The 72089-nt window shown below is 42.1% G+C and overlaps 1 protein-coding gene and 1 long non-coding RNA gene across 2 annotated transcripts; both read right to left on the bottom strand.

Moving 5' to 3' along the window:
* Window positions 1-16502: 16502 nt before the first annotated feature.
* On the bottom strand, window positions 16503-17479 carry LOC143862573 (uncharacterized). The gene is made up of 2 exons (XR_013240363.1): window positions 16991-17479; window positions 16503-16754 (listed from the first exon to the last, which is right to left on the bottom strand). It is a non-coding gene; the product is annotated as an uncharacterized LOC143862573 (long non-coding RNA).
* Window positions 17480-40720: 23241 nt separating this feature from the next.
* On the bottom strand, window positions 40721-43583 carry LOC143861590 (uncharacterized). Its single transcript, XM_077372492.1, has 5 exons — window positions 43296-43583; window positions 42222-43076; window positions 41736-42053; window positions 41001-41348; window positions 40721-40729 (listed from the first exon to the last, which is right to left on the bottom strand). Exons 1-5 carry the CDS (start codon window positions 43581-43583, stop codon window positions 40721-40723), a joined length of 1818 nt encoding a protein of 605 aa, XP_077228607.1.
* Between the last annotated feature and the right edge of the window lie 28506 nt (window positions 43584-72089).

Genomic DNA, 72089 nt, shown 5'->3' with positions numbered 1-72089 from the left:
GAGTCTCAAATCAACACAAAAAACATTTATACTCAAAGAGCCTCAACTACCCGAAGAGTCTGCAGCACTCGAAGGGTCTCAACTACTCAAAGAGTCTCAAATCAACACAAAACATTTATACTCAAAGAGTCTCAACTACCCGAAGAGTCTGTAACACTCGAAGGGTCTCAACTACTCAAAGAGTCTCAAATCAACACAAAACATTTATACTCAAAGAGTCTCAACTACCCGAAGAGTCTGTAACACTCAAAGGGTCTCAACTACTCAAAGAGTCTCAAATCAACACAAAACATTTATACTCAAAGAGTCTCAACTACCCGAAGAGTCTGTAACACTCAAAGGGTCTCAACTACTCAAAGAGTCTCAAAACAAATCAAAACATTTATACTCAGAGAGTCTCAACTACCCGAAGAGTCTGTAACACTCAAAGGGCCTTAACTACTCAAAGAGTCTCAAATCAACACAAAAATATTTATCGATCTTATATCGAGTTCATTGATAGCATAGCGATCTCCTGCCGAGAATAAATGGGAGTGCATGATCTTTGCTGAAAGCAAAACTCAAGTAGATTGATGAGATTTTTAGGTGCTGACTCTCTTTAACAGATGAAAAGCATTCTAATGAGGTTTGAAGGATGCAGGAGTAGATTATATACCCCGCTGGGAATTGAAGTTTATGAAACTTTGACTCCAAAAGAAACAACTTGATCAAGGGAATTCAACTCAAAGAGTATGTTCAAGCTTCTCTGGTTTCTATTTGCTAAGAATAGATATCCCAGTTATCATTGTGTAATATCTTTTATGACGCAAGTCATAAAAGATGCCCCTAGTATGATGTGCTTCCATGACAAGGTTTTAAGAAAGCAGAACCAAGGTAAGTAGGAAAAATTTGAGTTTGCATGGGTTCTTTCTTTGGTATAATGGTAAGACCACCTTCACAAAGGCTGAACTAAGATTCTTCCTTTCATTGATGAACATTACTTGAGGCTTGATGTGTCTGGTAGGTTTGGACCAAATGTTTCTTGCCCTTTCCTTGATTCTTAAACCAGGATCTACTCTAGATTTTTCTTTACATTTCGGAAGGTGTACACTCATTTTCTCCAGTGCCAAACACTTTGGATTCTAAAAGAAAACAATGAGAAACAAGGAACAGACTCCTGAGGACTCTTTCAAAGAAGACTTACAATATTCAAGGGACTTGACTAAATTTTGATTCACTCTTTAAATCAAATGTGTTATTTTTAAATGGTAAGGTCAGCCACTCTTAGAGTAGTCTAAAAAACCATGCCAAAAGGCTCTAGTTTCCTCCATCAGGACATCCGTCATGGTTATACCCCTTCGGATTGCTCGGTTTTAATGCCCCTAGTTTAAAAGGGTGTCAAAGTAAGCCTTGCTGACACTATTCGGATTCCAGGATCCTGCCCTATAGAGGTTGCTTCTCGGTCTCCTTGATTTGTCTTTTCGGAAGAAGTCAAAATTAATGTCTTCCAAGTTTTCAGTCTAAAAGACCACTTATCTCAACTTTTGCTTTCCAAGCTTTCAGTCTAAAAGACTACTTATCTCAATTTTTGCTTGTACTCAAACTTGGGAATTCTACGTAACTGAGGAACTCCTTCTGCTTTTATTCAACTCAACTTTCATGGGAAGTATTTGCCTCTGACTAGATTGTCTCTTCAAGTTTTCAATCCAGCATACCACTACCCTTACTTTCTGATAAGTCAATCATTTTGCTTGTTGACTTAGCAAGAAAAACGACTTTCACCTTTCTCTAGGCCGCCCTTTCGGGTTTTCAACCTAGCGGGTCTTCAGACTCTCATTCTTTTCTTTCTGTTTTTCTTTTCATTTGCCTCGAACCTTTGCTTATTTCACCAGAAGGACTTTCTAGGTGGGCTTGGGTTCAAAAGGGTTAAATACCTAGGGTTCTAAGGATTTGGACCGAATCCGGTCTAGCCAGACTACCTACGTACCCCAAAAATGGAGGATCAGGTCCGCGTAGTTCGCTTAAGGATTTTTCAAAGAATGGTTTAGCATTTAGCTTCAAAATTTTCAAAAGGGATTTTATCTCAAGGTTTGACCGAACCTGAATTAATCAAGTTGCCTACGTACCCCTGAAGAAATGGGGATCAGGTCCGACGTAGTTCGGGTGCATAAATGCCCCGGATTTATAATGTGTTTGAAAAGAAACATTGGCTTTAAATTGTTGGCCCAAAGGGTTCTCAAAAGGATTTTAGGATTTTGGCTATTAAGGCTCAAATGTCCAATGATGGCCTCCTGATGTATATGATGTACAAGCTCTTGAATGCTGAGGTTCAAAGACTTAGAATTTTTTTTTTTTTTTTTATCGAGGAGTCTGGCGGTTTTCTGGCAAAACTTCAACCACTGTGCTCCACTCTCATCTCAAAGATCTTGGATTTATGCTCAAGATTCCACAACTCCTTGTCCGAAAATCTTCTCTCAGTATTTCATCAGCTCCACAGGATGTCTGATGCTTATCTCTTTAAAATTTTACTCTTCAACTGGATGTCTAAAGCAGATGAAGTCTTGCTTTGCTCAACGACAGGGCATTCCCCTGGTTTATCCTTATAGGATTAAGCAAGACTACCTCAAACCCCTCTAAACAGGTTTATCAATTCTTTGCGCTCCTTAGGAGATAAAGTTTTTCCAATCCATTTCTCCCGAATTTCGGATTTCGATACCACTATCAATGGCTTCGATTTCTTCTTTAAGTGGCTATGCTCGACGCTCTTCCTCTCGTTCGACCATCTTTCAGATCTCGAGGTGAATTTCGTCTGCATTCTCATCCGAAAAGGGGGTCTTTAGTTGTTTAAACATTAGATCTAAGAGTGAATCATAGAGTATCAAAGATACGAAATCAACCATTTTATTGAATTGAAGACTGTAAGTACATTGATGATTTTTGACACACCTCAATGGGCTCTTTATCAGTTCTGATAGAAAACAGAACACTGACTCTATATAAGAAAGACTGGCAGATATGACACTTCTCTCTTCTTCTTTTTTAACATCTACATAACTGAGCTTTTTCAACTTAGAGAGAAGAAAGTTGATGTACACTCAATGAAAGATAAATCTAAAGACACAGGACACTTCTTCAAAGGTAGTGAACTGACACTGAAAGTTTATAGATGATACACCTTTCCCCATGATAATGATAACTATAAAGTTCAATCCCAGAGTAGGAATCCCAGAAAAGGCAACTCCACAAGGTCTAGGTTAAATGGGGCAACAAAGGCTTATGTTGACAATGTGGGTAAAACAATAGACTGCCTGGATCAAGTATGATTGGAAATGGTCAGTCTTTAGAAAGAATGGTCTTTCGCTAAACATAGACTCTTGACTTGGAAGCACACACACTAGATCAATAGTCATGGGATAAAGATTCTGAACAAATAGAGAAAAGAGTAATCTTGAAACACACCAAAGGGTATTTTATTCTGAAAATCAAAGAAATACTGTCTATGAAGGTTAAAGAAAAATAGACAATGATAATATGACCTACATCAACAACGTCTCAATGAATTCTCAATCCACACCTTTAAGTCTCATTTGAGTATGACTTGTCTTCTTTTGGGAATGAAGAATCAGGAACGATAAACATCCCTAATCAAAATAAGTTTCGATCTCAGCAATGATCATGCACTCAAAGGATATAGGTAAGATCAAACTTTTTCATCAATGATTTCGATATGATCCAGGGGTAAAAGATATATGATAAACATGGATCAATGAAAAATCAATGGCTCAGATAATAGACCATGGCCATAAGAATGACAAAAGTAGGGTCAAGGACCAGATCTAAAATCTGAATGATGGATATCAACAACTGTACGATCAAGATGAGATCAAGATGAGATGAGATAGCATAAGATTGCTTTCAACGGATGGATCATGAATGACTAATCCTATGAGATCTTTGGAAATGAATGGGATTTACATCCTAACCCCAAAGGAAAAGTTTTTTAAATCTTCGCACATTTTATCAGTGTTACCTGAAGGCATCAATCCTAACCCTAATCTAGCGGAGTGGAGAGAGGATCTCGACTCATGACTTTGTTTGTGTACCTATGACCGATCGTAGCCATTGGAAGATGAACTACGGCCTAATCTAGACACAAATGGGTAGGATATCCTAAACTAGGCTCAACACACGTGATGCACATGTGTTCGTATACTACATGCATGTGTGGGTTAATCTAGGGGTAAGGCCAAGAGTTCCCTTAGCGCGAATCCATGTTCGATATACTGTACCAGTGTCCGGCGTATCAGTACGTGAACAAGAGATCCGTTTACGTACCATAAAGGTACTAGGCTAAGGGTGGAATGCTTCTCTAGCACAGAGGCACCAGGTGATGAAATCCCAGTCAACCATGCTAGATAACACTCCGGGTTTCTAAAATAGGACGTGTGTGCATGTGAGATGCAGGGGTTTAGATGAAAGTGATGTAAGTGTGTGCAATAAGTTCGCGCAATCTATGATGCCTTCAGGTTTTGTTAGATTAAGTTTGAGTAAATGTGATGAGAAAATAAAGCATACAAACTAATCTAACAAGCATAAAAGAGATAGAGTTTTCATGAGCCAGTTGAAATAGATTCAAATGAGTAATCTTTTGGAATTGTAATGAAGTTAGGTTATCCCCAGCAGAGTCGCCAGTCTGTGGGACCCGATCCCGCGAGAGGGGTGGTGGCGCGAGAGCCGCCACGCACTATCTCTTGTTGGTCTCTCGTACCCACGCGATTGGCGTGTGCCTTTTATTATTAATTTTAATTCATCTTTTATGTGAACTTGGGATCACTAAGGCAATCCGAATTCCACACAAAAAAGACTGACAGAGTCGCCACCTAGATGTGGGATCTAGGACCCATAATTAACCAGAAATCTAGACTCGCTACCTGGTTACAAGAATGGAAGGTATGGGGATTTATCCACCACATGCACCATTCCTGCCCGATAATCGGTCTTCAATTCCAAAAGTTAACTCTTTTAAATTCATTTTTAATGGCTCATTCAACTCTCTGTTAATGTGCTATCTATGTGACATGCATCCTATGATCTAATTTCAATGTGAATCCTAAATGTGTATCTTGATTTCTTAATTGGTTTGGATTCAATCTAAGTGAAAGTTCTCCTAAAATTTTAATTTCATGGAAAATCCTAAGTGATTTGATTGTTTCAACAGTTTTAAAAGTGATTAGCCCGAGTCCTCAGATGGTCTGGTATTCATCCAAAGAAGCCTACGTATCCCCGCCTCCACGAGAATCAAGGCAACGTAGTTCTTCGCGCTTATTCTAAGCTAGGATGCCTAAGACACCTAGACTCGATCTAAAAGACCGAACCGGTTATTAAAGTTTCTTGTACGATTATTTAAATTTCAGTGAATTGTGGATTTTATGACACTCTATATGCCCTAACTAAATGCAGATTAGCCCTAAGCTAATGCGGGTGATTCCTATAACCTATGTGTAACTAGGCTGTATTTTCTAAAGAAAACCAAAGGTGGACTAGCGTATCTTACTCTAGTCATCACTCGGCGATGTGGATTGCCGACTGACCGGACGGAGGCGCTCCTATAACTCTAGGACAGACCTCTAACTCTAAAACAAGCACACAGCAAACAATCAATCAAACAACCTATCAAAAGAAAAACCCTAACTCTAAAATTCTCTATCGAGGAGAAACTCCTAACTCTAGAGGAAGGTCTTTTGAAAACAATATTTTAAAGGTTTTTGAAGAAGGTTTAAAACGTTTATTTACAAAAAAAAGTTTGGCTGGACTTGGGATGTAAATCCCAAGCTGCACTACGTACCTCGGAAGAGGATCAAGCCAACGTAGTTCGAAAATCGAACTCGCCTAATACGCTTCTAAAAGAAACACTCAACACTTTAGATTTTTTTTAAGGTTTTTGATGTTTTCAAATGTTTTTTGAGTTTTAAATTTCTAATGTTTTTGGATTTTATAGCTTTTCCAATGCTCAGGACCTTAAAATATTTTTAATCTTAAAGGGAACACGCGAGTAATACCACAAACTAGGGCAAAGCCCTAAAGCAAAAGGGGAAACCCCGAATAAGCAACTAGCGTCTCAAAGAGACAAACCACAACAAGAAAGATAGCGTCCCAAGAAGAGAGAAAATGGTCCAAGATCCTAAGCAAGCAAAGCTCCAATAAGACTGAGTTAGCCTCTAATCAAAAGCGAAGTAATCAACAACTCTAAAGGAGAAACTCCGAACTAACAACACTAAAGAGGGGAACAAATGAGTCAGAGACTCTCTAATACTACAACTTAGAGGAGGAATGAGTCAAAGACTCCCAAATAACGCCAACAGAAGAACCAATGAGTCAAAGACTTCCTAGTTGTACAACAAAAGAACGAATGAGTCAAAGACTCTCTAAAAGAAATAGAAACATGAGTCAAAGACTCCAATAACACCAACTAAAGGATAGATGAGTCAAAGACTCTCTAAAAGAAAAGGAAACACGAATTTGCACATTTGGCAGAGGTAAAACACCCAGCCGGGCCGGACAGCTACCTAGCCCTAGGGTGCAACAAATGTGCAACCCAATACCCATAAGGGTAGGGGTATGAAGCCAAGCCGAGTAGGGCGTTCTTCCAAAACCAAACGGCGCACAAAGAGGACTAACGAGAGAATGAGACCGGGCGGGTCTCCCAAACACACACAAAGATGAAGGTGCTTTAGAGATTTTAAGATGATTTTCACTTAATTTTTATTTTTTTAATGGATTTTACCAATTTTTAACCATATGAGTGATTTTACAAGTGAAGTTGTTGCAAACGAACTCAAAATGAGTTGAAACTTCTCCAGCAACAAGATATGATGAGATGTAACTTACTGGAATATTTTTATAGATTATTACATTAAACTCATATTTAATTTGGATTTAAAAATTAATTGACCAGATTGCAAAAATAACACAGAAACTACTAGAAATAGAAATCTAAATTCCATGAAATTTCTACAGTAGTAAGATATAAGTGAAAATAGCATGCTGTGAGATTTTCATGAATTTAGAAAACTATTTACTATCAGTTTCGGATTTTTCAAATGTCAAACCAGATTATGAATTAAGACTACAGCTCATATGAAACAAGATCAAAATCACTTGAAACTTTTACAGAAGCAAGAAGTATAGAATTTAAGACTACTGTAAAAATTTGGAGAATTGTATCTGTGATTTGACATCAGTAACAATTCTCCCAAAATCTGATAATTTTCAAAGAATGCATAAAATAATATACCAAACAAAATCCAAAAATGCTCACAAATTCATGGTAGAATGTATCATTATCATATTATTTTCCCACGAAATTTCATTATTTTTGGAATCTGTTTAGTATATCTTTTAGTTTTCTTCGTTAAAAATCATACAAAAATCCGAAAATATACCAAATAATTCTAAACAATTCCGAAAACAGTGTACCTACCTGTGATGAGTTCCTCGCCGAATCAAAAGCCGAAAAAAAACTCGAAGATCCCGCCTATGTGCGATCGCTTCCGCTTTCTTCTTTGTTTTTTTCTTTTTTGTTTCTTTTTCTTCTTTTCTTGTTTCTTTTTCTTTCTTTTTTTCTTTTCAACCCCACATAGCAACTTTGTTAGAACACATGATAGAAGAGAAATGAGTTCTCCCTCCCTCTTACTCACCCTCATTGAACCATTTATAGCAAAGGAATGGGAGGGTGGTGGCCACCATTGTGGACTTATTCCATGGTAGGTGGCCACCATTGTGGACATATTCCATGGTAGGTGGCCACCATTGTGGACATTGAATTTTGACATGTGTGTGGCCCCATGCATGTTTTTTAAAGTTCTTTTGAGTAGGTAAAAGATAACCCAAATGGGTCCCATATGTGACCAAATTCCCAATTGTGCATAAAATCATATGCCCCACTCCAAAGTATGATCGGAACCGTTCATTTGATGGGCGACAATGTGATTTAATTTGTGCTCCGCTAATCAATCCTATGGGCTGATCCAAGCCATCCAATAGATCAAAATGTGAATATGTTACCCCATTTTTAAATCACTCCTATTTGATGATCCGAACCGTCCATTTGATGGGCGACAATTGATGATCTTGACCGTTCAAATAGTGGGCTGCGATGTGATTTAATTTGTGCTCCACTAATCAATCCTATGGGCTGATCCAAACCATCCAATATATCAAAATGTGAATATGTTACCCCATTTTTAAATCACTCCCATTTGATGATCCGAACCGTCCATTTGATGGGCGACAATTGATGATCTTGACCGTTCAAATGGTGGGTCGCAATGTAAATTGGTTGTGCCCCCTTAAATCATTCCTCTATGACGATCCAGACCATCCAATTGATGGGTCCCCTACCTAAGTAGGTTGTGTCCTCCTAAATCATTTCAATGGGCTGATCCGAGTAACTCAACCTGATGATCGAAACAAAATTGGTTGTTAAAACGACTTCTCTGAGATCTTGACCGTTCTCTTGATGATCATCTTTAGGTGTTGGATCGAAGTAGGTTCAAAACTCATTTTTCACTAAAACAATGTGCGGGCCACCCTGTTTGATCCAAATCTAAACAAATGCTCAAGACGGGCCCATCAATCGGATCCAAATTCTCTCTTGTTCGGATTCTTGGGAATAATCTCTCTCAACACTTAACGGAAAAGTGCGAAACATGGCGGAAATGATTGAACGGGATTTCGCCCAAGCATAGCGAACTTGGGTCCGGTCAAAATGGGGTGTCTACAGCGTCCTCGGCTGGAACTGATCTCCAAGCCACTAGGATGAGCCGGAGTGCACCACCACTGCTCGTCCTAAGTCTGCGAGAACCGAGCTGGGAGCTTGGTACGCAAACACTTAGAAAATATTTGAAGGTGGTTTCCACTGCGGGCGTCCTCGGCTGGAACTGATCTCCAAGCCACTAGGATGAGCCGGAGTGCACCACTACTGCTCGTCCTAAGTCTGCGAGAACCGAGCTGGGAGCTTGGTACTCAAACACTTAGGAAATATTTGAAGGTGGTTTCCACTGCGGGCGTCCTCGGCTGGAACTGATCTCCAAGCCACTAGGATGAGCCGGAGTGCACCACTACTGCTCGTCCTAAGTCTGCGAGAACCGAGCTGGGAGCTTGGTACTCAAACACTTAGGAAATATTTGAAGGTGGTTTCCACTGCGGGCGTCCTCGGCTGGAACTGATCTCCAAGCCACTAGGATGAGCCGGAGTGCACCACTACTGCTCGTCCTAAGTCTGCGAGAACCGAGCTGGGAGCTTGGTACTCAAACACTTAGGAAATATTTGAAGGTGGTTTCCACTGCGGGCGTCCTTGGCTGGAACTGATCTCCAAGCCACTAGGATGAGCCGGAGTGCACCACTACTGCTCGTCCTAAGTCTGCGAGAACCGAGCTGGGAGCTTGGTACTCAAACACTTAGACAATATTTGAAGGTGGTTTCCACTGCGGGCGTCCTCGGCTGGAACTGATCTCCAAGCCACTAGGATGAGCCGGAGTGCACCACTACTGCTCGTCCTAAGTCTGCGAGAACCGAGCTGGGAGCTTGGTACTCAAACACTTAGACAATATTTGAAGGTGGTTTTCACTGCGGGCGTCCTCGGCTGGAACTGATCTCCAAGCCACTAGGATGAGCCGGAGTGGTCCAGCGCTGTATGTTGGTGTTTATATAAGTGACTCAAAGAGGGACACTTGTTCGGGAAACTTATTTTATTCATTCCGGAACTTGGATAATTACAGCAGTTCTTTACAAGTCTACGAAGGCAAACAAAATTACTGATAGTAGATCCGAAGATTTCTAGAATTCCAGGCGTGCGGTAGCATCTGTTCGTCAAGGGACTCTAGCCGATAGCTTCCTGGGCGGATGACTTCTTTGACTCGGTACGGCCCTTCCCAGGTCGGAGAGAGCTTGCCTACTCTTCTTGGCTGGGAAACGGAGGCCTTCCTCAGGACTAGGTGGCCGGCACGGAATTCTCTTGGTCGGATCTTGACGTCATGATATCTGGACACTTTCTGCTTATAGGCCGCAGCCCTGATCTGAGATTCCTCACGGACTTCTTCAAGCAAGTCAAGGTTGGCACGGAGTCCGTCCCCGTTGAGCTGCTCATTGAAATGGACGATCCTTGGGGAGGGGACGCCGATGTCAACCGGGATCACTGCTTCTGTTCCGAAGGAGAGATTGAAGGGTGACTCGCCTGTAGCCGTGCGCGGAGTAGTCCGATACGCCCAGAGCACATGATACAGTTCGTCTGCCCAACGCCCGGCCTTGCCATCCAGTCTCTTCTTTATCCCCTGCAAGAGGGTCCTGTTCGTCACCTCTGTTTGCCCATTCGTCTGAGGATGTGCCACAGATGTGAACATCTGCTCTATCTGCAGGTCTGAACAAAACTTTCGGAAGTTCCTTGAGTCGAACTGCTTGCCATTGTCCGTTATGAGGACCCGGGGGATTCCGAACCTGCACACTACTGATTTCCAGAAGAAGTTCTGTACATTCTGCTCTGTGATCTTGGCCAGAGGCTCTGCTTCTACCCATTTGGTGAAATAATCGATGGTGACAACGACGAACTCACGGCCTCCCGAGGCCGGCGGAAAGGGGCCCAGAATATCCATTCCCCATACTGCGAAAGGAAGAGGACTGATGATCGGGGCCATCGGAACGGGGGGCTGGTGGACGGCCGGAGAGAACTTCTGACACTTCTCACACTTTTTCACAAGGCTCAGAGCATCCTTCCTCAACGTAGGCCAGTACAGACCTCTCAGGAGGACTTTAATGGCGAGGGCCTTGCCCCCGAGGTGCTCTCCGCAGATTCCTTCATGGGTTTCCTGCAGGGCTAACAAGGCATCACTGGGGCGGAGACACTTTAGATACGGGAGGGTATACGACCTCTTGTACAGAGTCTCGCCATCCAGTGAAAACCTTGCTGCCCGCTGCACGACCTTACGGGCCTCCTTTCTCTCTCCCGGGAGCTCTCCGCTGCGCAGATACCTGATTATCTCATCCATCCAGCACGGCTCATCGTCAATTTGCATCACTACGGCGGACTGGCCATCGATACTGGACCTCTTCAGAAACTCCATGCGAATTTCTCTGAGGGCGGTGTAACTTGATGCTGCAAGCTTTGATAGCACATCCGCCTTTACATTCTCTGTTCGGGGGACTCTGACGACCTCGAAGCTCTTGAACTTGTCAGTCAGACTGCGAACCCTTCCCAAGTACTTGATCATCCGCTCTTCACGGGCTTCATATACCCCCTGGATCTGACAGACGACCAGCTGTGAATCGCAGTACGCCTTCAACCTCTGAGCACGGGTCTGCACAGCGAGATTCATCCCGGCTATGAGCGCTTCGTATTCTGCTTCATTGTTGGACGCACGGAAACCAAACCTCAGGGCATAATTCAGGACGAAGTCCTCTGGTCCAGTGAGAACTAGTCCTGCACCACACCCTGTCTTGTTCGATGACCCGTCCACATAAACTTCCCAGAGCGGCTCTCCCAAATCTGGATGCGCGATGGCGGACTCAGTCCCGGGGGGCGGTGATGCTCTGGAAACGATTTGCGCCTCCGGTACAGCCAGCTCTGCTTCTGGAGAAGGAACTGCTACCAGCCCGGGGTCTGGGTCCGGAACTGTGCACTCAGCTATGAAGTCTGCGAGAATCTGAGCTTTGATCGCCGGCCTGGGCAGATACTTGATATCAAACTCGCTGAGCTCCACGGCCCACTTGACAAGTCGGCCTGAAGTGTCTGGCCGGTGGAGGATCTGTTTGAGGGGCTGCCCTGTCAAGACCCTGATCGTGTGCGCCTGGAAGTACGGCCTTAGCTTCCTGGCCGCCATAATGAGGGCGTACACGAGCTTCTCTACTCGCTGATATCTGGTCTCTGCATCGTGGAGGACCTTGCTGACATAGTAGATCGGCTTTTGCTGGTTAGACTCTTCTCTGATCAGTACTGCTGCAACTGCCAAGGGTCCCGCTGAGAGATACAGAATCAGCTCTTCTCCTGGCTCCGGCATGGACAACAAAGGGGGAGAGGATAAGTACTGCTTCAGCTCCTCGAACGCTGCTTGACATTCCGGAGTCCAGGGCGCGGTTTTTATACCTTTGACCGCGTTGAAGAACGGGAGGCATCTTTCGACGGACTTGGAAATAAACCGCCCCAGGGCTGCCACCAGCCCAGTCAGCCGCTGCACTTCTCTGATAGTTTTGGGAGGAGTCAGCTCCATTACTGCCTTGATCTTCTCTGGATTCGCCTCTATTCCTCTCTGGCTTACCATGAAGCCCAGGAATTTGCCTGCTCCGACGCCAAACGTACATTTAGTCGGATTAAGCTTCATGTTGTGTTCCCTCAAGACTTGGAAGGCCTCTTTGAGGTCGGAGACGTGGTTGGAAGCACTTCTGCTTTTCACTAGCATATCATCAACGTAGACCTCCATGTTCCGACCGATCTGATTTCTGAACAGCTTGTTGACGAGCCGCTGGTAAGTGGCTCCTGCATTCTTCAGTCCGAAAGGCATCACCCGATAGCAATAAGTCCCCTGGTCGGTAACGAACGATGTCTTCGGGATGTCTGACTCGTACATTCTGATCTGATTGTATCCTGAGAAAGCATCCATGAAACTGAGCAGCTCGTGACCTGCAGTAGCGTCAATGAGCTTATCTATTTTTGGGAGTGGGTAGCTGTCCTTTGGGCAGGCCTTATTCAGGTCTGTGAAGTCTATACAGGTCCTCCACTTCCCATTGGACTTTTTTACCATCACCACATTCGCGAGCCAGTCCGGGTACTGGATCTCGCGGACGAAATCAGCCTTCAAAAGCCTCTCCACCTCTTCTCTGATGGCTCTCCGCCTCTCAGGTGCAAAGTGTCTCCGCTTCTGCTTCACGGGCTTGCAGGTCTGATCGACACCGAGCTCATGGGTGCTAATCGACGGGTCGATGCCGGGCATGTCTGAAGGAGTCCAGGCAAAGACATCTGCATTGGCTCTGAGGAACTGAGCGAGATCCTGCTGCGCGGCCTCCGGCAGGGCAGAGCCGATCTGGACAACCCTCTGTTCGTCATCGTTGTTCAATTGAATAGAGATGAGGTCCTCTGCGGGCTCGTTGACTGTGATCTGCGCTTCGTCTCTCAGATCGTACAGCTCGATTGACAAAGACTCAGACGCATTCTTCCCTCTCAGCGCCGCCGCATAGCACCGTCTTGATTGGGGCTGATCCCCTCTGACTTCACCTACGCCTCCTGGCGTAATGAACTTCATCTTCTGATGATAAGCGGAGGGAATAGCTCGGAGGAGGTTCTGGCCAGGGCATCCTAGAATGGCATTATAGGCTGACTTGGCCTTCACCACCAGGAAGGTCACCATGGCGAAGGACTGGCAGGGCGGCTCCCCGATAAGAACTGGAAGCTCAATCTGCCCTTCGACCTTGACAACTTCTCCTGAGAACCCGAACAGATCAGAGTTGGCCGGCTTCAGACGGTCAGCTCCGATCAGCATCTGCTCGAAGGCGTGGTAGTAGAGGATGTCGGCGGAGCTCCCATTGTCGACCAGGATCTTCTTCATTTCCCAGTTCGCCACTAGCATGGTGACGACCAGGGCATCATCATGCGGGAGGATCAGGCCGTCAAGATCTGCTTCTGAAAAGGATATCTCGTTTTCCGGCTTGGCTTTCTTACTGCAGGCATGGACGACGTTGACCTGCCGGGCATAAGTCCTGCGGGCCGATGAAGAGGTTCCTCCCGCGGTCGGCCCTCCTGAAATGGTACCAATAACACCATGAGGTTGAGGTTGAGGTTGAGGTACCTGAGGAGGGGGAATGGCCGGGGCAGGAGCTTGGATGCGGTCGCCCAGAGGTTGGGCGTCTCGGGGGCTTCTATCTCTGGGCCTCGGGTTGTCCTGGCGCTCCCTTCTGTTGTCATTATTTTTTAAGTACCTTCCGAGGTACCCTCTGCTTATCAGCTACTCGATCTCCTCCTTGAGATGAATGCATGCATTGGTGTCATGGCCGTGACTCTTATGGAATCGGCAATATCTGGACATATCTTGCGTGCCCGCCTCCGTTGTCTGCTTCTTCGGCCATCGGATGAAGTCTTCCTTCCGAATGGCTGCCAAGATTTGGGCCCTGGATGCGGTGAGCGGGGTGTAGCGCTCCCTCGTCGGGGGGCTCCTCTCCTTTCGGGGCCGGGGGGAGCTCCTTTCCTTCCGGGGCGGGCTGCTCTCCTTCCTCTGAGGTCTATCGTCCCTACGTTGCTTGGCAGGGTTCTTCTCCTCTGGTCTTCTCTTGCTGACGGAATCCAGGGCGGCGAGAGTTTCCTCGACGGAAATGTACTCTTCCGCCCCGGTCATCAGATCTGCCAGGGACTGCGGATTGCGCCGGGCAACTGCTCTTCTGAAGTCAGTGGACCGGGCTCCGGCCAGAAGAGCATTCGTTGCCGCGGAGGGATCCAGGTTGGGTACCTGCAGGGCCTCCCTGTTGAACCGGCCAACGAACGCTTTTAAGGCCTCACCGTCTTCCTGTCTCAGGGCCATCAGTGAAGCTGTTGTCTTTCGAGGTCTTCTACTGCTCATGAAATGTCGGGCCAGGTCATCCCCGAAGTTGTCGAAATTGTCCACAGACTTGGGCTTCAGCCGCGAGTACCAGTCTCTTGCGGCTCCAGTTAATGTGGTGGGGAGTGCCCTGCAAAGGAACCCGTCCGACGCCCCGTGGAGAAGCATCGTGGTTCTGAAAGTCTGCAGATGATCCACGGGGTCGGTGGTCCCATCGTATTCCGGGATCTGCGGCATCTTGAAGCCCATGGGGACTGCCGCACCGAGTACTCTGTCTGTGAAAGGAGGATTGCTACTGAAGATCCTCGAAGCAGGGCGGCCATGATCTCTGGCCAGCTCTTCGATTCTATTGTCGATCTTCTGGATCCTCAGTAACATTGGATCATCCCTCTGCTCGGCCTGACGGGCAGGTCTGCTCCTTATGGCTGATGGGCTCATTGCAGATCCAGACTGGCTGAGCGGACTCCTTCGCCGGTGCCGCGATCCCTCTCCGTGCATGGGGTCTCTCTTGCTGCCACGCTTCTGCACGGAGGGAGATCGTGACCGGTGATGCTGACGAGGCTCGGGGCGCACGTTCCTGTCCCGCGAGCGGTGGTCTCTTCTTGTGGAGTGACGAGTCTGGTCCCGGGGTGGAGACGCGCGTTCTCTGCGGGAGCTCTCTCCCCTCTGAACGGGTCGAGAAACCTCGACTGGGTGTTGCTGGAGTGCAGGGGCCGCGTTCCTGAACTGCGCAACTACAGCAGTCATTTCTTGAAAAAGGGCTCGCATCTCCCTCGGGGTCGGGGTAGGGTCTGAGTGGTCCAAGTGAGGCGAAGTCCGCTCCACGGCCGCCCCGACCTCTACCTGCGAGGCCAGTCGCTCACTTCGCCCTTCGCGGGGGGCCGTAGCCCGGGTAGCCCGAGAAGTCGGAGGTGCTCGCTTGCCGGTCTGTCCTACCATTGTTTCTTGAGTAAGATGTCGAACAGCTTTTTGTTGCGGCCGTCCCACGGATGGCGCCAAATCTGTTAGGCCTAAAATCGGTAACAGGTTATGGTAGGGCTGGATGGTCCGAGCTAACAAGTCACGACTGAAGGGCTAGTTGAGTCCTGCGCTGCACAAGGGTACAGACAAGAAAGAAAAGGGTCAAAGGACCAACCCGGAGTGATACTCCGGACGGGCGCTTCGACACTCAAGTCAGTATGAGCAGGAGTGCAGAGCAATGTCAGAGCAAAAGCTTAGAGTTTTGATTATCAGATTTCAGGACCCTCACCTTAGTACAAGTGAAGGCTATTTATAGTGATTCTGAGCCACCTGTCTAGGACAGGTGGTAGTTCTGAGCCACCTGTCCAAGACAGGTGGTGGGCTCTGTATGGACCAGGTCTCATACCTAAGGAGGGCAGGTGGAAGTCCCTGATTGGTCCACGTGTCACACCTAGTGGGGACAGGTGTTGGCCTTCCAACGGTCCTTGTGAGGGCCACGTGCCTGCAGCCAATTGGATGCTGAGTTCGGGCCCATCAGTGCTGAGTCCGGATTCCCTCAGTGCTGAGTCCGGACCCCATCAGGACGCCAGATTGATAGAGCATAGCAAGACCAAGTTCAACTATATGTCTATGCTTTCGCTCTGCTATGCTATTTTGTTCAGGTGTACCAGGACAAAGAGGATTGATGAACAATTCCTCTTTCAGCTAAGTGATCAAGAAACTCTTTTTTGAAAAACTCTCCTCCAACGTCGGATTGAATATTTTTAATTTTCCTATCCAGCTGTCGTTCAACCATGTTTTGAAAAATCACTAAACATCTGAATAGTTCTTATTTTCATTTTAAAGGGTAGAACCAACTGTAGCGAGAGTAATCATCTACAAACAAAGCATAATATCTAAACTTTTGCACCGAGCTAACCGGGCAGGTCCCCAAAGATCACAATGTATTTTATCCAATCGCTTAGTAGATCGATTATGAGATGCAAAGAAAGGAAATTTAACACTTTTACTGAGCTGGCAACTAGTGCATAAATCCAATGTTTTACCAATAACAGAAATAAAGACATTATTCTTAAGAAAATGCAAAACTCCATTATGTGGATGGCCAAGTCTCATATGCCATACGTCTTCAGCCGCATTTTGAAACTGTTGTGAAAAGTGTGCCTCCACTCCGGAGTCAAGTGCGTACAATTGTCATTGTTTACTCCCTGATGCCAATATTCGCCTTGTCCTCTGATCCTTTATTTTAAAACCATTTCCATCAAATTCAAAGAAACAAGGATAGTCAGTCGTTAGCTGAGATACCGAAAGCAAACTTTTCTTAATATCTGGAACAAGTAATACTTCTTTTAAGGGAATGATAGTATTACCATTGACTATTTTTCCCTCACCAATATGGGAGATACGCAAACGATTTCCATTTCCTACCATGACTGAATCAGAACCTCTATATGGGGTTAAGTTGGTGAGATTACCTGGCTTTTCCGTTATATGTGAGTTGGATCCTGTATCAGGGAACCACTCATTGTCTTGTGATTCAGAGAGTTGCATTGCAGCCAAGGCTTTTGGAATATTCTCTGACTGAAAACTGTTATCAAATCTGCCCCAACATTCCAGAGCTTCATGCCCCTTCTTCCTGCAAATCTGGCATACAACAACATTTCCACTTCCTCGATTTTGGAATTGGAGATTAGTACCTTGTTGAGTATTATTTCGTCCAAGGTTCTGATTTTCACGATATTGGGGATTTCCATTTTGAGGAAAGCCCTTGCCCTTTGATGTGAATGATTGCTGTCCCCATTTCTTATTATTGTTGTTCTTATTTCCTCCAACTTTTTGACCTTAGAAGGCCATCGAGTGATTTGTAAGATCACTTTGATGGTTTTTATTACGTATCTCATGACTTTGTAATAAGGGAATGAAGTCAGCACAAGAGGGGATGCGAGGCTTAAGCATAACTGTAGAAAATGTTGGAAAAACTTGTTGAGGGTACTGTTGATGATAGAAACAGAAACTTGTTGCTTCAAGGCGTGATAAATTGTTGGAAAAACTTGTTGAGGGTACTGTTGATGATAGAAAACATAAACTTGTTGCTTCAAGGCGTGATATCACTTTCCTTAAGACAAGATTCGCCCCCACTAGTAGTGTGCAAAGGGGATCCACGAATTGCCTCCAAGATACAATGAAGCCTAGTAGGGAAGCCTTAGTAATGTTTGATGACGCGTAGCACTAGCGGAATCAAACCCGAAATGCCCTTCTGAAATTTCAAGCCTTAGAGAAATCTCTAGATTCTGTTTCTGCAGAAAAACAGTCTAGAACAGTAAACAAAAGAAAAACAGTATGTAGAAATACTTGGGGATTTTTGTAGGAGTGTAGAAGAGAGTGTAAAGTCTGTCAGAATTGCCAATTCGATTTCTCTCTGAAATGACCGAATTCTGCACATTTTATAGACCACCTGATGTCTTTTCAGTGTGAAAAACACCTCTACAGGGCACCTTTTCAGAATGTTTGAAATCTGACCGTTATATCGCACCCATTGATATTGAACGGTCCTGATCGATCCTAGATGTGATTGTTGGTTTGAGTAAAACCTCTCTCCAACCCAGTCATCGATAGATCAACCATCTATAGTGTGGATCGCACCCCCTTGGCACTTGACCGTTGGGGGAAGGGACACAACCCATTTGATCACACCCTTTGACCGTTGGAGTTATGGGCTCGTTGGGCCAACCGTTAGGCCCGAACCGAAGCCCAACCCAACCGGTCCACCTTCATCTTGATCCAACGGTGCAGATCAAATCTGGAAAAATTAAAGGCTCCAATCGCTCCTCGCGACGTTGCATACGTGCGAAGTGCAAAGTGCGCCTAAAAAAGCGCCAATAAAGCGCCCTATTGCCCACGCCGCGTGCGCGCGTGCGCGTGTGCGAACGGTGCGTTGCACCGTCCCGCGGGTCCAACCATGGGTTCAACCCAATGTGCAATCAAACAAGTAATAGAAAAGTGTAGTGCTTTATAAGCTCTTCTCTTTCTTTTCTCTCATCCGTTACAGGACTATCTTTTCAACTACACTTCTACATCCTTTTGTAAAAGCAAATCTTTCCAAGAAAATATTTTCTTTTTCCCAAACGCTTTTGATAAAACATTTTCCAAAACACTAAAATATGCAAAACATATGATTTTGAAAATCCAAAATCACTAACAATCCCCCATCATTTTCAAAATCAAAGAAAATTTTCTAATCAGGCTTGGAAATCTTATGCATAAATGAAGGTATCTCTCGATTTGAACCTTCACTTAGTGAGGACACATCAAAGTTAACCAGAATTGCATAGTAGACGTATCTTTGAACTAGCTATTCTATTTGGTTAACCGGATACGTCTCACACATAAGATTTCACCTCTTTGGGCAATTTCTAAAACCGACACATGTATTGGCCTTGTGTCTATATCTTGGTTTCATGAGCGCTCTAGAGACTAGCCAGGTCTCATAGGAAGCGCCACCACTCCCACACTCACATAGGTAGGCTTATCAAGAGTGCCCCTGTAACTAAAACACTCCAACACTATGTTATAAGCCTATTAAGAGTTTAAATACTCAGCCTTCTCCTTTTAAACATTACAGTACCAAGCACTTTACCTTGGGATGGCAAATAATACAGATTATAGTGCTTGCAATCACTCCATGTGATGTACTTGGACTCATTGAACTCAAGACTTGATGTTTATTCAAGTGTTGAGTTGAGGTTCCATCATTGGTGACTATTGGTTAATGGCTTTAACCCCATCCCTAATGATGTTTTACACACCAGATCTCTTGCAAGAGCTTTAGTGAATGGATCAGCCAAGTTTTGGCTCGATCTCACAAAATCAATAGTTACTACTCCATTAGTAAGTAACTCTCTTATAGCACTATGTCTAAGTCCTATATGTCTGGACTTACCATTATAAACATGATTATATGCCCTTTATAGTGTGGCCTGACTATCACAATGGACATAAATCGATGGCATTGGTTTAGACCATAACGGAATTTCCAATAACAAATTCCGAAGCCATTCCGCCTCTTTACAGCATGCTGCCAGAGCTATAAACTCTGCTTCCATAGTTGAAGTTGTTATGCATGTCTGTTTCTTAGAGGCACATGAGACTGCTCCCCCACCAAGGGTGAAAATCCACCCACTGGTTGAAAAATGGTCTATTCGCTCAGTTATCCAACTAGCATCAGAGTATTTTTCTATTACAGTTGGATATCCACTATAACATAAACCATAGTCTATAGTTTTCTTTAAATATTTTAAAACTCTATAGACTGCATTCCAATGAGAAAAATTAGGATTACTGGTAAACCTACTAAGTTTACCTACAGCTAATGCTATGTCTGGCCTAGTACAAGTCATAGCATACATAAGACTACCAATTACACTAGCATACCCTAGTTGAGAAATAGTCCTGCCAGTATTAAGATACAACTTTATATTTGGGTCAAAAGGTGTTGAAATGGGTGAACATTCAAAATGATTAAACTTTTTGAGAACTTTCTCAATATAATGTGATTGTGTTAGAATAAGACAATTATCCTGTCTTATGATTCTAATACCCAAAATCACATCAGCTTCACCCATATCTTTCATATCAAAGTTTTGAGAAAGAAATAATTTAGTACTTTGAATGCTTTCAATATCAGTACTAAAAATTAACATGTCATCAACATATAAACAAATAACAACACCTTTGCCACCCTTAAATTTACTGTATATACATTTATCTGATTGATATATCTTATAACCATTTGACACTAAGACTTTATCAAATCTTTCATGCCATTGTTTAGGGGCTTGCTTAAGCCCATACAAAGATTTGATAAGCTTACATACTTTATGCTCTTGGCCTGGCAGAATAAATCCCCCAGGTTATTCCATATACACTTCTTCATCAAGTTCACCATTTAAGAATGCGGTTTTAACATCCATCTGGTGAATGTGAAGTTTGTATATGGAAGCAAGGGCAATTAACACTCTAATGGTAGAAATCCTAGCAACAGGTGCATATGTGTCAAAGTAATCAATACCGGGTTTTTGAGTAAACCCTTTGGCAACTAACCTTGCCTTAAACTTTTCTATGGTCCCATCTACTTTGATCTTCTTCTTGAAGATCCATTTACATCCTATAGGTTTAGACACAGGTGGTAGATCAACCAAAATCCAAGTTTTATTACCCATGATAGAATCCATTTCGTCATTAATTGCTTCTTTCCAAAATGTAGTATCTTGTGACTTTATGGCTTCTCCATAGGTTTGAGGGTCACTTTCTATGCTTAAGTTTAACAAGACAGAACCTTGGAGTTTTTCTCTTGTCCCTTCTACCAGGTAGGTTACAAAGTTAGGGCCAAAACTCTTATCCCTTCTATCTCTTGAACTTCTTCTTATTTTACTAGGTTCACCAACTTCTGTTTGTGATTCTAAAGGATGATCTACAGAAGTTGTAGGTTCAATTTCCTTAGGAATTGAAGTGAATCTATTTTCATAGAAAATGGCATCTCTAGACTCAATTATGGTATTGACATCTATGAAATCATTAGGTTCTATAACTAAGAACCTATAGGCCTTACTGTGACTAGCATATCCCAAAAAGATACACTCAATACCCTTTTCACCTAATTTCCTTAACATAGGTTTAGGGACTTTAACTATAGATCTACAACCCCAAACTTTAAGGTAACTTAAGTTTGGTTTTCTTTTCTTCCACAATTCATAAGGGGTTATATTAGATTTCTTACTAGGTACTCTATCTAAAATGTGACAAGCCGTAAGTAAGGCTTCACCCCAAAAACTCTTATTTAAACCAGAATTAACAAGCATAGCATTAATAATTTCAGTAAGTGTCCTATTCTTCCTTTCTGCTACACCATTTTGTTGTGGTGTATAAGGGGCAGAAGTTTCATGGACTATGCCTACTGATTCACAGAAATGAGGAAAGTGATATTCACCACCTCTGACCTCTATCTGATCTGAGACATTTAATGCTTGTTATACATTGGTTTTCGACTTCAGTTTTATAAATCTTAAAATTTTCTAAAACCTCATCTTTATGACTAAGTAGATAAACATAACAGTACTTAGAATAATCATCAATAAATGTAACAAAGTACTTTTTACCTCCCTTTGTGGGAACACTATGTATGTCACATACATCACTATGTATTGAATCTAATAAGTTAGAAGTTCTATCTACTTTAGGGAATGACTTAGTGATTATCTTGGTTTGCATGCATGTTTTACATCTATCTACTAAGTCATTTTCATATTTAGGAATTAAGGTTAACTTAACCATATCATTCATTTTTCTAGTATTTACATGTCCTAAACGATTATGCCATAAAGATAAAGAAGAATCCAAAACATAAGCAAAGACATTCACTTTATTGATATTAAGTTTGAACATCCCTTCATACATATATTCCTTCCCAACAAAAGTACCCCCCTTAGAAAGAATGAACTTGTCAGATTCAAATACAAGTTTGAAGCCATTCTTGTTGAGAATGCTTCCAAACACTAAGTTCTTTCTAACTTCTGGTACATGGTAGACATCGGTTAGAGTGAGTCGCTTGCCGGATGTGAACTCAAGTTCCACCTTGCCCTTGCCTTTGACTTCTGCTGTCGACGAATTTCCCATGTATAACACGCTTCCATCTTCAACTGTTTCATAAGTTGAAAACAGGTTCCTGTCTTTACAGACATGCATCGTCGCACCAGAGTCAATCCACCAATCATTGCCATCTTCAAGCATATTTGCCTCTGAAATCATGGCGACAAAATTTTCTTTGTCTGTTGGTGCACCCGACTTCTTATCCTTAAGAAGTCAGCACTCACTCTTGTAATGGCCTGGTTTGCCACAGTTGAAACAAGCACCCTTTCTTTTCTTATTCTTATTAGTCTTCTTTTCAGGGTGTTTGTTTCTCTTCCAATTGCCTTTTCCTTGTTGGTTTGAATTCTTGACATTTTCCACCAAATGGATCTTAGAGGATACAGTTTCATTTTCTTTCTTGTCTCTGATTCTTGACTCTTCCTCAATCCCGAGGCATTGAGCCAACTCTTCAATAGACATTTCATCTTTCTTGTGTTTTAGACTTTTTCTAAAGTCTTTCCAATTTGGTGGAAGTTTGTCAATAATTGACGGGACAATGAAGGAATCATCAAGAAGGATGCCTTGCAAATGAATTTGTTTAATTACATGTTGTATTTCATGTAATTTATTAATAACAGACTTATCATCTACCATTTTAAAATTTAAAAATTGACTCACAGTGAATTTCTTGCTACTGGCATCTTCTGCCAAGTATTTGGCTTCAAGTGCATTCCAGATTTCACTTGCTGATCCCATGCCTTGATATATGTCAAATAGTGTATCTGACATAGCATTTAGGATGTGCCATTTGCAAATGTAGTCATCTTGTTTCCACTTCATCCTTGCACGAGCCTCCGCCAAAGTTTCATTTTCATTTGCTGACGGCTTTAGAGTAGTGAGAACCTGGACCACTTTGAGTGATGTCAAAATGAAGTGCAACTTCTTCTGCCAGCGCTTGAAATTTCCTTTGTCGAAACGTTCGAGTTTGACAAAGTCTTGGGTCATTTGACGAACCGAATAAAGTGCCATTGAAACAACAGTAGAAAATCTTGTCTTAAGATTGCTTGGAAATCTTATGCATAAATGAAGGTATCTCTCGATTTGAACCTTCACTTAGTGAGGACACATCAAAGTTAACCAGAATTGCATAGTAGACGTATCTTTGAACTAGCTATTCTATTTGGTTAACCGGATACGTCTCACACATAAGATTTCACCTCTTTGGGCAATTTCTAAAACCGACACATGTACTGGCCTTGTGTCTATATCTTGGTTTCATGAGCGCTCTAAAGACTAGCCAGGTCTCATAGGAAGCGGCACCACTCCCACACTCACATAGGTAGGCTTATCAAGAGTGCCCCTGTAACTAAAACACTCAAACACTATGTTATAAGCCTATTAAGAGTTTAAATACTCAGCCTTCTCCTTTTAAACATTACAGGTACCAAGCACTTTACCTTGGGATGGCAAATAATACAGATTATAGTGCTTGCAATCACTCCATATGATGTATTTGGACTCATTGAACTCAAGACTTGATGTTTATTCAAGTGTTGAATTGAGGTTCCATCATTGGTGACTATTGGTTAATGGCTTTAACCCCATCCCTAATGATGTTTTACACACCAGATCTCTTGCAAGAGCTTTAGTAAATGGATCCGCCAAGTTTTGGCTCGATCTCACAAAATCAATAGTTACTACTCCATTAATAAGTAACTCTCTTATAGTACTATGTCTAAGTCCTATATGTCTGGACTTACCATTATAAACATGATTATATGCCCTTGATAGTGTGGCCTGACTATCACAATGGACATAAATCGATGGCATTGGTTTAGACCATAACGGAATTTCCAATAACAAATTCCGAAGCCATTCCGCCTCTTTACAGCATGCTGCCAGAGCTATAAACTCTGCTTCCATAGTTGAAGTTGTTATGCATGTCTGTTTCTTAGAGGCCCAGGAGACTGCTCCCCTACCAAGGGTGAAAATCCACCCACTGGTTGAAAAATGGTCTATTCGCTCAGTTATCCAACTAGCATTAGAGTATCCTTCTATTACAGTTGGATATCCATTATAACATAAACCATAGTCTATAGTTTTCTTTAAATATTTTAAAACTCTATAGACTGCATTCCAATGAGAAGAACTAGAATTACTGGTAAACCTACTAAGTTTACCTACAGCTAATGCTATGTCTGGCCTAGTACAAGTCATAGCATACATAAGACTACCAATTACACTAGCATACCCTAGTTGAGAAATAGTCCTGCCAGTATTAAGATACAACTTTATATTTGGGTCAAAAGATGTTGAAATGGGTGAACATTCAAAATGGTTAAACTTTTTGAGAACTTTCTCAATATAATGTGATTGTGTTAGAATAAGACAATTATCCTGTCTTATGATTCTAATACCCAAAATCACATCAGCTTCACCCATATCTTTCATATCAAAGTTTTGAGAAAGAAATAATTTAGTACTTTGAATGCTTTCAATATCAGTACTAAAAATTAACATGTCATCAACATATAAACAAATAACAACACCTTTGCCACCCTTAAATTTACTGTATATACATTTATCTGATTGATGTATCTTATAACCATTTGACACTAAGACTTTATCAAATCTTTCATGCCATTGTTTAGGGGCTTGCTTAAGCCCATACAAAGATTTGATAAGCTTATATACTTTATGCTCTTGGCCTGGCAGAATAAATCCCTCAGGTTGTTCCATATACACTTCTTCATCAAGTTCACCATTTAAGAATGCAGTTTTAACATCCATCTGGTGAATGTGAAGTTTGTATATGGAAGCAAGGGCAATCAACACTCTAATGGTAGAAATCCTAGCAACAGGTGCATATGTGTCAAAGTAATCAATACCGGGTTTTTGAGTAAACCCTTTGGCAACTAACCTTGTGGTACTCAAGGATCAGACCGAACTCCATCAGCAACTTCGACGACTTCGGGGAAGACCTGGTCCGCCACTTCATGAGCAGCCGCAGGCCAAGAAAAACAACTGCATCCCTGATGACCTTGCGGCAGGAGGATAACGAACCTCTCAAAGCCTTCATCAGCCGCTTCAACAGGGAGGCACTCCAAGTGCCAAATCTAGACCCCTCGGCCGCTACGAACACGCTTCTCGCAGGTGCTAGATCAAACGATTTCCGCAGAGCAGTGGCCCACCGGAATCCTCACTCCCTAGCAGACCTAATGGCCGGGGCAGAGGAATACATATTAGTGGAAGAGACACTGGCTGCTCTGGACTCGAGTCGGAGGAGAACCTCTGATGACAAGAATTAAGACAGGTACCCCGCTAAGCAGCGCAGGGATGATAAGGTTGGCAGGAGAGACGAGTCCCCCAGAAAAGGGAGGAAAACTTCACCCCTCTCAACACCTCTCGAAGACATATACGGGCTGCCATCAGCGGAGAAGAGTTCATAAAGTGGCCAATCCCAATGATCTCCAAGGGAAACAGGAGAGACAAGTCGAAGTACTGCCGGTTCCACAGGGACCACGACCATGATACAGACGACTGCTGGCAGCTGAAGGAGGAGATCGAGCAGTTGATCAGCAGGGGCTACTTGAAAAAATATGTCCGAGATGACACCCGCAGAAGTGACCCCAAGGAGAAAGGTCCCCAGGGCCGAAGCCCTCGGCGGTCTCAACCGCCCCCAGCCCGAAGACAATCTCCTCCGCCGCCTAGTCCACCACCAGAGGCACACCGTTCCCAACCAAGGGTAGTCATTGGCACAATCATGGGCGGTCCGGCAGCTGGAGGCACCTCATCCGCTGCTCGGAAAGCGTACGCACGCCGAGTCAATGTCGTGCACGCATGCAGCAAGAAGATGAAGACCAAGAATGAGATCTCATTCTCGGATGCGGATCTCGACGGCCTGATACTACCACACGACGACGCCCTAGTCCTAACAATGCTCGTCGCAAACTGGGAGCTGAAGAAAGTCCTGGTAGACAATGGGAGCTCCGCCGACACCTTATACTATCACGCCTTTGAAAGGATGATGATAGGTGACGACCGCTTAAGGCCGACGAACTCAGATCTCTTTGGCTTCTCAGGAGAGGTAGTCAAGGTTGAGGTACAAATCGAGCTTCCTGTCATCGTCGGAGAGCCACCCTGCCAAGCCTTCGCCATGGTCAACTTTCTAGTAGTGAGGGCCACTTCGGTCTATAACGCTATTTTAGGACGGCCTGGCCAGAACCTGATCCGCGCCGTCGCTTCTGCTTATCACCAGAAGATGATGTTTATTACGCCAAACGGCGTTGGGGAAGTGAGGGGAGACCAGCCGCAATCTAGGGAGTGTTATGCAATGGCACTCAAGGGCAAAAACGCGACGGAGTCATTGCCAATCGAGCTACTCAACCTGAGGGACGAAGCTCAGAGAGCTCAGTCAGCCGAGGACCTCGTCTCCATCCCCTTGTGCAAAAATGATGATGAGAAGGTGGTTCAGATCGGCTCCTCTCTAGACGACGACACCCGGCGCGGCCTCACCCAGTTTCTTCAGGAAAACGCAGATGTCTTCGCATGGGCCCCCGCGGACATGCCCGGTATTAACCTGGAGGTCAGCACGCACAGACTAGGTGTTGACCCAACTTGCAAGCCGGTAAAGCAGAAAAGAAGACACTTCACCCTCGAAAGGCGGCAGGCGATCAGAGAAGAGGTGGAGAGGCTCCTAAGGGCTGACTTCATTCGGAAAATCCAGTACCCGGACTGGTTGGCAAACGTAGTCCTGGTGAAAAAGGCAAATGGGAAATGGAGAACCTGCGTCGACTTCACTGATCTGAATAAAGCCCGTCCCAAGGACAGCTACCCGCTCCCAAAGATCGATCAACTCATCGACGCCACTGCAGGTCACGAATTACTGAGCTTCATGGACGCCTTCTCCGGATATAATCAGATCAGAATGTATGAGTCAGACATCCCGAAGACCTCCTTTGTAACGGACCAGGGGACCTACTGCTACCGCGTCATGCCCTTCGGCCTGAAAAATGCCGGGGCCACGTATCAGAGGCTCGTAAACAAGCTCTTCCGGAATCAGATCGGCCGCAACATGGAAGTCTATGTCGACGACATGCTGGTCAAAACCCGAAGCGCGCAAGATCATGTCTCCGATCTGGAAGAGACATTTCAAGTCCTGAGAGACAATAAGATGAAGCTCAATCCCACCAAGTGCATCTTTGGTGTTAGCTCGGGAAAGTTCCTAGGGTTTATGGTTAGCCAGAGGGTGTGGACCCCGATCCGAGAGAGGGGCGGCGGTGAGGGACGAGCCCCCACGCGCTAACAGTCTCTATGGATCATCCACGTGAATGGAGAGCTCTACCAAGGAACTCTCGAAAGAAAATGCCCCTCACAGCATGAGTGGCGATACAAAGGTGAGATACCTCTCGATTCGGGGACTAGCCCAGATTCGAGGCGTACCTTAAACAAAGAAGAGTCGCCATCCAAGGAAAAAGGCAAATGGGCCCTGGATCCCATACTATGCTCTGTTACAACGGATAACCAGAGATTATAAAAGAAGGGTTCGTGCCCGATTACAAATTTGGAAGGTCTAAAGAGCACCTCATCCGCCCAAGTGTAAACACCTGGTCTCTTATGCCATTTATTTAATGATTTTGAAGAGTTTTGAGCAAAAGTCATATGAAATGAGAATCAATATCTCCGAGAAGACGTCTATCTAATCATGCATGTCTCGGAGATGAATTACAATCACACATAAAAGAAATGAAATAAGTGTCGCCTAAGCAAAACTAGGTTATAAGTGACATGCCTAATGGGTGTCTAAGTTCTGATGAACAAACACATGCATGACACACCAAAAAAGTATAAGGTCTGCGCAATAAAGTAAGAAAAAAAAACTGCAAAACATAGAAAATGACTCGATACCATATAACCCTAAGACTCTAATCTATACCTAGGCCCGAGTCTTTAGATGATCTGATGTTCATCCAAAGAAGCCTACGTATCCCCGCCTCCACGAGAATCAAGGCAACGTAGTTCTTCGCACCTATTCTAAGCTATGATGCCTAAGACATCTAGACCTCTATCCTAGACTTGATCTAAAAGACCGGACTAGCTCTTAAAGCTTCTTATGTGATTATTTAAATTCCAATGAATTGTAGATTTTAGGACACCCTATATGTCCTAACTAAATGCAGGTTAGCCCTAAGCTAATGCAGGTGGTTCCTATAATCTAATGTGTAGCTAGGCTGTATATCCTAAGGAAAACAGTAGGATCTATCGCATCTTAGACCTAGTCATCAATTGGCGATGTGGATCGCCAACTGACCGGACGGAGGCGTAAAACTCCTAGCTAGGACTCACTCCTAACTCTAACACAAGCAAATGAAATATACAACAAACAAACAACGAACGAGGGAGTAACTCCCGACTCAAAAACTCTCTAACTAGAACAACTTCCTAACTCTAAAGGAAGATCCTTTCGAAGAAAACAATATTTTGAAAGATTTTTGGTATTTTTTCTTAAAATGGGTAAATGATTTATTTACAAAGGTTTGGCTGGACTTGGGATGTGGATCCCAAGATGCACTACGTACCCTGTTGAAAGGGATCAAGCCAACGTAGTTCGGACAAGATTTCCTAACTACTCCTAATGACTCAAGATTTTTGAGATTTTTGGTTTTTTAGATGTTTTTGTTGTTTTTAAGTATTTTTGACTCAAAGGGGGGACAAATCCTATCATCATAAGGAGAGGACAGACTCCTGATATCCCGCAAAGGTTGGACAGCATCCTATGCTTTGCGGGGGAAAAGAACAGAAACACAGCTCTGCAAGGGTTGGACAGCATCCTATACCTTGCAAGAGTGGATAGAAAAACATGATACGATGAGAGGTTGGATAAAATCCTAACCCCTATGATGATAGAACTGACTCCTGAAAGAAAGACAGACTCTCTAGCTAAGGACAGACTCCTAGGCTAAGGACTGACTCTGAAAATAAGATTCTAAGAAGGAGGTGCTAATGAGACAAAGCCTGTCTCCTAAAAGAAAAAGAGATAAAGAAGGGTGCTAGTGAGACTATCAGGCTAGGATAAAACTCACAAGTAATAAGGGAAGACCTTGTGCATATTTAGCAAAGGTAAAACATCCAGCCGGGCCGGACAGCTACCTAGCCCTAGGGTGCAACAAATGTGCAACCCAATACCCATAAGGGTAAGGGGTATGTTGCCAAGCCGAGTAGGATGTTCTCCCGAAACCAAATGATGCACAAAGATGAGGATGTTAATAGAATGAGACTGGGCAAGTCTCCTAGACATATAGGTAAGATAGAGAAAAAAAATGCGAACAAGTAAAAAGAGACCTTGTGCCTATTTGGTTTAGGTAAAACACCCAGCCGGGCCGGACAGCTACCTAGCCCTAGGGTGCAACAAATGTGCAACCCAATACCCATAAGGGTAAGGGGTATGTTGCCAACCCGAGTAGGATGTTCTCCCAAAACCAAATGATGCACAAAGAGGAGGTTTAGCAAGAAAATGAGACTAGGTAAGTCTCTTAGACACAGAGGTAGGATAGAGAAAATACTAACAAGGAAAAAGAGACCTTGTGCATATTTGGCAAAGGTAAAACACCCAGCCGGGCCGGACAGCTACCTAGCCCTAGGGTGCAACAAATGTGCAACCCAATACCCATAAGGGTAAGGGGTATGTTGCCAAGCCGGGTAGGGTGTTCTCTCAAAACCAAACAACGCACAAAAAGGAGGGTTTAAGACCTATGAGACTAGAGGTAATCTTCTAGAGGTTAACTCAGGTTGATTCATTAATGAGACAATGCCTGTCTCCAAAGATTAGGATCTAAAAGACTAGGCAAGTCTTTTGAGAAAATAGAATGCTATTTGGACTGTGCAAGTCCCCTAGAGATGGGCTTAGGCTAGCGCCTTCATCGCCCTTTCAACGAGAGGGAATTCTAATATCAAAGAATCTTAACAGAAATCTATAAGACTGTGTTAGTCTATCAAAAAGAGAAGAAAAGGCTATCAGATAATCGCAAATTTTATTCTAAAAATAAATCAATTGCCAAGCAAAGAAAAATATACAATCTAATAGCAATCGTAAAATGATAAATAACATTAATTAGTCCAGACCAGCCGCTGGATAGCCTAATAAAGTAAAAACAACATCAAACACTTCAAAACCATCCACAAACCCCAATACGGGGACTCCAATGAAATCAGATGATGCCAAAGTAATCATCTGATATCATATACACATGATAATATTTCTAATCCCGCCTTGAGATCAGACAGTACTCATGTCGATAATATCGAATAGAGTAGTCATCTGATCTCCTTCTTCCTATTAAACAATTTATTTAAATAAAATAAAGCAGCAAGTAGTAAACTAATCAGTGGACAGCAATTATGTGCTAGTGAAACAACCAATGGGCAGCAATTTATGCAAAATAAGAGGTAGCAAGTAATGAACCATTAATAGACAGCAGCTATATGCTAGTGAAAAAGATCAAAGGGCAGCAGTTTATGCAAAATAAGAGGCAGCAAGTAATGAACCATTAATGGACAGCAGCTATATGCTAGTGAAAAAGATCAAAGGGCAGCAGTTTATGCAAAATAAGAGGCAGCAAGTAATGAACCATTAATAGATAGCAGCTATATGCTAGTGAAAAAGATCAAAGGGCAGCAGTTTATGCAAAATAAGAGGCAGCAAGTAATGAACCATTAATGGACAGCAGCTATATGCTAGTGAAAAAGATCAAAGGGCAGCAGTTTATGCAAAATAAGAGGCAGCAAGTAATGAACCATTAATGGACAGCAGCTATATGCTAGTGAAAAAGATCAAAGGGCAGCAGTTTATGCAAAATAAGAGGCAGCAAGTAATGAACCATTAATGGACAGCAGCTATATGCTAGTGAAAAAGATCAAAGGGCAGCAGTTTATGCAAAATAAGAGGCTTGGGCTATCGCCTTCATCGCCCGCAATGATAGAGGCAATTTTCTAAAAGACCCAAGTTAATCTTTAACAAGTATAAATAAGAAAAATCAATGAGACTAAATAAGCTCCTAGAAACAACAAAAAATATATGAAAGAATAAGAAAAAGAAACAAATTATGTAAGATCATTTTCTAAATTACATCTCATAACCAAATGAAAATCCATATGGGCAATCATATGCCTCAATAAAAGACATCCAAACAAAATAGAGTAAATATATCACAAAAAAAAAACCATTATAATATCAAATGTTAAAGTCCGTAGTAGCTTCCAAAGGAAATCCCTATGGACAGTTACATATTCCAACTCACACACAAATCCATACCAATATTTAAGCAACAACATGAGAGCTGCAATAAATTTCTAATTATAATAAACTAAGTGAGCATTTCCTCATTCCATACACACATAGGTAGGCATCCAAACAAATTCAGTTTCTATGATATCAAAACATGACAGTTCAAGGATTTTCAATCAAAATGTGCAATTATAATGACTTTGCTAGAATTCTCTACCAAATGTAAAGACAGGTTCTCATTTATCATATTTTTGCTTTTACTTGTTCGCAAACTTCGACTTAGAAGAAAACAATTTGAGTTTTAAAGGACAAAGAAAAATTCACTATGATGAATACCGAATAGTAAAAGAATTCCAGCACAAAGATGGAAATGAGATTTGCTAGGAAATTTCATGAAAAATCATTTCATGGCATATTTTATCCTTTAGTGTTTTACAAATTGCCAAAATTTAAATAATCCTTGTGAAATATATATAGGCCAAAAGAAAAGACAAGTTAAACTAGTGTAACTAATTAAGCCTGAATAAAAGCCTCTATTAAGCTAAAATAAGCGAATGAACAAGTAATATTCTTCATAAACCAACACAATGTAAAATACACATTTGAATATATCTGATCAAAAGCAGCCAACAGCTCAGGTCTACTACAATTTTTAGAATGGGAAGAAATTTAAATAACTTATTAAAGTGAAAACAATTAGATAGTTTAATGTGACCGTTGAAAAACAGGGGCTGAAATTTTCAACCCATACATGAACTAATTTCCATTCACACACTACTATATGAAGCTTGGAACTGTTATGGTTAAAAGGGATTAATAAGATACTCTTATACTACCATGAAGTCAAAACTAAAGTAATAAAAAAAACAAAATCTGTTGAAATGAATCAAACAAAATGATTTTATGCAATTTTCAAACAAGGCTACTGTAAAATAATTTATAAAAAAAATATATATATAGAAAAGGCAAACTGAACCTGACATAACCTGTTACACTAATTGAAATTAAATAGTAAAGATTAATCAAAACTATATTTTAGTGACTTTTTCAACTAATCACTCTTCTTTACTTTGAATATTCACATAAACACTGTCACATACATACACACTCTTAGATTCACACACAATCGCAAACACATAGCACAGTTCATGATGTTATCAGTAAAAAAAAAATATGTTCTAAATTCTAACGTGTGTTCGATCAATAAAATAAATTATTCAAATATTTTCATCATATATATTGCAGATCAACACTTTTTCATTTATGAAAATCAAATCCGAAGGAAATTTTTTCCATGATGTAGAGTAGTACAAATTTTGTGAACATAATAATCATACACTCGTTTATAAATAACAGAGTTCATCACACAGAACTTCTTTCTTTCTTTTTTTTAGAAAAACAAATCGAAGAAAAATGAAATCAAACAAAATAAGAGTGAGGATATCAACATTAGGAATTAAGATAAACAGAAGAAATCATGAAAAGCTCAAGGTAATCAATGACAAAAAATAAAATAAAATATGAAATTTCAGGAAATAACGAGACATCTAGAGTGTAAGCAATGAGAGGAACAAAATGAAGAAACTAGAAAGAGGAATGAAATGACTTACCTTGTCTTCGTACTCGGCCTAGCACTGCAAGTTGCAAGAATTACTTGAGATCTCCTTTTAAATCCTTATTCTCTTGCCAATTGTTTAGAGCTTCGAAAAAAATCACTTCCTTTTTTCTGTAATTTTATTCTCCTCAACTCCCTTTTGCTTTAACCTCTTTTAAACAAATCTTAACAAAAATCATCTCAATGAGAAAACTACTTCACAAGCTAAGATGGATCTAGAGTTTAGAAAGGATAAAACAAAGATTCCAAGGCTTCTTCGAACTAATCTGAAGTAACAATAAGGATCTGTAGCTTATAAAGGAAGAAAGCAAAGAAAATTTCTCGGCTGGAGTTCTGATCGGAGTTCCTGCAAGGATGATCGGAGAAGACAAAGTGCTAGGGTTTGATCGAAGGTTTGGAGTGAAAATCTAAATTTCTAGGCTGTAGATCTAGGGTTTAGTAGTCTAGAAGAATGAAAAGAATATACAGATCGGTGGCTTAGGGCCTTAGATCTAGGTTTTTCAAAGGTTGATGATGAATTTAGGGTTTGAACGGAGATGATCTCAAAGATCTGTTGAAAGAGATGGATCTAATGGTGAAGAGGTGAAGGTAGGTGAAAGATGACGGTCGGATCTCCGGCGGAGACTTCCCGGAGAAGATGATCGGATCCCGGAGAAGATGATCGGAATAATCTCTCTCTCTCTCTCTCTCTTTTCTTCTCTCCGATTTTTTTTTATGAAAAATAAAAAAACCCCCTCCCTTCTCTTCTGCACGAAATTCTCTTTTATAAGAAAAATATTGGTTGCTGATATTGGCACGCCAAAATGATGGGCGCGCGGCTTTTTTGATGAGCGCGCGAAATTGCGCGTCCTTTTCGGCCCAGTTTTGTCTTTTTTTTTTTCAAAATAAATTCGCCCCCCTCTCGGATATATTCATCTCCTTTTCTAGTTTACACAATGGTCCTTTCTCGGCTCGTTCGCTGGGCAAATGCACTCGGAATTCAATGAAATTTTGCAGGGGCCTTAGCGGAACCCTAAGCTAGCTCGGGGTGAAATTTGGGACCCTAGTTGATTGATTTAGTTGGGTTTTTACTCAAACTTGGAAGGTTTAGGGCACGGTCAAAATGGGGTGTCTACAGATGCCCCTCTTTGGCAGAGCGCGCTTGTCACGCGAATGTCAAAGCTGAACAGACAAACTATTTTGGCCGACCCGAAAAAGAAAGCAAATCAAATTTTGATTTTTATTTTTGAAAATGATATTTACAAAGATAATACGGTGAAATAGCCTTTCGCCGGACTCTGACTCTGCAAATGCTGGTGAGATAGCCTCTCCCCAACTCTTAACTCAGTACATATTGACGAGATAGCCTCTCTTGTAAAACATTAAAGGATAGATTTGATTGTGAATGATCTTGAAATTTGAAGAGAAAAATGAATCTGGATGCCGTGTGAAAACGGTCTTGAATGTCGTGAATGCCGTGTGAAAACGGACTTGGAATGCCATGTGAAAATGGACTTGAATGCCATGTGAAAATGGACTTCAAATAACTTTGGATGCCGTGTGAAAACGGACTTTGAATGCCATGTGAAAATGGACTTGAAATGACTTTGAATGCCGTGTGAAAACGGACTTGAATGCCATGTGAAAATGGACTTGAAATGACTTTGAATGCCGTGTGAAAACGGACTTTGAATGCCATGTGAAAATGGACTTGAATACCTTGAAAACATTTTTTAACTTTTAAAATCTTTCAAATGGTGAGAGAAATGACCAAACTCAAAATCGCGGAGCCATTGGCAAAAACATCTTTTAAAATCTTTCAAATGGTGAAAGAAATGACCAAACTCCAAATCACGGAGCCATTGGCGAAAACAGCTTTTAAAATCTTTCAACTGGTGAAAGAAATAACCAAACTCCAAATCGCGGAGCCATTGGTGAAAACAGCTTTTAAAATCTTTCAAATGGTGAAAGAAAAGACCAAACTCCAAATCGCGGAGCCATTGGCGAAAACAACTTTTAAAATCTTTCAAATGGTGAAAGAAAAGACCAAACTCCAAATCGCGGAGCCATTGGCAAAAACAGCCTTTAAAAATCTTTCAAATGGTGAAAGAAATGACCAAACTCCAAATCGCGGAGCCATTGGCAAAAACAGCTTTTAAAATCTTTCAAATGGTGAAAGAAAAGACCAAACTCCAAATCGCGGAGCCATTGGCGAAAACAGCTTTTAAAATCTTTCAAATGGTGAAAGAAAAGACCAAACTCCAAATCGCGGAGCCATTGGCGGACATATATTTTTTAAATGAAAGGAAAATTCATTGAAACGATTGAAGAAATGACCAACTTTGATCGATTTCACAAGGTGAATAAGTCATTCTTTGTCAAGAATGATTGAAAATGCATGATCTTCGCCGAAGATAAAACTCAAGGAACTTGAAGAAAATTTCAGGTATTGACCCCTTTTAGAATGAGTGAAAAACATTTTGCTGAGGATTTGACGATTGCAGGAGCAAATTCTAAACTCCGCTAGGGATAAAATTTTCTGAAAACTTGATTTTAAAAGAAAACAATTTGATTGAAGAGACTGGCTCAAAGATTGTACTCAAGCTTCTCTGGTTTTCATTTGCTGAGAATAGCTATCCTAGTTATCATCACGCTTGTTATCTTTTATGACGTAAGTCATAAAAGATGCCCCTAGTATGAAATACTTCCATAACAGACTCGTAAGAGAGCAAAACACAGGAAATGGTTAAAAATTTTCATTTCATTGAATATCTGAGGTTACAAAGCTTTCAGGTTTACAACAGGCTGTATCTGCCCGACAATTGCCTTTCAATTCTGACGATCTCTGCCATTTCATATGGGCTTGAAAGCCTGCCATATGGACTTGAGAATCAATCATCTTCTGAACTTCACTCTGCTGCGCATCACCCTTGAGGGAATACAAATTCATCATTTTTTTTATCACCCCAGCCTTGGGAGGAATATTAACCACACAGGACTCTGGAATTTAACCTTGACTCAACATAGAAAAAGACTTGGATAACCAGCAAATGAGGACTTCGACGGGCACAATGACTTAAACTCTAAGAGAGACTGAATCTGCTTCTTAGTCTGATAAGTATTTTTAAAATGGTATAGTCTACCACTCTTAAAATCTTTTGAAAACCGTATTTAAAGATGTTTCATTCCTTTTTCCGGTATTTCCATCATAGTTATTATTCCCTTGGATTGCTTAGTCTTAACTCCCTCAGCCTTGAGAGTGTCAGAAGAATTTCTGCCGGTGCTTACTCAGACTTTGAAGTAATGCTGCCGAAGAAATGAAAGTCTTGCTGGCTTTCAGAGGTTCTGTCCTTTACGAAGTCATTGCCATGACCAAATCCCCTTTTCAGGTTTTCAATTTGGCGGACCACATGCCTTAATTTTTGCCTAAGCCGCCCTTTCAGGTTTTCAGCTTAGCGGGCAAATGACCCTAACTTTTGCCTAGACTGCCCTTGCGGGTTTTCAGTCTAGCGGGTCTAAGACTCCATTATTATTATTTTTTTATTTTCTTTCTGTTTCTCTACAAACCTGGGCCTAAGTACACCAGAAGGACTTTTAGGTAGGCTTGGGTTCAAACAGGTTAACATTTGGTAAGTTTTCATGTATTTGACCGAATCTGGCCTTCCAGACTGCCTACGTATCCCCAAAGAAATGAGAATCAGGTCCGCGTAGTTCGCCCATTTGGGTTTCAAAAATTGTTTATTTTGTTCTTTCTTTCCTTCTCTTTTTTTTAAGGATTTGAAAGGTTTGAAGGATTTTACCGGACCCGAATTAATCAGGCTACCTACGTACCCTGTAGAGAGGGATCAGGTCATGACGTAGTTCAGGTTATTATCTTTTATGACGCAAGTCATAAAAGATGCCCCTGGTTTGAGTTTATCAAAGAATGAAAGTGTTTTTTTTTTAATTTAGGCCCAAAGTGTTTGCAAATGGTTTTTTGACTTTGAGGTTGTTGGCTTTTGAGCTCTGATCGATCAAAGACGGCCTCCTGGTGTATCTAAGCATAATACTTTTTTAGTTGGTCCAGGTTTGTAGGTTCTGTTAATTTTTCTCCATTTTCATTGAGGAGTCTTACGGCTTTTCCAGGCAGGAGTTCATCAACAATGTAAGGACCAGACCAATTTGGTCTGAACTTCCCTCTGGGATCAAACACCGGTGCCCTGTAAGACTTCAAGACGAGATCTCCTGGCTTCAACTCTCGGACCTTGACTTTCTTATTGAAAGCTCTTTCGATTCTTCTCTGATACCCTTGGATGTGATACAAGGCTCTCAACCTCTTTTCATCAATCATCTGTAATTCCTGATGTCTAGCTCTTGCCCATTCAGACTCTGACAAATTCGCTTCCATCATAACTCTTAGAGACGGGATTCTCACTTCAACAGGGAGGACTGCTTCCATTCCATACACTAGAGAATATGGAGTTACACCTGTAGAGGATCTGATCGATGTCCTGTAAGCCCATAAAGCAAAAGGAAGTTTGTTCGACCAGTCCTTATAAGTCTCGGTCATCTTACTGATTATGACCTTGATATTCTTATTCGCTGCCTCTACAGCCCCGTTGGTCTGCGGTCTGTAAGGAGATGACTTGTGATGCTTGATTTTAAACTCTTCGCACAGGTGCACTACCTCTTTCTTGAAATGAGATCCATTATCAGAAATCAATTCATGAGGTACTCCATATCTGCAAATGATATTCGCACGGATGAACTTCGCAACTGTATTGGAAGTTATGGAAGCATATGAAGCATCTTCTATCCATTTCGTGAAATAATCAATGGCCACCAAGATGTACTCGTGCCCACTTGACGATTTGGGATAGACTTTGCCAATGATATCAATTCCCCATACTGAGAATGGCCATGGCGAGGTCATAGAATGCAGCTCTGACGGAGGCACATGAATAAGATTCGCATAGACTTGGCATTTATGACATTTCTTCACGAATGCGAAACAATCTGTTTCCATTGAGGGCCAATAGAAGCCAAGTCTAAGGATTTTCCTTGACAGCATCTTACCATTCATGTGAGGACCACAAACACCTTCATGTGTTTGCTCTATGAGCTCTGCAGCCTGATCTTCATCAACACACAGAAGCTGAATACCGTCAAATGACCTTCTGTACAACTCTTCACCACAAATGATGAAGTTGGCAGCGAACTTCTGAAGAGTTTTCCTCTCTTTGCTGGAAGCTTCAGGCGGATGCCCCTTGCCTGAAATGAAATTTCTGATATCTGTATACCATGGTTTTCCATCTGGACACCTGGCAGATATTTCAATGGCATTCACATGTGCTGGAGCCCATTGCAACCTTACAGCTAAAGGTTGAACCTCCATTGTAGCAGAAATGTCCAACATTGATGCCAGAGTAGCCAGAGCATCAGCAAAGTGATTTCTCGTCCTCGACAGATGAGTGAAGGTGACATTCCTGAACTTTTTGACCAGAGATTCGAGATAAGTATGATATGAGATCAACCTCGCCTCCTTTGTCTTCCAATCCCCATTTATTTGACAAATGATCAGGATTGAATCTCCGAATACGTCGATGTCTTGAATTCGCAAAGCCAAAGCTGCCTCAAGTCCTGCGATGCATGCTTCATATTCTGCCATGTTATTGGTGCACTCAAATTGCAACTTGATGGATAATGGAATGTACTCCTTCTTTGGAGATACCAAAACTGCCCCTATTCCTTGACCGTGATTATTGACAGCTCCGTCAAAATACATAAGCCACTTGGAACTCGGAGTCTCTTCTTCAATGTCCATGATCTCCTCATCAGGAAAATCAGCCTTCAGAAAAGCATTCTCCTCAATAGGAGCATCAGCTAGCTGCTCAGCGATGACCCGCCCCTTAATTGATTTCTGAGTGACATAAGTGATGTCAAACTCAGACAATAATAGCAACCATCTGGCTGTTCTTCCAGTAAGAGCGGGTTTTTCGAACAAATACTTCAACGGATCCATCCGTGAGAGCAAAAATATCTTGTTTGACAGAAGATAATGTCTAAGCCTTTGAGTCGCCCAGACCAATGCTAAACACGTCTTTTCCAAGACAGTGTACTTGATTTCATATTCCAACATTTTCTTACTGATGTAGTAGATGGGCTTTTCTTTCTTAGACCCTGCCTCCTGCTGAGCAAGCATACAACCCATTGCTGTATCCGTGATGGACAAATACATCAACAACGGTTGACCAGGAATGACCGGGGATAAGACAGGAGGCAAAGACAAACATTGCTTGACTTTTTCAAATGCTTCCTGACATTCTTCATTCCATTTCTTGGAGGAATTCTTTTTTAATAACTTGAAGATGGGTTCACACGTCATAGTTAAATGAGATATGAATCTCCTCAAATATTGCACTTTGCCAAGGAATCCACGAATCTGCTTTTCTGTCTTTGGTGGTTGCATTTCTTGGATAGCCTTGATCTTCTGAGGGTCCACTTCGATTCCTCTTTCACTGACCATGAATCCAAGCAACTTCCCTGACGTGACCCCAAATACACATTTATTAGGGTTCAAGCGAAGCTGAAACTTCCGGATTCGCTCGAAGAACTTTCTCAAAGCGATTGTATGCTCTGGTCTAGTCCTGCCTTTGACAATCATGTCATCTACATAGACCTCGACTTCCTTATGAATCATGTCATGAAGAAGAGTAGTCGCGGCCCTCTGATAGGTGGCACCAGCATTCTTGAGACCAAATGGCATCACTCTGTAGCAATATGTCCCCCACTGAGTAATGAATGCCGTCTTCATCATATCCTCAGGCGCCATTTTGATTTGATTATACCCTGAGAATCCATCCATAAAGGATAAGAGTGCATGTCCAGCGGTATTGTCAACCAAAAGATCAATGTTCGGAAGCGGAAAATCATCTTTCGGACTGGCCTTGTTCAGATCTCTGAAATCGACACACATCCTGACTTTTCCATCTTTCTTGGGCACAGGTACAATATTTGCAAGCCATTCAGGGTACTCGACTACTTCGATGAATTTCACTTCGAGTAGTTTCTTAACCTCGTCATGAACTTTCAACTCCCATTCTGTTTTAAGTTTTCGGAGTTTTTGCTTCTTAGGCTTGATGCCAGGGATTAGAGGTAATTTGTGTTGGACAATATCCTCGCTCAATCCCGGCATGTCGTCGTAAGACCAAGCAAAAACCTCCTTAAACTCTTTTAGCAAGGTAATTAATTCTTCGCGCTCCTCAGGAGATAAAATTTTGCCAATTCGTATTTCCCGAATTAAGGTTTCATCACCTATATTTACGGTTTCAATTTCCTCTTCAAGTGGTTTAGCGCGGCGACTCTCCTCTTGTTGAATCATATGCTTGATTTCAAGGGGAGTTTCGTCGGCTACCTCATTAGAGGGGGAATCTTGATTATCATTATTAGTTACTTGATCAGGTTTAGAAGCAGGATCAGTAGAAGAGACAAGTACAGGAATGTAAGCAAAAGAATCTTTTATTTCATCAGAATGAATGATTACATCAGATGACTTGCCCACATCAGGCGTTACAGACTTTGAAACAGAATGAAAAAATAAGCCGACATCAGTATCGACGCGATGAGAAACATGTACAGCCAAAGAATCAATGAATACGCCCTCAGACTCGGACTCGACACCACCAAGGACAGACTCGTCACCCACTCCAGAGGTAGACCCGACTTCTACAGTACCTGCATCAAAAGAAAAGTTAGAAATGACAGACTCTGGGATGGACTCAGAAACTGACACATACTTTGAAATAACTGACTCTTTTGAAGGGACTGGAATGTACTGAGGGATTACTTGGGGTATAACCTGTGAGGTCCAGTTATCCAGAGGTCCCTCGGCTGGGGTGATATAGTCCTCTGGGTTCAGAAAAGGTGCGTCTCTTCCAATCATAGCAATGAGTGGTGCCTCGGTCTGAAACAAAGAATTCAAGAGTTCCGGTTCGAAGTTCTCAACCCAGTCTAAATCTGATTCCTCTGTTACAACTGACTCCGCAATCTGCTTACTGAAAAAGTCTACTGGCAGCTCATCTGCGAAGAAGATCTCAAGACCAGGCAGCTTTACCCCGCTCTCATCATACCATGGCTCTGAAAAACCGTAATAAGGGCAATCAGCTCCTTCTTTCCGGAATCTGCCATTCATGATCATACTGAAGGGTCCCATTGGAAATTCTAAACCCTTGCGGCGACACTCGGCCCATTTGAACATGTAAGCTCTCATTTCTTGCATCTCCTTGCGAGTTGGCTTGTATCCCAACCCAAATAATCCGTCAACTGCTTTCAACTCAGGACGCTCAGTCGGACCCTGCATATTCTTCCCCAAACCTGCCCCTGGGAGATATCCAAATCGGCGCATCATCTTGACTACCCGAGTATTGGTGCTAGAAAGAAACATAATTTCTTCATTCATAGCTTCTTTCATGGTGATAGCTGAAACCTCCACTGAAAATCCTGTCAGACTGATATCTCTTGTATTTTCAGTAACAAGCTCTTGAGATATTTGTCCGACTTCTGGCTCGGGATCTCCTTTGACTGTGATCACCCGATTGTTTCGAATGAATTTCAGTTTTTGATGAAGTGTGGAAGGGATAACTCCAACCTTGTGCAGCCAAGGTCGACCAAGCAATAGACAAAAAGAAGTCTTGATATCCAACACCTGAAATTCAATGTCAAAGGTTTCTCCTCCAATGACAATCTCAGTAGCCAAGGTTCCAATAACGTCCCTTCGAGTTCCATCATATGCCAGTATACCCTGCTCAGACGGAATGAAGTCTTCAGGCCCAAACCCCAGAGTAGTGGCAGTGCTCAAAGGACACACGTTCAAAGCTGACCCATTGTCTACCAGTACTTCTGATACTTTCTTTTGATTGCAAAGCAGGGTAATCTTGAGAGGACGAGTATGGTCCTTTCCCTCTGACGGTAAATCCTCGTCTGAGAAAGACAAGGCTTTTGAAGCTTTGGTCATGGCTACCAGACCGACCAACTCATCTGGAGTGATCTCAACTGATACCTGGGATGAGTTCAATTCACGAAGTACAACTTGTCTGTGCTTCGGCGATGCCATCAGTAAACCCCAAATTGAAACATTAGCTTGTGTCTTCTTGAGCTGATTCAACAAATTGTCTTCTTCTTCCTCAAGCCTCTGTTTCTGTTTCTGATTGTCAACCCCTCTTGCAACCTCAGCTGGATTATCAACTCTGAGTTCAGCTGGCTTAAATACTCGTCCACCTCGTGTGACGTGGCGGAGTTCATCACATTGATCGTTCAGGAGCAACAAATCTTCATCTTCTATCCTAAGGGTGTAAGGGGTTTTTATTTCTTCTCCCTCATCATCACTCACCCTTAAGACATATAGAGATTCAGAATCTTTCTCCTCATCTTCACACTGGAAAATATATGACTGGTTTGATGGCCCAGCCACATCAGGATCGTTCCAGGATAAAACATATGGCCTTTCGGATTCTGCCAACTGATCTCCTTCTTCAAATTTCCAGACATAGGGTTCTTCGGATTCCACAGCACATATGAAGGAAGCCGGATCAATGATAGACTCCTCGGCGCAAATGACATTGACCGAGGATGGAGGCGGCATTGCATGCGTAGGAAGGGGGTTTCTAGTTACATTTGGTAACTCGATTGACAGTTCCTTCCTATCAATCATGTTTTGAATTTGGTGTTTCAAAGCTAAACACCTATCAGTGATATGGCCCGTGTTACGGTGGTAATCACAGAATTGATCTTCTCTCCAGGATCTTGGCAATGGGTTGGGAGGAGGTTTAATGTCAGGCAACTTGATCTTCTTGTCCTTCAATAGCTTCTTCAAAGCTACGGACAAAGAATACGGAAGGGGATCGAAATGACGAAGAGGCTTCTGCTCCATTGTCGGCCTTCTTACTTCAGTAACTACTCTGGGTGGTGGCGGCCTGACATAATTGACATTATGGATCTCTTTCGGCGCCATCACAGGTCGCTTCCCTTCTCTGCCATCAGATGGTACTCTAGATCTCAGGCCTTTAGCCAATGCATCTTCTATCTGAGTCACAGTCTTAATAAGATGGTTAAAATCAAGGAAATATTGGATAGCCATATGGTGGTAATATTGTGGTGATAGATTTTTCACCACAATCTTGATCTGATCCTCATCTGACAACCGATGAGTCATCTGGGCAGCTTTCCTTCTCCATCTACGGATGAAGGAAGTGAAGGTTTCATTATGGCCCTGCTTCAAAGCCTTCAGATCTCTCTTGGTCACATCGATCCCCTCCTCCATGGAGAACTGCTCGACGAACCTATTTGCAATGTCTTCCAAGGTTCGGATCTCTTCAGACTTTAGGCTCAAGAACCATTTCTTAGCCACTCCAACAAGGGATCTAGGGAACAGAAGAGCAACTTGATCTGGAGATAAACCATGCTGTTGAAGGAGCGGAAGGACAGACATTAAGTGGCTTCTAGGACAACCTGTCCCATCGTACTTATCCATGTCCGGCACCTTGAATCTAGGAGGTAGTGTGACTCCTGGGTATAACATAAAATCTGCCATGTTCAACTTTTTCGGGCCTTGGAATTTTATGTTTTCCATTTCTTGGGCCAGCCTATCCATCCTATCCAATATTGCTTTGCCCTTATTGGCTCTATCTAGATTAGGATGATAATTCTCTTCTTCATATTGCTCATTATCAAGATCGTCTTCGACGTTCAAGACCGCAGGCCCGGCCATTGCAGGAGGGGGAGGAGGTATAACTGATGGGTGCTGAGCTACATGCTCTCTGGAAGTAGACTCTCTGTCATTTTTCAGACGGGCTATCTCTTCATTCATGTTATTCATCTGTTGAAGCATAGCCTTCATCATCTCACTCATCTCAGCTATAGCGTTTGTAGATTCAGCCATCTGTGCAATAGGAAATTGGACGGGCGAAGGGATTTCCTGGAGATTGGAGAAAGGTAATGCAGGGGAGGTAAAAGAAATTGGTGAGGAAGAAAAACGACTCAGCCTGGAATCAGCGGACTGACGGGACCAGGTTGATTTTGAAACGAGGATTTTCTTAGGAGCAATGGCTGCTCAATCAAGAATCCTGATATGGAAATATAAACACTAGATTAAAAAATTTAATAATTGAGATAAACTATTCTCATCAAATAATGACAAGAGAAACAGAAAACACACTTTCATTGATAGAAATTTTGGATTACAATTGATGAAAACATCAGTCTTTGATTTCAATTAGATAAACAAATAGTAATTGAAGAAATCAATACGACAAAAATATGATAAGGTCTTCAAGGTCTTTCGATACGGGCTCTCTTTCCCTCGGGCTCTTCTGAAAAATCATTCCGCCCGATTTTAGACGATAGAGCAAATCTCTGACTGCTGACTTTGTTTCTCCAGGCAGTTACAATAGACTGGATGAGATCAGGAGTAAGTTTCTCGCAAAGAGGAGGAGTTACGATTCTGGGAGGATATGGCTTTCCCGTAATCTGGTAAAGCAAACGCATGGGTGCGTAGAAGGTTGATTTTTCCAAACCCATAAGATATACAAAGGAATATGGGTAAGTACTAGTAATGACCTGAAGGCATGAATGACTCACCATGTGAAGTTTGTCATGGTCTACATGCTGCAACCAAAGGTGCCATTCGTCAACGGATTGGGGTTGGTTGGCCATTGATTGCCATGACGAATGATCCTTAAGGGTATACTTAATGGAATTTTGTGGCTTAAGAATAGTAAGCTTTTCACAAAGCCACAAATAAAGCAGTTTAGCACACCCATAGAAACTATTTTGGACTTTTGAAGGATCAATACGATCTAGTCCTAAGATAGTTTCTGCCAACATAGTAGGAATAGGATTTCTTCCTTTGTTAATCTGGTCTACTACGCCCAACAAAGCCAATGGGGCAACACGGGGGTCGCCACGAATGATATGGCGAGCAAAAACTCCAAAGATTAAGGCACTACGCCGACAGCTTTGGAAACGGGAGTTAGTAGGGTCAGTGTTTTTAGAAAAAATTTCAATAAGGATATGGACCTCTACATGCGTGCCTTTGAAGCAAGGTAAGGCATCAACGATGTCATTTTGGAATAACCTGCAAAAAAAGGAATTAGAAGAGTTTATGTTTGCAGGTTGAATCCAAAGTCCTTCAGATGTGATCTCTAGCAAGGCGCACCAATCTTCAAAGATTGGGCAAAGTTCAAAAGAACCGAATCGAAACACATGAAGAATGGGATCCCAAAGCTTTGCAACTGCCTGAAGAAATTTCCAATTTATACCAGATACGCTCAAGTAATTGAACGTGCTTATGAACCGATCGATCATGCTTCGCTCATGCTCACGCGGAAGGGTTCTGATGACTTCACTTATCCAAATCTTCAACATATTATTCGACATGATTGAACCTGACATTCAGATAAGATAGAGATTACGAAGGAATAAGAAGGACCTTGCAAATGATAAGAATAATTTGACAATCATTTATATAGGAAGGATACGATTGGTGACAACGGATTTTTCATCTATGATCAGAATGATCAACAGATCAGAAGATAGAACACAGTCATGGAATGACAGAAGTAGGTCATAGGCTGGATCTAAATCTGGCGATGAATATTAACTTTACGATCAAGGAGATCAAGATGATAGATCATGGTCATGAGGATAACAAAGAAGCCATCGGCCAGATCTCAAAACGAAACAGGTAGACAACAAATATACGCACAAATTGAATCTATGATACAACACAAGAATGGTTATCCTCCAAAAAGGATAATAAAATAGATTATGAGCAATAATGACATGTATGGGTCACTGACGAAAGAACGTGAACGCAATTGATCAAATCAGAGATTCCCATTAAGAGTGAACTTTTAAGCTAACTAATACTAAAAATGGGAGTCGAAACAATGCAAACTGACTCTAAAGACTAGCAGTCACGCTCAAAATAATTTGGATAAAATCCGGCAGCATAACGGCTGTACAGGGAGGTCAGGGTAAAGTAAACTCATGAGGTAATGATAAGATAGGCTCATGGTTATCTAACTCTATCCACAAAAGGTTCCAGGTAAAATTTGACAGCATAACGGTGCTACAAAGGGTATGGGTAAAAAGAAACAGTAATGTAGCACTCTGAACAAGAATACTAACACCTCAAAATGACAGTGTCACTTAGAAAAAGATAATAGGGTGAAAACTCGACCATAGCTAAAACTATGTGACACGGGGTTTAATCCAATAACCGAAAGATCAAATAACAGATCATGACAATGATAATGGACAAATAAGAGTCATAGACTAGATCTGAGACTGGATAATAAGTGGAGATAACCCACTGAAATGAATAAGGATCCCTAACTAAAGGGAGAGAGGAGAACCCTAATCTAACAATCAAAATATACATATATATATACACATATATATCCTAACCAGGGGCACCAGCCCTAAATATATCCAAACAGAGTCAAGATACTTGACTCAAGACAGACATGTGAGTGTACTAGGACCGCATTGTAACCACATAAGGTGAGTTACAATAATCTATACACAGGACAAAGTTCCTAAATCTAGGTTCCAACATGTGTAAGTAACACATGTTCGCTCCTATATGAACAAAATACATATATAGGTACAAGCAAGTCCTAATTGGGTTTTTACTAGGTTAGCAAATATACTCATGTACATAATATATGTAAAAGGAAAGTAGAGCTCCGGACTCAATCAGGTACTATGCATATGATCCATACTTAGTATGTATAACACAAGTGCACCGAGTGATATACATAGTATGCTTCATTGCTCATCGGCTGCTGTAAACACAAGTGCACCGAGTGTTTACGGGTGCAGCACGAGCGCATAGCTTGGAAATAGATACAACAGCACCAACAGGGTAATGACATCCCATGTGGCACGCATTGTTTCTATCCCGTGGAGCCAATTATAATAAAATCAATAAAAGAAAATAAAGAACAAAATGATGTATGTCTCTGTGCAGTGTGTGAATCCCTTGTTTTAAACACCTATTTGGTGCCCCTGGATTCTAATCGATTAAATTCCCATTGATAATGACTTTAGTTCAAAATTCTTCAAAATTAATAAAAATGGCATTTTAACAGAGTTAGGCAATATCTCGAAAGATATCCCCAGCAGAGTCGCCAGCCTGTGGACCCCGATCCGAGAGAGGGGCGGCGGTGAGGGACGAGCCCCCACGCGCTAACAGTCTCTATGGATCATCCACGTGAATGGAGAGCTCTACCAAGGAACTCTCAAAAGAAAATGCCCCTCACAGCATGAGTGGCGATACAAAGGTGAGATACCTCTCGATTCGGGGACTAGCCCAGATTCGAGGCGTACCTTAAACAAAGAAGAGTCGCCATCCAAGGAAAAAGGCAAATGGGCCCTGGATCCCATACTATGCTCTGTTACAACGGATAACCAGAGATTATAAAAGAAGGGTTCGTGCCCGATTACGAATTTGGAAGGTCTAAAGAGCACCTCATCCGCCCAAGTGTAAACACCTGGTCTCTTATGCCATTTATTTAATGATTTTGAAGAGTTTTGAGCAAAAGTCATATGAAATGAGAATCAATATCTCCGAGAAGACGTCTATCTAATCATGCATGTCTCGGAGATGAATTACAATCACACATAAAAGAAATGAAATAAGTGTCGCCTAAGCAAAACTAGGTTATAAGTGACATGCCTAATGGGTGTCTAAGTTCTGATGAACAAACACATGCATGACACACCAAAAAAGTATAAGGTCTGCGCAATAAAGTAAGAAAAAAAAACTGCAAAACATAGAAAATGACTCGATACCATATAACCCTAAGACTCTAATCTATACCTAGGCCCGAGTCTTTAGATGATCTGATGTTCATCCAAAGAAGCCTACGTATCCCCGCCTCCACGAGAATCAAGGCAACGTAGTTCTTCGCACCTATTCTAAGCTATGATGCCTAAGACATCTAGACCTCTATCCTAGACTTGATCTAAAAGACCGGACTAGCTCTTAAAGCTTCTTATGTGATTATTTAAATTCCAATGAATTGTAGATTTTAGGACACCCTATATGTCCTAACTAAATGCAGGTTAGCCCTAAGCTAATGCAGGTGGTTCCTATAATCTAATGTGTAGCTAGGCTGTATATCCTAAGGAAAACAGTAGGATCTATCGCATCTTAGACCTAGTCATCAATTGGCGATGTGGATCGCCAACTGACCGGACGGAGGCGTAAAACTCCTAGCTAGGACTCACTCCTAACTCTAACACAAGCAAATGAAATATACAACAAACAAACAACGAACGAGGGAGTAACTCCCGACTCAAAAACTCTCTAACTAGAACAACTTCCTAACTCTAAAGGAAGATCCTTTCGAAGAAAACAATATTTTGAAAGATTTTTGGTATTTTTTCTTAAAATGGGTAAATGATTTATTTACAAAGGTTTGGCTGGACTTGGGATGTGGATCCCAAGATGCACTACGTACCCTGTTGAAAGGGATCAAGCCAACGTAGTTCGGACAAGATTTCCTAACTACTCCTAATGACTCAAGATTTTTGAGATTTTTGGTTTTTTAGATGTTTTTGTTGTTTTTAAGTATTTTTGACTCAAAGGGGGGACAAATCCTATCATCATAAGGAGAGGACAGACTCCTGATATCCCGCAAAGGTTGGACAGCATCCTATGCTTTGCGGGGGAAAAGAACAGAAACACAGCTCTGCAAGGGTTGGACAGCATCCTATACCTTGCAAGAGTGGATAGAAAAACATGATACGATGAGAGGTTGGATAAAATCCTAACCCCTATGATGATAGAACTGACTCCTGAAAGAAAGACAGACTCTCTAGCTAAGGACAGACTCCTAGGCTAAGGACTGACTCTGAAAATAAGATTCTAAGAAGGAGGTGCTAATGAGACAAAGCCTGTCTCCTAAAAGAAAAAGAGATAAAGAAGGGTGCTAGTGAGACTATCAGGCTAGGATAAAACTCACAAGTAATAAGGGAAGACCTTGTGCATATTTAGCAAAGGTAAAACATCCAGCCGGGCCGGACAGCTACCTAGCCCTAGGGTGCAACAAATGTGCAACCCAATACCCATAAGGGTAAGGGGTATGTTGCCAAGCCGAGTAGGATGTTCTCCCGAAACCAAATGATGCACAAAGATGAGGATGTTAATAGAATGAGACTGGGCAAGTCTCCTAGACATATAGGTAAGATAGAGAAAAAAAATGCGAACAAGTAAAAAGAGACCTTGTGCCTATTTGGTTTAGGTAAAACACCCAGCCGGGCCGGACAGCTACCTAGCCCTAGGGTGCAACAAATGTGCAACCCAATACCCATAAGGGTAAGGGGTATGTTGCCAACCCGAGTAGGATGTTCTCCCAAAACCAAATGATGCACAAAGAGGAGGTTTAGCAAGAAAATGAGACTAGGTAAGTCTCTTAGACACAGAGGTAGGATAGAGAAAATACTAACAAGGAAAAAGAGACCTTGTGCATATTTGGCAAAGGTAAAACACCCAGCCGGGCCGGACAGCTACCTAGCCCTAGGGTGCAACAAATGTGCAACCCAATACCCATAAGGGTAAGGGGTATGTTGCCAAGCCGGGTAGGGTGTTCTCTCAAAACCAAACAACGCACAAAAAGGAGGGTTTAAGACCTATGAGACTAGAGGTAATCTTCTAGAGGTTAACTCAGGTTGATTCATTAATGAGACAATGCCTGTCTCCAAAGATTAGGATCTAAAAGACTAGGCAAGTCTTTTGAGAAAATAGAATGCTATTTGGACTGTGCAAGTCCCCTAGAGATGGGCTTAGGCTAGCGCCTTCATCGCCCTTTCAACGAGAGGGAATTCTAATATCAAAGAATCTTAACAGAAATCTATAAGACTGTGTTAGTCTATCAAAAAGAGAAGAAAAGGCTATCAGATAATCGCAAATTTTATTCTAAAAATAAATCAATTGCCAAGCAAAGAAAAATATACAATCTAATAGCAATCGTAAAATGATAAATAACATTAATTAGTCCAGACCAGCCGCTGGATAGCCTAATAAAGTAAAAACAACATCAAACACTTCAAAACCATCCACAAACCCCAATACGGGGACTCCAATGAAATCAGATGATGCCAAAGTAATCATCTGATATCATATACACATGATAATATTTCTAATCCCGCCTTGAGATCAGACAGTACTCATGTCGATAATATCGAATAGAGTAGTCATCTGATCTCCTTCTTCCTATTAAACAATTTATTTAAATAAAATAAAGCAGCAAGTAGTAAACTAATCAGTGGACAGCAATTATGTGCTAGTGAAACAACCAATGGGCAGCAATTTATGCAAAATAAGAGGTAGCAAGTAATGAACCATTAATAGACAGCAGCTATATGCTAGTGAAAAAGATCAAAGGGCAGCAGTTTATGCAAAATAAGAGGCAGCAAGTAATGAACCATTAATGGACAGCAGCTATATGCTAGTGAAAAAGATCAAAGGGCAGCAGTTTATGCAAAATAAGAGGCAGCAAGTAATGAACCATTAATAGATAGCAGCTATATGCTAGTGAAAAAGATCAAAGGGCAGCAGTTTATGCAAAATAAGAGGCAGCAAGTAATGAACCATTAATGGACAGCAGCTATATGCTAGTGAAAAAGATCAAAGGGCAGCAGTTTATGCAAAATAAGAGGCAGCAAGTAATGAACCATTAATGGACAGCAGCTATATGCTAGTGAAAAAGATCAAAGGGCAGCAGTTTATGCAAAATAAGAGGCAGCAAGTAATGAACCATTAATGGACAGCAGCTATATGCTAGTGAAAAAGATCAAAGGGCAGCAGTTTATGCAAAATAAGAGGCTTGGGCTATCGCCTTCATCGCCCGCAATGATAGAGGCAATTTTCTAAAAGACCCAAGTTAATCTTTAACAAGTATAAATAAGAAAAATCAATGAGACTAAATAAGCTCCTAGAAACAACAAAAAATATATGAAAGAATAAGAAAAAGAAACAAATTATGTAAGATCATTTTCTAAATTACATCTCATAACCAAATGAAAATCCATATGGGCAATCATATGCCTCAATAAAAGACATCCAAACAAAATAGAGTAAATATATCACAAAAAAAAAACCATTATAATATCAAATGTTAAAGTCCGTAGTAGCTTCCAAAGGAAATCCCTATGGACAGTTACATATTCCAACTCACACACAAATCCATACCAATATTTAAGCAACAACATGAGAGCTGCAATAAATTTCTAATTATAATAAACTAAGTGAGCATTTCCTCATTCCATACACACATAGGTAGGCATCCAAACAAATTCAGTTTCTATGATATCAAAACATGACAGTTCAAGGATTTTCAATCAAAATGTGCAATTATCATGACTTTGCTAGAATTCTCTACCAAATGTAAAGACAGGTTCTCATTTATCATATTTTTGCTTTTACTTGTTCGCAAACTTCGACTTAGAAGAAAACAATTTGAGTTTTAAAGGACAAAGAAAAATTCACTATGATGAATACCGAATAGTAAAAGAATTCCAGCACAAAGATGGAAATGAGATTTGCTAGGAAATTTCATGAAAAATCATTTCATGGCATATTTTATCCTTTAGTGTTTTACAAATTGCCAAAATTTAAATAATCCTTGTGAAATATATATAGGCCAAAAGAAAAGACAAGTTAAACTAGTGTAACTAATTAAGCCTGAATAAAAGCCTCTATTAAGCTAAAATAAGCGAATGAACAAGTAATATTCTTCATAAACCAACACAATGTAAAATACACATTTGAATATATCTGATCAAAAGCAGCCAACAGCTCAGGTCTACTACAATTTTTAGAATGGGAAGAAATTTAAATAACTTATTAAAGTGAAAACAATTAGATAGTTTAATGTGACCGTTGAAAAACAGGGGCTGAAATTTTCAACCCATACATGAACTAATTTCCATTCACACACTACTATATGAAGCTTGGAACTGTTATGGTTAAAAGGGATTAATAAGATACTCTTATACTACCATGAAGTCAAAACTAAAGTAATAAAAAAAACAAAATCTGTTGAAATGAATCAAACAAAATGATTTTATGCAATTTTCAAACAAGGCTACTGTAAAATAATTTATAAAAAAAATATATATATAGAAAAGGCAAACTGAACCTGACATAACCTGTTACACTAATTGAAATTAAATAGTAAAGATTAATCAAAACTATATTTTAGTGACTTTTTCAACTAATCACTCTTCTTTACTTTGAATATTCACATAAACACTGTCACATACATACACACTCTTAGATTCACACACAATCGCAAACACATAGCACAGTTCATGATGTTATCAGTAAAAAAAAAATATGTTCTAAATTCTAACGTGTGTTCGATCAATAAAATAAATTATTCAAATATTTTCATCATATATATTGCAGATCAACACTTTTTCATTTATGAAAATCAAATCCGAAGGAAATTTTTTCCATGATGTAGAGTAGTACAAATTTTGTGAACATAATAATCATACACTCGTTTATAAATAACAGAGTTCATCACACAGAACTTCTTTCTTTCTTTTTTTTAGAAAAACAAATCGAAGAAAAATGAAATCAAACAAAATAAGAGTGAGGATATCAACATTAGGAATTAAGATAAACAGAAGAAATCATGAAAAGCTCAAGGTAATCAATGACAAAAAATAAAATAAAATATGAAATTTCAGGAAATAACGAGACATCTAGAGTGTAAGCAATGAGAGGAACAAAATGAAGAAACTAGAAAGAGGAATGAAATGACTTACCTTGTCTTCGTACTCGGCCTAGCACTGCAAGTTGCAAGAATTACTTGAGATCTCCTTTTAAATCCTTATTCTCTTGCCAATTGTTTAGAGCTTCGAAAAAAATCACTTCCTTTTTTCTGTAATTTTATTCTCCTCAACTCCCTTTTGCTTTAACCTCTTTTAAACAAATCTTAACAAAAATCATCTCAATGAGAAAACTACTTCACAAGCTAAGATGGATCTAGAGTTTAGAAAGGATAAAACAAAGATTCCAAGGCTTCTTCGAACTAATCTGAAGTAACAATAAGGATCTGTAGCTTATAAAGGAAGAAAGCAAAGAAAATTTCTCGGCTGGAGTTCTGATCGGAGTTCCTGCAAGGATGATCGGAGAAGACAAAGTGCTAGGGTTTGATCGAAGGTTTGGAGTGAAAATCTAAATTTCTAGGCTGTAGATCTAGGGTTTAGTAGTCTAGAAGAATGAAAAGAATATACAGATCGGTGGCTTAGGGCCTTAGATCTAGGTTTTTCAAAGGTTGATGATGAATTTAGGGTTTGAACGGAGATGATCTCAAAGATCTGTTGAAAGAGATGGATCTAATGGTGAAGAGGTGAAGGTAGGTGAAAGATGACGGTCGGATCTCCGGCGGAGACTTCCCGGAGAAGATGATCGGAATAATCTCTCTCTCTCTCTCTCTCTTTTCTTCTCTCCGATTTTTTTTTATGAAAAATAAAAAACCCCCCTCCCTTCTCTTCTGCACGAAATTCTCTTTTATAAGAAAAATATTGGTTGCTGATATTGGCACGCCAAAATGATGGGCGCGCGGCTTTTTTGATGAGCGCGCGAAATTGCGCGTCCTTTTCGGCCCAGTTTTGTCTTTTTTTTTTTCAAAATAAATTCGCCCCCCTCTCGGATATATTCATCTCCTTTTCTAGTTTACACAATGGTCCTTTCTCGGCTCGTTCGCTGGGCAAATGCACTCGGAATTCAATGAAATTTTGCAGGGGCCTTAGCGGAACCCTAAGCTAGCTCGGGGTGAAATTTGGGACCCTAGTTGATTGATTTAGTTGGGTTTTTACTCAAACTTGGAAGGTTTAGGGCACGGTCAAAATGGGGTGTCTACAGAGGGGGATAGAGGCCAATCCCAAAAAAATCAAGGCCGTGGTGGAGCTCACTCCGCCGAAAACCATTAGAGAAGTGCAGCGACTGACAGGGATGATAGCCGCGCTGGGACGCTTAGTCTCAAAATCTGCAGAGAGGTGTCTCCCTTTCTTCAACGCAGTCAAAGGACTCAAGACCGCGCCCTGGACAGAGGAGTGCCAGGTCGCCTTCGAGGAGTTAAAACAATATTTGTCCTTTCCACCCCTATTGACAAAGCCGAAGCCCGGTGAGGAGCTACTCTTGTATATATCTATAAGCCCCCTGGCTCTGGCAGCAGTCTTAGTTCCTGAAGAACACAGCCAACAAAAGCCGGTCTACTACGTTAGTAAAGTCCTGCACGATGCTGAAATGAGGTACCAGCGGGTCAAGAAATTGGCTTACTCGCTTGTGATGGCGGCCAGGAAATTGAGACCGTATTTTCAAGCTCACACGATAAACGTTCTGACTGACCAGCCGCTTAGACAAGTTCTCCATAAACCAGACACCTCGGGACGACTCGTTAAATGGGCCGTGGAACTGAGTGAATTTGACATCCGGTACATGCCCAGGCCCGCAATCAAGGCTCAAGTATTGGCAGATTTCATAGCCGAATGCTCCATCCCCCAGCAGATCATCGTACCCGAAGTCGCCGAAGCCCCAGCAGCGAAAAGTGCAATCGCAACTGGGGAGCCAGCGGAAGATGGAGCCGGAACAGGAATCATCCCCGTACCACCAGCTGAACAGGGACCTTCAACCGCCGAATCACTCTGGGAAGTGCACGTGGACGGATCTTCAAACAAGGCTGGTTGCGGAGCCGGTCTGGTTTTAACCGGGCTGGACGGTTTCGCCCTAGACTACGCCTTGAAGTTTGGATTTCGCGCTTCTAACAATGAGGCTGAGTATGAAGCACTCCTCGTCGGAATGAATCTTGCAGTCCAGACTGGCGCCCAGAGATTGAAAGCCTACTGTGACTCCCAGTTGGTCGCCAACCAGATCCAAGGGATATACGAAGCCCGCGACGAGCGTATGATTAAATACCTCTCCCAGGTCCGACCTATCTTCCAAGTTCAAAAGTTTTGAGGTCGTCAGAATCCCCAGAACGGACAACACAAAGGCAGATGTACTGTCAAAGCTGGCCGCATCCGGATACACGACTCTCGGGAATATATGCATGGAGTTCTTACAGGCCTCCGGTATCGAAAGAAAGGCTGCTGAGATAATGCAGGTGGAACACGAGTCCTGCTGGATGGACGAGATCGTCGACTACCTGCGTAGTGGGAGATTACCCGAGGCCAAGAGAGAAGCGCGCAAGGTGATCCAAAGAGCAGCCGGTTTTTCACTCGATGGCGAGAACTTGTTCAAAAGATCCTACACCCTCCCCTACTTAAAGTGTCTCCGGCCCAGCGACGCCACGTACACCCTGCAAGAGACACACGAAGGTATTTGAGGAGAGCATCTAGGGGGCAAGGCCCTGGCGATCAAAGTCCTGCTGAGAGGTCTGTACTGGCCGACATTGAGACAAGACGCACTGACCCTGGTCAAGAGGTGTGAGAAATGCCAAAAGTTCTCCCCCGCTGTATCTATGGCTCCGATCATCAGCCCGCTACCCTTTGCGATTTGGGGGATGGATATCTTGGGCCCCTTTCCACCGGCCTCCGGAACGCGCACCTTCGTAGTGGTGGCCATTGATTATTTTACGAAATGGGTGGAGGCTGAACCTCTAGCCCAGATCATCGAGCAGAATGTGCAAAACTTCTTTTGGAAATCAGTGGTCTGCAGATTCGGGACTCCTCGCGCCTTGATAACAGATAACGGCAAACAGTTCGACTGCCGAAACTTTCGGAAGTTTTGCTCCGACCTGAAAATTGAGCAGAGGTTCACCTCAGTAGCACACCCACAGACCAACGGGCAGACAGAAGTCACAAACCGAATCCTACTTCAAGGGATAAAGAAAAGACTGGATGAAAAAGCTGGCCGATGAGCTCTATCATGTCCTATGGGCGTATCGCACCACCCCGCGCGCGACAACGGGTGAATCACCATTCAACCTGTCCTTTGGGACAGAGGCGGTAATACCTGTCGATGTAGGCACCCCGTCCGCTAGAATCACCAACTTCAACGAACAGCTCAACGGTGACGGGCTCTGCGCGAATCTTGACTTATTGGAGGAGGCCAGAGAAGAATCCCGAATAAGAGTCGCCGCCTACAAGCAGAAAGTATCTCGTTATCACGACTCCAAGATTCGTCCCAGAGAGTTTCGAGTCGGAGATTTGGTCTTAAGGAAAGCTGCCATCTCCCAACCCAAGAAGGCCGAAAAACTTTCCCCAACCTGGGAGGGGCCTTACCGAGTAAAAGAGGTGATTCATCCGGGAAGTTATAGACTGGAGACACTCGAGGAACAGCCACTACCCCATGCCTGGAACTCGAAGAACCTTCGCAAATACCATCAGTAGCGAGCTAACCGGCGCGAAAATAACTTTGTAAATATATTCTGAATATGAATGAAAGAAGCTCTTTTACAAATCTCTTCGTATTCGTCCAGTCGGAAACCCAGTTCACTAAAACTAGGGTACTCATCAACTCGGAAACCCAGTTTACAAAAACTAGGGTACTCGACACTTGGTTCGCCACGGCTCGTCTCCGCAAAGACCGGGAGTCCACTCCTGGTCTGGAACCAGCCCGGATGCAAAAACCAAAGCTCCCTGGAAACCCAGTTCACTACAACTAGGGTACTCATCAACTCGGAAACCCAGTTCACAAAAACTAGGGTACTCGACACTTGGTTCGCCACAGCTCGTCTCCGCAAAGACCGGGAGTCCACTCCTGGTCCGGAACCAGCTCGGATGCAAAAACCAAAGCTCCCTGGAAACCCAGTTCGCTAAAACTAGGGTACTCATCAACTCGGAAACCCAGTTCACAAAAACTAGGGTACTCGACACTTGGTTCGCCACGGCTCGTCTCCGCAAAGACCGGGAGTCCACTCTTGGTCCGGAACCAGCCCGGATGCAAAAACCAAAACTCCCTGGAAACCCAGTTCGCTAAGGGTACTCATCAACTCGGAAACCCAGTTCACAAAAACTAGGGTACTCAACACTTGGTTCGCCACGGCTCGTCTCCGCAAAGACCGGGAGTCCACTCCTGGTCCGGAACCAGCCCGGATGCAAAAACCAAAGCTTCTTGGAAACCCAGTTCGCTAAAACTAGGGTACTCATCAACTCGGAAACCCAGTTCACAAAAACTAGGGTACTCGACACTTGGTTCGCCACGGCTCGTCTCCACAAAGACCGGGAGTCCACTCCTGGTCCGGAACTAGCCCGGATGCAAAAACCAAAGCTCCCTGGAAACCCAGTTCGCTAAAACTAGGGTACTCATCAACTCGGAAACCCAGTTCACAAAAACTAGGGTACTCGACACTTGGTTCGCCACGGCTCGTCTCCGCAAAGACCGGGAGCCCACTCCTGGTCCGAAACTAGCCCGGGTGCTAAGACCCAGTACCTTGAGAAACCAGGCACATTGGGGTCAACCTACGCCTATGACGCCTGCCTGAAGCAATAGCTACAAAGTATATGGCCAAACAGTATAAACTAGAGACGGATGCGGAGAAGAGGTAGACAATAGACAAAAAAAAGAGGTTTGCTTTCCATTCATATGTTGGGGGGGCCTCAGAGGACCGTTACAAAAACAATGCCACAACGGGCAGTTACAAAAAGTCGGGCCTCCACGGGGCCATTACAAAAAAGAATCAAGAAATCACCAAAAAGGGGAGAAGAAGAGCTCAAGACGCCTCGTTGCCGCCACCTGGCGCTGGATCTGCCCCTGGGGCCAAGGGTGCGTCCGCTGTGGCCGGCTCGTCATCAGTAATTGTCGGTGGGTCAGGTAGAACCATCTTGGACAAATCAACGCCCGGGTCGGATTCCTTGACCTGCCCCAGGCAGTCAAAAAACCCTATCTTATAGGCCTCACTGGATAAAAGAAGGAGTTCGTCCTCCTTTTCTTGAACGGCCGTCGCCTACCTCGTTAGGGCTCTCTCCCTCTGAACGTTGAGGGCTTCCGTCGCTTTCTCTTTCTGCGCGGCCAGCTGAGCGGCAAAATCCTCTTTTAGCCGCTTGTTCTCCTCGGCCGACTTGTCAATGATTTTCTGTAGCTCCTTTGCCTCTCGGATCAACTTCCCGTTCTCCGCTTCCGACTTCGTGATTGCTGTAGAGAACTTCTTACTCTTCCCCTGAAGATAATTGAAGTACACTCCAATCTACAAGATACAAATGAGCAAATGTTAAAACAGGTAGACGAAGTAAAAGACGGACAGAGGGTGAGCGTACTCGTTGGCCATCTTACCTGATAAAGTGAAGAAAATACGGCCTCTTCGGCCGTAGCTGGCGGCTCGTGGAGAACCTGTTCCTTGTCTTTGTTGAGAATATACTTGCTCTGAATCTCAACAGCCACCCGGCTCTCACCGAGGCCGGTGTCGTTTTTCTGGACGGCCCAATTGGGCCAAAAAACATTATCTCCGGACCTCGCCGGGGGAGGAAGGGTCCCAGCAGACGTTCCCACCGTCTTCGAGGACCCTGTACCCCGGCCAGAGGAACTCACCAACTTCACCCAACTCTTGGCTTTGGGTGGCGGCGGCGGCGGCGCGTCCTGGGTGGGGGCCGGACTCGCTGTCTCCGAGGCCTTTCTTTTCTGACCCTGACGGACCGTCCCAAAGGCCCCCTTCCTCATTTTATCAACTAACGACTGTTGCTGCATCTCTGAAAGATAGACAAAAACGAAACCAGTCAGAAACAGGAGGAGGAGGAGAAATGAGTTTAGACAAGACTAGCCACGTACGTGCCCAGGTCGCGATACTAAGGCCCGACCCAACCAGAACCTCTTCCCCTTGGAAGTTCGAACAATTAATAGGTCCCTCACGATCCAGCACCACCCGAAGTAAGGCAAGCGTCCTCGCATCCTCGCCCTCAAGGAGCGGCTTGCGACTCATCGCGACTGCATCCGGGGTTCCCCATTTCAAAGGGACCGGCCAGGGCTCGCTGGACTCCCTGTCCTCAACATAAAAGAACCTGTTTCTCCACAAGTGTATCGAGGAAGGGTGTAGACACCCCATTTTGACCGTACCCTAAACCTTTTGAGTTTGAGCAAATCCCCATCAAATGAATGAATTAGGGTCCCAAATTTCACCCTAAGCTAGGGTAGGATCCCATCTAGCTCCCTGCAAAATTGCGTCAAAATCCGAGTTCGTTTGCCTAGCGAACGAGTCGAGCAAAGTCGTAGTGCAAGTTCAAAAAAGGGGGTTGAATTTATCCGGTTAGGGGGGCGAATTTATTCTTGAAAGGACGTGTATGGCCAAATAAGACAAGATTCGGGCGTGCGCCCATCACTTTTTCCCGCAAAACCGCACGTCCATCAGGTGGTAGTGCCAATATCATCACCCTTATTTCCTTATATAAAAAAAAATTCGCAGAGAAAGAAAGGAGGAAGGGGGGTTTTGTTTTGTTTTTTTCTCTCATTTTTCAGATTTGAGAAAGGGGATCTGAGAGTATTCACTTCCGATCATCTTCTCCGACGATTTCGTCGGAGCTCCATCCAATTCCAACCGGTATCTTCACCTCACCACCGGCTAGCCTCCACTCCGACGAGATTTCAAGCTCCGGCAAGATCATTCTCACCGGCAGATCCGGATTCTCGCCATTGTTTTTGGCCGCCAAGAGGTTCCGAATCTCAAATATTTGAGATTTAAAGAAAAATTCCTAATCTGAGAGAGAAACGAGAGAAAAATCCGATCCAATCCCCAAACCCTAATCTCGTCTTCTCCGGCAAGCTACGGTAAGCATCGACCAAATTTTCTTCTTCCTCTTTTTCTTCTTCTTTTTCTTTAGCTATGTCTCTGGAAATTCTAAAAAAATCTTCTTAGGATGTTGAAACCCTAACTCCGGTCATCTTCTCCGACCAAATCCTTGAGTTTCCGGCTAACATTCCGATCGATCATTCTTCCCCACTCAGATTTGTCCTTTTCTATTTTCGTTTGAGCTCAAATCTTGATATCAAAACCCTTGGCCATAGCTTATCTTCATTTAGATTTAGAAAATCCTCACTCTGTAATTCTGAACGATGCAATTTCCGGTGAATCTCATGAAATTCGGCACCTCCTCTGCTAGCCTCCATTTTAACTTCTGAAACCCTAGTCTTTCACATTTTCTCCGATCTTCTTCTCTATTTGTATTGGCAATTTCCTCGAATTTTCTACAGCATTTCAGATCTAAAATCTGAATAGAGAAAGAGAGAGATCCGGTCATTTTCTCTGATCCGTTAGATCTCTGTCATCAGCTGAAGATTTCAAGTTTTCTTTTGGAGCTCAAACATTCAGATCTGAGAGGTTCTTCTACCGAAACCCTAGTTATTATTCCTTTTTCTTTACCGGCCAATCTCCGGTCATTTTCCGGCATAATTTCCGCAAGGCTCCAATCTGAGGCGTTTGGCGAATTGTGTAAAGAGTAGAAAAGGAGGGCAAGGAGTACTTGTTCGGTTCAGATCTATTAGTTTTTGTAATTTTCAATCAGGATCCAATTTGGTATACTTGTATTGAAGTATTTCTTCGCTAATCTCTTCCAAAGTCAGGTAGAAACGAAGCATAGAGGAGGTAAATTTTCTTTTATTGTATTTGATTCTTATCATCTTTTTCTGCGCTATGGTCATTTTTTTGTATGGATTTTAAGCTTATGATTTTTGTTGCTGTTTGGATGATTGTCTAATTTTCTACTTTTGTAACATTAATTGATTTTATTTTTTTGGAATTTAGTTTCCACTGATCAAAAGATGAATGAATGACTAGAAAAAATTATTTAATTATGTTTGAGATGCTTTGATTCATATGTTGTTAGGAGTATAATTTGGTTGAGGTTTTTGATATGTATTCTCATTGCAGTCAGGATGTTCTTGGGATTAGACTGTGTGTAGTAATTAGCATGCAATCACACTTATATACTTTGAAAAATCAAACAGGGCTTAAGCACTTAGCATTTGTGATTGGATAAAGGAATGGCATCTGTTTGATTATGTTTTGTTTTAAACTAGATAATAGGTTAAACTTTAAATAAGGTTGTGATTTTTCATGGCTTTGTGATGGTGAAATCCATGTTATTCAATTACTTTGAAAAATTATGCTATGAGAAGAAGAGTTTAACACAAGTACTGAAACATGATCTTATTAATTTTGTATATACAAATTGCTTTTGAATATGTCAGTATGACTGCTTGTGCTTTGAAATACTTGAGCTTTTATTTTGAGACTTAAAGAAATTTGTCTTCATTATCGCACATAACCTGTTTCAAATTTAAGGGGATAAACCTTCAACCACATTTGTACTAACATACAATCATTGGTTTTCCAATTAGATTTCTCTGAAATTCAGCCTCTGGCAAATCACTATGATATTGGCAGCCCTCATTTTATTGTTTGGAATAGAATAATGACCATAGCAGCCTCATTTGTGGTGATGCAACTGCCCTAAAGTGGTACTATAGGTAGATACTTACACTACTCCCTTGTGAAAAGCATTGTTATATAATTTGGCACTCATCAGTTCTTGTGGACAGCTCATATGCATGCTTATCTCATTAACACAGTCGACATTCTTATGGGGCATTCCTAGCTTACCCTTATCACTTCAATGACAGATCCCTTCACCATTGCTGAGAGTGGATGTTTGTGCTTGTATCTCTTTCTACTACTTAATTCATGTTGTTTGGAATCCATTATTTTATTTTATTTTTCGTATTTGATTAGATTTTGTTTACACTCAAATGATTATGATGATTGTTGGATGGTGAGAATGAGAATGGGTTAGCTTCAACTTTAAAAGTGGGTCTCGGTTTTCATTACTAGTATATGTGAATATGCCCAAAATGCCATCAGTATTATTGTTCTCATAATTTGTGTGAAGCTAATTTCTTCCATTCATCGCAAGGGCGATGAAGGCGATAGCCCAAGCCCACCCTTAGAGGGATTTATTGGATCATGATAGTACCCTCTCCTCTCTTCTTTCCTCTTATTTAGTTTTGAGTTAGATTCTGAAGATAAATGGATTGTTCAGGTGAGATTATATCGAAGCTTATTATACTCATTCCTTTTTATTTAAATAAATTGTTTAATAGGAAGAAGGAGATCAGATGACTACTCTATTCGATATCATCGACATGAGTACTGTCTGATCTCAAGGCGGGATTAGAAATATTATCATGTGTATTTGATATCAGATGATTACTTTGGCATCATCTGATTTCATTGGAGTCCCCGTATTGGGGTTTGTGGTTGGTTTTGAAATGTTTGATATTGTTTTTACTTTATTAGGCTATCCAGCGGCTGGTCTGGACTAATTAATGTTGTTTATCATTTTATAATTGCTATAGATCGTGTATTGTTTTATTGAAAATTTTTCTTTGTTTAGTACTTGATTTATTTTTATAAGAATAGAATGGAATTTATGATTATCTGGTAGACTTTCCTTCTCTCTTTGATAGACTAACACAGTCTTTTAGATTTTTGTTAAATTCTTTAGATATTAGAATTCCCTCTCGTTGCAAGGGCGATGAAGGCGCTAGCCCAAGCCCATCTTTTAGGGAGACCTGCTTGGTCCATGTAGTATCCCTCTTCCTTTTGTCTTTTTTAAAGATAGCCTCAAGTCATTAGATCTTTCCATTCATCGCCAGGGTGATGAAGGCGCTAGCCTAAGCCCATCCTTAGGGGACTCTCTTAGTCCGAGTAGCCCTCCCCTCGTTTGTTTTTTAAGACGTGCCCAGTCTTTTGAGATACCCTTAACTTTGTCATTTAGAGCCTCAATTTAGAGAGACAGGCTATGTCTCATGTAAGAAAAGTTATACCCTTTAGAGACAAGCTTTGTCTCATTAGTGGGTTCACCTTTAGGAGACATGCCATGTCTCGTCAGCACCTCTCTTGGAGCCCATCCTTGTGCTTAGGAGACTTGCCCAGTCTTGCTAGCAATTTTCTCTATTCTACCTCTGTGTTTAAGAGACTTACCCAGTCTCATTCTCTTACTAAACCTCCTCTTTGTGCGTCTTTTGGTTTTGGGAGAACACCCTACTCGGCTTGGCATCATACCCTTATCCTTATGGGTATTGGGTTGCACATTTGTTGCACCCTAGGGCTAGGTAGCTGTCCGGCCCGGCTAGGTGTTTTACCTTTGCCAAATATGCACAAAGTCTCTTTTTTCCTTGTTAGCATTTTTCTCTATCTCATTCTCTTACTAAACCTCCTCTTTGTGCGTCGTTTGGTTTTGGGAGAACACCCTACTCGGCTTGGCATCATACCCCTACTCTTATGGGTATTGGGTTGCACATTTGTTGCACCCTAGGGCTAGGTAGTTGTCCGGCCCGGCTGGGTGTTTTACCTTTGCCAAATATGCACAAGGTCTCTTTTTCCTTACTATTTGTGAGCTTTATCTTAGTTTTACAGTCCACTAGCATAGGAATCAGTCCTTAGTCTAGGGAGTCAGTCCTATCATCATAGAGGTTAGGATTCTATTTTACCTCTTATCAAATCATGTGTTTTTTCTATCCACTCTTGCAAGGTATAGGATGCTGTCCAACCCTTGCAAAGTTGTGTTTCTGTTCTTTTCCCTCGCAAAGCATAGGATGCTGTCCAACCTTTGCGGGATATTCAGGAGTCTGTCCTCCCTTTATGATGATAGGATTTGTCCCCCTTGAGTCAAAAAACACTTAAAAACAACAAAAACATCTAAAAAACAAAAAAAAAATCTTAAAAATCTTGAGTCATTATGAATAGTTAGGGAATTCTGTTTCCGAACTACGTTGGCTTGATCCTCTTCCACGAGGTACGTAGTGCAGCTTGGGATCCATATCCCAAGTCCAGCCAAACCTTTAAAAATAACATTTCGAACCTTCAAAAATACAAAACTTCTTCAAAACCTTTTCAAAAAGATCTTCCCATAGAGTTAGGAGTCCGTCCTAGTTTGTTTGGGGTGTTTTAGAGTTAGGAGTCTGTCCTGATTTGTATTGATATGGTGTGTCCTGTCGTGTGAGTGTCCCTAGAGTTAGGAGGCCTCAAGTCGATCGGTTAGACATTTAGTCGAACCGATGGCTAGACTAGGAAGCATATAGTTAGCCCATGATTTTCCTTAGGTTGCACAGCCTAGTTACACATAGGATGTAGGACCCACCTGCATTAGCTTAAGGCTAATCAACTTACATTAGTTAGAGCATATAGAGAGTCCTGAAAATTACAACTCACTTGAATTTAAGCAATCATACAAAAAAACTTTAAAAATCAGTTGAGTCTAGTGGATCGAGTCTAGGATAGCGGTTCTAGATGGTTAGGCATAGTAGTTTGGAATAGGGCATCGAACTACGTTGACTCCGATTCTTCCCGAGGCCGGGATACGTAGAGCAGCTGGGATGGATGGCCATCTTGGTCCGAGTCAGGTCACATTAGAGTTAGGACTCATTTTGTCCAGTCATGTATATAATTGAATTGTGTTGTGTGTTTTGCTGTGTTTTCTTACTTTCATGTACAGATCCTATACCTTTAGCTGTAGCATGCATGTGTTTCCACACCAGAACTTAGACACCCATTAGGCATGTCACTTATAACCTAGTTTTGCTTAGGTGACACATCTTTCATTTATTTTGTGTATGTGTTTATTATTCATCTCCGAGACATGCATGATTAGATAGACGTCTTCTTGGAGATATTCGTTCCCATTTCATATGACTTTCGCCCAAAACTCTTCAAAATTATTAAATAAATGGCATAAGAGACCAGGTGTTTGCACTTGGGCGGATGAGGTGCTCTTTCGACCTTCCGAATTCGTAACCAGGCACGAACCCTCTTTTTATAATCTCTGGTTATCCGTTGCAACAGAGTATAGTATGGGATCCTTGGCCCACTTCCTTGGATGGCGACTCTTCTTTGTTTAAGGTACGCCTCGAATCTGGGCTAGTCCCCGAATCGAGAGGTATCTCACCTTATATCGCCACTCATGCTGTGAGAGGCATATTCTTTCGAGAGTTCCTTGGTAGAGCTCTTCATTCACGTGGATGATCCTGAGACTGTCAGCGTGTGGGGGCACGTCCCTCACCGCCTCTCTCTCGGATTGGGGTCCACAAAGGGTGTGGACCCCGATCCGAGATAGGCGGCGAGGGAACGGATCCCTACCACCCTCTGGATCATCCACGTGTGAAGGAGAGCTCTACCAAGGAACTCTCAAAACGGATGCCACCTTCATAGCATAGCACGAGTGGCGATATAAAGAAAGAGATATGTCTCGATCCGGAACCGAGGTTCGAAACCGAGACATACCTGAAATAAACTCAGAGTCGCCATCCATGGATATGCCATGGAACCCTAAAATCAAATCCTCTGTGCAATGGATAACCAGAAATATATATGGGTTCGTGCCTGGTTACGAATGGGGAAGGTCTGAGAGCACCCCCAATTCGTCCGAGTGCAAGCACTTGGTCTCTTATGCCATTTATTATTAACTCCAAAGAAGTTTGGGTAAAAATCATGTGAAATGGGAACAATCCTCAGGAGTCGTCTGCCTAAACATGCATTTCCTGAGGATAAAATAATAAGCACACATAAAATAAGATGAAAGATATGTCACTTAAGCATAGCTAGGTTATGAGTGACATGCCTAATGGGTGTCTAAGTTCTGATGTGCAAACACATGCAAGTTATAGCTAAAAGGTATATGATCAGTACTAGAAAGTAAGAAAACACATCAAAACATACGATGACTACACAACAAATCCTAAGACTCTAAATGATTAGCCCGAGTCCTCGGATGATCTGGTATTCATCCAAAGAAGCCTACGTATCCCCGCCTCCACGAGAATCAAGGCAACATAGTTCTTCGCGCCTATTCTAAGCTAGGATGCCTAAGACACCTAGCCCTCTATCCTAGACTCGATCTAAAAGACCGGACTAGTTATTAAAGTTTTTTGTACGATTATTTAAATTCCAGTTAATTGTGGATTTTAGGACACCCTATATGCCCTAACTAAAAAGCAGATTAGCCCTAAGCTAATGTAGGTGGTTCCTACAACCTATGTGTAACTAGGCTGTATTTCCTAAGGAAAACCAAAGGTGGACTAGCGTATCCTGCTCTAGTCATCACTCGGCGATGTGGATCGCCGACTGATCGGATGGAGGCGCTCCTATAACTCTAGGACAGACCCCTAATTCTAAAACAAGCACACGACAAGCAAACAAACAAACAACCTATCAAAAGACACAACCTAATTCTAAAACTCTCTATCTAGGAGAAACTCCTAACTCTAGAGGAAGATCCCTTTTGAAAATGAAAGTTTTAAAGGTTTTTAAAGAAAGTTTAAAAACATTATTTACAAAAAGTTTGGCTGGACTTGGGATGTAAATTCCAAGCTGCACTACGTACCTCGGAAGAGGATCAAGCCAACGTAGTTCGAAACGAACTCTCCTAATTGCTACCTCTAAAACATTCAACACTTTAGATTTTTTTTGATATTTTTTAATGTTTTTGATATTTTTAAAGTTTTTCCAATGTTTTTTGAGTTTCAAATTTCTAATGTTTTTGGATTTTAAAATATTCCAATGCTTCTGGATTTTTAATTTCTGATTCTACCCTTTTGGTCAAAGACCGGAAGGAACATACAAATCAACACCCTAGGGTCTAACCCTAGGGCGAATAGGGGTAACCCCTAAACCCGGCAAACTAACTACGAAGGATGAATGAAAAGATCTAAGACCCAAAAAGCAAAGCTCTAATGAGACTGGGCAAGTCTTTAGCGAATTAAAAGCGATGACAACACTAAAGAGAAACTCTTAACAACAATTAAAGGGATGGGGGAAATGAGTCAAAGACTCTCTAATACTGCTATCAAAGGACAAGCGAGTCAAAGACTCCAATAAGGACAAATGAGTCAAAGACTCCCTAATGAAAATCTTAAAAGGACAAAAGAGTGTGGACCCCGATCCTGAGAGGACGGTGCCGAGGGACGCGAGATCCCTCCTGCAATCCTCTAGATCTCCACAACGTGAAGGAGAGCTCTACCAAGGAACTCTCGAAACGGATGCCACCCTCACAGCATAGCATGAGTGGCGATATAAAAAGAAAGAGATACATCCTGATCCGGAGCCAGGGCTCGAAACCAAGATATATCTGAAAATAACTCAGAGTCGCCATCCATGGACATGCCATGGAACCAAAACAAATGCTCTATTTGCAATGGATAACCAGAGATACAAAAGGCCCGTGCCTGATGACGAATGGGGAAGGTCCGAAGAGCGCCCCCAATTCGCCCGAGTGTGAACACTTGGTCTCTTATGCCATTTATTATTAACCTCGAAGAGTTTTGAGCAAAAATCATGTGAAATGGGAACAATCCTCAGGAGTCGTCTATCTAAGCATGCATTTCTCGGAGATGAAAATAAGCACACACAAAAGAACCGAAATAAATGTCACCTAATGACAACTAGGTTATGAGTGACATGCCTAATGGGTGTCTAAGTTCTGATGTGCAAACACATGCAAGCTACAGCTAAAGGTATATGATCAGTACAAGAGAATAAGAAAACACATCAAAACATACAATAACAACACAGCAAATCCTAAGACTCTAAATGATTAAGCCCGAGTCCTCGGATGGCCTGGTATTCATCCAAAGAAGCCTACGTATCCCCGCCTCCACGAGAATCAAGGCAACGTAGTTCTTCGCGCCTATTCTAAGCTAGGATGCCTAAGACACCTAGACCTCTATCTTAGACTCGATCTAAAAGACCGGACTAGTTATTAAAGCTTCTTGAATGATTATTTAAATTCCAGTGAATTGTAGATTTTAGGACACCCTATATGCCCTAACTAAATGCAAGTTAGCCCTAAGCTAATGCAGGTGGTTCCTACAACCTATGTGTAACTAGGCTGTATTTCCTAAGGAAAACAATGGGATCACTAGCGCATTCTAGACCTAGTCATCAGTCGGCGATGTGAATCGCCAACTGACCGGACGGAGGCACTCCTAGCTAGGACAAACTCCTAATTCTAACACAAACACACAACAAGCACACAACAAAAGACAAACTCCTAACTCTAAAACTCTCTATCTAGGACAAAGTCCTAACTCTAGAGGAAGAATTTGTTGAAAACAAGGTTTTGAAGAAAAAAAAGGTTAAAGCATTTATTTACAAAGTTTGGCTGGACTTGGGATATGTATCCCAAGCTGCACTACGTACCTCGTGGAAGAGGATCAAGCCAACGTAGTTCGAAACGAACTCTCTAACTACTCTCAGAACATTTTAAAACAATTCAAATGTTTCGATATTTTTGGATTATAGGTTTCTGATGTTTTCACCCTTTTGGTCAAAGACCGGAGGGAAAATACAAAAAAAACAACACCCTATGGCCAAATCCTAGGGCTAAAAGGGGAAACTAGGCTCTAATAATACCATTATAAGAGCAAATGAGTCAAAGACTCTCTAATAACACCACAAAGGACAAGTGAGTCAAAGACTCTCTGAAAGAAAAGGAATATGAGTCAAAGACTCCAACAATACCAACTAAAAGGATAAATGAGTCAAGGACTCTCTAAAAGAAAAGGAAATACGAGTCAAAGACTCCAATAACACCAACTAAAGAATAGACGAGTTAAAGACTCTCTAAAAGAAATGGAAACACGAGTCAAAGACTCCACTAACACCAACTAAAGAATAGACGAGTCAAAGACTCTCTAAAAGGGAAAGAAACACGAGTCAAAGACTCCACTAATACCAACTAAGGATAGATGAGTCAAAGACTCTCTAAAAGAGAAGGAAACACGAGTCAAAGACTCCACTAACACCAACTAAAGGATAGATGAGTCAAAGACTCTCTAAAAGAAAAGGAAACACGAGTCAAGGACTCACTAACACCAACTAAAGGATAAATGAGTCAAAGACTCTCTAGAAAAACCAATAAGAGAAAGATTGAGTCAAAAACTCTTTAATAACACCGCCCGAAAGACAAATGAGTCAAAGACTCTCCTATAACACCACCGAAAAGGCAAATGAGTCAAAGACTCTCCTATAACACCACCTAAAAGGCGAATGAGTCAAAGACTCTCCTATAACACCACCTAAAAGGCGAATGAGTCAAAGGCTCTCTAAATGAGGCAAGGCATGCCTCCTATGGGTACACCATTTATCAAAATCAAAGCAACCTCCTTGAGGTTAAGCTAAAACGAGGCTTGCCTCCAAAGGAGGACTTCCTAATGAGACAGAATATGCCTCCTAGTACATGTTCTAGTATCTAAAGAAGTCTAGAAGACTGCGTTAGTCCACCAAGAGAGCAGAAAAGAGCTACTAGGCAATCTCAAATTTCCATTCAATTCTTATATAAACAAATCAAGTACTAAGCAAAGAAAGACTTATAACTAAAGAGTACACAACCTGCAATAATAGCAATCATAGCATGATAAACAACATTAATTAGCCCAGACCAGCCGCTAGGTAGCCTAATGAAGTAAAAACAATATCAAACACTTCAAAGCCAACCACAAACCCCAATACGGGGACTCCAACGAAATCAGATGATGCCAAAGTAATCATCTGATTTCATACACATACAATATTTCTACAAACCGCCTTGAAATCAAACAGTACTCATGTCGATAACATCGAATAGAGTAGTCATCTGATTTCCTTCTTCAATTAAACAATTTATTTAAATAAAAAATAAGTATGATAAGCTTTCAAGATAGTCTCACCTGAACAATCCATTCATCTTCAGAACCTAACTCAAAACTTAACATAAAAGAAGAATCTTAAATTTTCAACAAATTATACAAATGCATGCAATGATATTTCTGATTTTTATAAATTTTGATGCATAACAGGGGGCATCAACTTGTGCAGATTCAAGTGCAAAAAACGGTGAGCCACAAAACACAAAGACGGGCTCCAAGTAACCTTATCATTGCCCAGAGAAGGGTTCTTTTAAAAAAATGGTTAAAAAAAATCCCAAAGGTTGGGTAGGCCTACTAAACAAAAGAGGGGAGCGCTACTTGGATTGAGCGAGTCCCCTAAAGATGGGCTTGGGCTAACGCCTTCATCGCCCAAACAGGCAGGGATTAATCAAGAAGGCTCCAAATCCAAGCCTTACAAAGAATAAAATTCTGAACTCACTTACTACTAGGCTCAAGTGTCAAAGACCCTTATAACCCCAACTATAATGAAGAAATAATTTGGGCAGAGAAGAGAAGCTAACTCACTAAGCCCAAATGAACAAAGTAATGGCATCAACAAGTTGAAATATTTGGAGCTATGGGAATTGGCACCCGATTGATAAACATGCTGAAATAAAGGTACGAAACAGTTGCATCACTTTCTCATTTGGGCCACCCAATGATAGTACAAAATGACAAAATGAGATATAGACACATGAGAAATGGTTGGCACAATGAAAGAAAATTAAGAGTGAATATCATTTTCATCATAAGTGGAGGAGAAAATAATTTGCATACTCAAAGGAAATAACCACACAAGTAACCTGTTGAGGTATAGGTACCCAAAGACAACATCTAATAAAAGTAACAGGAATCATCCAAGATATCCACCCAATAATTCCATTTTCAAATCAAGAAATAAGCCGCCAAGAGAATGTGAATATCACGAATCGGACAAATCTATTTTGAGCAAATTCTTTCAGCACCCCTATAGCAATAGAAAACCATGATCCGACCCTTAAGCTTATCTATATAGAACAGCCAAGCTGGGATCTTATTCCAAAGGATGCCAAAAGAGACTAAAAAAAATCAGTAAAAATTATGCAGGTTATAGTAAAACTCTGTCCATCAACAGCAAAATAAGCAAGAATTCCACAACATACCTTTAAACCTATGAAAAATCCTCTAATTTATCAAACAGATCTCAGCCTATTTTCACTCCAAATAATCAATTTTAAATGAGAAGAAATCACTGAACAAAGATAGTTACCTGAAATGCTTACATAATTCTCAAAGGCTTTCTGATCTGAAGAAAATGATTTTCCATCGGCTAATGGCGTGACCAGAATTCACGCAATTCGCACCAGATTCAAAGATTTTGCGAGAGCAACAAACCATATTTTTCACAAAGAAATATTTGATCCGATTAAGACCAGAGAGTCCAACCAAAATTCTAGCATTCTTGCTCGAGAAAATGACCAAAAAAAAAAAATGATGGTGGTGGTGGGTGCGAGAGGTGGTTGAGCGAAGGTGGAAGACGGATGATCGGAGAAGAGGACTCGATCTCCTCTTGCTTTCTCTGCCTCTCTCTCTCTCTGCTTTCCCCCTTTTTCTCTTCCTCCTCCTCCCTCTGCTACTCTTCTCTGTTTTTTTTTAGAAAATGGGTTTGGGTTTCCACTGGGGTTAGAGAAGACGAGGGTAGTGGCGGTGGTAGTGGTGATGGTCGATGGGATGGAGATGGGGAAAAAAATAAAAAGGGTTTCACAGATGGGGAAGATGATGAGGGGTTGGTCGTTGAAGTTGCAGAGGTGAGGGTCGGTGGCCGGAGCTCCGGTGATGGTAGCAGATGATGGAGTGGGGATGATAGAAAAGGGGTAATGAAATGGGGTTTTTATATGGGTAAAGGAGGGTTCAATGGGGAGTGATTTGGGGTAGATTTTAATGGCCGTAAAAGAGAGAATCCAGGTGGGTTTGATGAAAATGGAGGAGCTACGGCCGGATTTAACGGTGGCTGGGAAGAAGAAGATGGTGAAACGGGTTTGGATCTTGGGGTTTAGAGAAGAAGATGAGGGAGGTGGAGGTGGGTCTTGAGGTTGAAGGTGGCGGTGATAGGTGGAGCTCGGAGTCGGTGGTGAAGAAAAAGAAGAAATGGGTCTTTAATGGAGGTGGGTTTGGGGAAGAAGTGCTTGATAGGGGCGGCCGGCCGGTGGAGATGATGTCGGCGGCGAGGTGTTGCCGGAGTTGCAGAGGCGATGGAGGTGTTGCTCGGCTAAAAATGGGTTTGATGGTGGTTTGGGTTTCAAAGAAAATCAGAGGAGATATGGTGGCTGGAGGTTGAAGAAGGTGGGTGGTTGTGGTGGGTTATGGAGGAGGAGATGAGGGCTGAGAAATGGGGTGGCGACGATGGGAGCTCCTCCCTCTCCCTGCAAC

Source organism: Tasmannia lanceolata, unplaced genomic scaffold (genome assembly GCF_043159265.1).
Source record: "Tasmannia lanceolata isolate RefF3 unplaced genomic scaffold, GAP_Taslan_0.1 ptg000037l, whole genome shotgun sequence".
NCBI classification, from domain to species: Eukaryota; Viridiplantae; Streptophyta; class Magnoliopsida; order Canellales; family Winteraceae; genus Tasmannia; species Tasmannia lanceolata.
The sequence above is the reverse complement of the archived record's forward strand: the minus strand, read 5'-3'. Positions and strand labels throughout refer to the sequence as shown.

What these genes read in the sequence shown, in the direction of transcription:
- LOC143861590 (XM_077372492.1), bottom strand. Translation starts at nt 43,583, where the DNA reads ATGGCAGATTTTATGTTATACCCAGGAGTCACACTACCTCCTAGATTC. An exon ending in CCATGGAGGAGGGGATCGAT is followed by an intron (nt 43,077 to 43,295) that starts GTGACCAAGAGA and finishes ACTGTGACTCAG; the next exon opens with ATAGAAGATGCATTGGCTAA. An exon ending in GAACCTTGGCTACTGAGATT is followed by an intron (nt 41,349 to 41,735) that starts GTCATTGGAGGA and finishes AAGAATATGCAG; the next exon opens with GGTCCGACTGAGCGTCCTGA.